This window comes from Parasteatoda tepidariorum, chromosome 4, assembly GCF_982258835.1.
Source record: "Parasteatoda tepidariorum strain Cologne lab strain chromosome 4, Ptep-v5.0, whole genome shotgun sequence".
Lineage (NCBI taxonomy): Eukaryota > Metazoa > Arthropoda > Arachnida > Araneae > Theridiidae > Parasteatoda > Parasteatoda tepidariorum.
Window position 1 is genome coordinate 120,505,501 of NC_141758.1, and position 67,725 is coordinate 120,573,225.

General features: G+C 28.2%; 2 protein-coding genes across 4 annotated transcripts; one reads left to right on the forward strand and one right to left on the reverse strand.

Moving 5' to 3' along the window:
- Positions 1-2,953: 2,953 nt before the first annotated feature.
- Positions 2,954-32,732, reverse strand: LOC107452495 (uncharacterized). 2 transcript variants are annotated; one of them, XM_016068980.4, is made up of 11 exons: positions 32,586-32,732; positions 23,302-26,573; positions 21,128-21,252; positions 18,936-19,394; positions 17,665-17,808; positions 16,046-16,185; positions 15,825-15,937; positions 13,747-13,910; positions 6,961-7,158; positions 6,477-6,551; positions 2,954-5,151 (listed from the first exon to the last, which is right to left on the reverse strand). In XM_016068980.4, exons 2-11 carry the CDS (start codon positions 26,546-26,548, stop codon positions 5,101-5,103), a joined length of 4,716 nt encoding a protein of 1,571 aa, XP_015924466.3. In that variant the 5' UTR covers positions 26,549-26,573; positions 32,586-32,732; the 3' UTR covers positions 2,954-5,100. The 2 variants fall into 2 exon arrangements, with proteins under 2 accessions (XP_015924466.3, XP_015924465.3); XM_016068979.4 differs by having other exon boundaries at positions 32,516-32,727.
- Positions 32,733-33,030: 298 nt separating this feature from the next.
- On the forward strand, positions 33,031-60,292 carry d4 (double PHD fingers d4). Of its 2 annotated transcripts, XM_087161988.1 has the most exons (9): positions 33,031-33,184; positions 36,947-37,233; positions 39,053-39,267; positions 39,970-40,039; positions 44,099-44,347; positions 53,888-54,022; positions 55,069-55,181; positions 55,281-55,362; positions 59,284-60,292. In XM_087161988.1, the coding sequence occupies exons 1-9, from the start codon at positions 33,132-33,134 to the stop codon at positions 59,328-59,330; spliced, it is 1,251 nt and encodes a 416-aa protein (XP_087018114.1). In that variant the 5' UTR covers positions 33,031-33,131; the 3' UTR covers positions 59,331-60,292. The 2 variants fall into 2 exon arrangements, with proteins under 2 accessions (XP_087018114.1, XP_087018115.1); XM_087161989.1 differs by lacking the exon at positions 55,281-55,362 and having other exon boundaries at positions 59,284-59,638.
- The last annotated feature ends 7,433 nt before the right edge of the window (positions 60,293-67,725 follow it).

Below are 67,725 nucleotides of genomic sequence, written 5' to 3' on the forward strand. Positions count from 1 at the left end.
GTCCTAAAGGGTATTATTCACATTTCTTGATCATTTGTTTTTTAGAATTCTTCTCAGTCATACGTCTGAAATTTGAAATATTTTCCATTTTTCGAGCACAAATTTCTCATTTTTTACTTTAAATGTGCTCCAATAACAAGCATTGATGTTGAGAAGATAAAAAAATTAGTTTCAGGACCACAGACCATTTTTTCTTAAATTTAAAAAACATTTGATAATACAATACAATTTTCATGTTTTTGAATATATATTTATCGGATACATTTTTTTACATATATTTTATACAAAAAATTTTATTTATTTATTTTCATGTTAAATTTATGAATATAAGTTCTGATTATATTTTTAAAAGCTAACTTAAAACATGTTTTCACTTAAAGATCTTTTTTGATGATTTTTAGATTTTTGAATTTATAGGTCATCAACATCTCAGCCCAGATAATCAGTCTTCAATATGAAAAGTTTATTAGAATAAATTAAAATGATTGATTGCAACATGTTATGTTTAACAAGTTGCATTATTATCAATTATTTTGTGAGTTTCTTAATTATTTTAAAGGTATAATATGAATTTGTTAAAATAAGTACAGTAGTTAATTACGATTAATTATTAATTTGTTAAATTATGATTAAATTCCCATAACATTTTTGCCATAATTTTGAGCATTGAGAGTCATTATTTTGCTTTTAATATCCTTAAATTTTATTCAGTAGCATTAATTATTTTTCAAAACAAAAGCCAAGAATAAAAAACATCTAAAAAATACTGGATAAACTCCAAAAACAGTCTCATTTGTTGGAAACAGCATGGAATAAACAATATAATAATAGATGTAATAAAGGGTGAAGTTAAGACAACTTTTGATTGAATGACGGACATCTTATTAATTGAGGAGAATATATTAAAAACGATTTCATTTCATCCATTAAGGGTATTCCTACATTTTGGGTTAAGTAATGAAAAACACTAAGAACGATTAATTACAAAAAATATTTATTACAACTTGTTCATTTTTATGTCACCTAAATATTCATAAAGAATACAAATAAGAAGCCAATTAGAGTATTTCAGAAAAGTTAGACTTTCATACTAAATATGGAATAAGGTTTAATTTTTGTTAAATTATTTATTTTATTACCTTCTTTCATAGATTTGGTCAAAATTTTATTATCAGTTTGAATATTCTTTTTTTTTATTTAAGGAAACTGTAAAGTAACTTAAAATTCTTTTTAAAAAATTTGATTTCCGACGTTTAAATTTGCTTTAATGATGTTTATTATATTTTAGGTATTTCTTCTACACACGTCAATTATTCTTATGGATTTAACAAACAAAAAAATAGGAAGTAAAAAAAATATTTACTTAGCTATGATGTGACAGATTTAAACCATTTTCCTCTCGAAAAAATATGAAACTAAAAAGTCATCATACACTGTCAAAAAACAAATGCAAGATTGAAATTTTAAGTTTAAAGTGGCGCTTAAGGATTGGTGAAAACTTTAGTTCAATTTCGCTGAAACCTGCATTGCAGTTATAATATTTGAAATCACATTTTTATTTAATTTTATGAAGAATTGCTTAGTTTAATCACTATTTTTACAACACAAAATAATCGCAGTAGAATTTTTTTCAGCACAGGTAAGCTCATGAAAACATTTAAGAAAACTAATATTTTGTAGTCTGAGCTACAGTAACCAAGGGCAAATTTCGAAATATTTTTTTGCACTTCTGAATCTAACAGTGGAGGAGAAATTTGCCTTCAGAACTGATTCCTTCAGCAATTTGTTGGAAAACAAAAAATTATATCCCGGCAAAGTTGCTTTGGTTTATGGCACCTAATCAAGAGAACAAGTTGTAATAATTAAATGGGTATTTTGTGACCATTGTTTGTAATAACATTAATTACTATAAATTTCTTGCAAGAAATGAATGTAACAATTTATCTGAAAATACATAGAAAAACAGTTCTTTAGTCAAAAAAACCCACCGACAACTAGAAATAAGTCGAAACAAAACATCAAACGCGCAATTGCATAACAAGAAAAATTAACAATCTCAATTATTTAAATATATTATGAATGATGGCAATGCTTTACAATAACAATTATTCTAACACATTATATATATATATATATATATAGATATTTATTATATACATGTATTTATACATGCAATTAAGGGCAACAGGCAAAAACTCATGAGCTAAAATTATATATAAAGGAAGTAAAACAATTCATTTTTAAATATATATATATATATAACTTCAACTATATCTACATACAAAACTTGGAATATATCTCAAATTCACAATAGTCTTATTTGTACAGAGTATGCACACATGCTAAAATATGCTGTTAAAAAATTGAAGATAAAATTAACTATTCAAAGCTAGTTTAATTACAAATGCAAAGCTAAAACGGAGTTGCTGCTTCCAAATTAATATATTAGCAAAACAGTGATATAAGGCATATTAAACAGATAATACAATCTTTAAGCCTTAAAAAGCTAATGAAATATTTAGATTCGTTTTTAAATTTTATATAAAAGAGAGTAATATTACTTTTATAAATTAAATGTTTATAATAATTTGAAGAAAAAACTCATTAAGTTTTGTTATTTTTATAGTTAGTATCAAAATGCAAAAGTTTCAGTTAACAATATTAATTATAAATAGAAAGCCACCAAGTTGAAAAAAAAGAGACTTGTTGAAATAGGCTTCTAAATTTAAAGGAAAATACTAATCAAATCATACATTTATAAATATTAACTTAAAGAATTTTTTCTTCCTCCTGAAAACAGTTTTACATAAAGAATAATAATTTATAGGTTTAATATTCAGTAAACTAATAAATTATTATTTACAAATTATAACAATTAATATAAACTTGAAAGTATTTCAGCATTGAGAATTTTTAATATTAAGTAGAAACTGGCAATGTAAAGTTGAAATAATTTTTGTTTTTGTTTTTTTGCAGAAATGGGCCAAGATAAAAACATATAAAAAAAAAATTTTCAAACAATAAATATAAAAACTGAAACTTAATTATGATTTACATATACAGCGTCAAACATTTAGACATCTTTGTAACTATATATATTTCTTTTAAAATCAATAGCTAGCTACATTTTTTACAAGTCGCAACACAACTTTTCGGGGAAAAAACATCTCCGTTTTAGAATGGAACAGCAAACTCCAACATCTTTGGTATAATAATGAACTGGCAGGTACTGAATCCAAGAATTGGTGGACAGGACTCCATCAGTATTCTAACACTACAGTGTTTTTTTTATTATTTCTCTCGCATTTTTAGCCTGACCACACTTGATCATGCAATTATCACATGTATGTTAGGTCACTTTGACCATCACCGGTTCCAGTTAGAGACTGATGTCAGGTAACAAGGATAAAGAAATTTATAAACGCAGCGTAAATGTTACAACGAGAATGAATATAAAAACCTAAATTTGACTGGTCGAATTGGAGATAATTAATCCATTCTACTCGGTTAAAGCTTTAATGGGAGTAATTGCGTCGCGGAGTGAAAAACCTTGAAAATTTCATGTGCAAAAAATTCAATATCAATTTATATATTATATATTTTTCATATTTAAAGTAATTTTTTTCAATCAGATTTATAATTAAATGACCTACTAATGATGAATATGACATCTTTATAGCAACTAATCTTAGTTCTTACAAGAATCGCGATGTTGAATTTTCAAAATCGCGTGAATATGAATCGTGACGTTGGATTTTAAGATCGTGTGACTATATTATTTTAAAATTGTGTGAACTCAAATCACAATGTACGATTTTTAAACCGCGTGAATACGCATCGCAAATTGTAACTTTCAAATTAGGAAAGACGAAAATGGATGTTCGATATTCAAAACGTGTGAATACGAATCGCGATATAAACGGATTGCGGTGTCGTTTTAAATATTCAAACTGACGAAAATCCGCCAAACCAAAACAATCAATTGGCGGAATTCTGCCCATTGAAAGAAAAATCACATGTATGTAAGTGTCTCGTTATAGAGAATGAGCGGAAGCTTCAAAATTTGGATTTTAGATTGAGGAATTCCGTGAATAATTCGTCAGATTATAAGTTTTTGATCAGCCTCGAAGTCCGAGAACCGACGGTCTCGAGACACGTGGAATTCCGCGATATTCTCCAAAAACTCATATTCTCTGCTTTTAATTTTTTCACAGGGAAGGATAATACAATTTTTAAGAATCTCCAACACCAGCTGAAACTAGTTCTAAAGAATCCTGGTCAGTGAAAGCCTGAAACTATGTCATAAGTTGATAAAGCAAAATATGAATATATTATTAGGTAGCTGCCTAATAATTTTCAATGCTGATGTTTTTCATAGTTAAGGGTTATAATGTGGAAAATAACATGTATTCTAGTTATTGACTTCAGGCCTAACTGACTAGGTTTGGTTACATTCAAGATCAGCTGGTTCAAGGTGTTAGAGATTCTTGATAGTTGTTGAATCTCCAACTCCAACCGGTTAAACCCAGGTTTATTTGCTCTTCTTGCTTTTTCAGCAATGACAGTTTTTTTTTAGCACATCCTTACTTTTGCGGGTGAATAGGATACGGGTTAAAATTAGATTTTGAAACATATAAATAAAAATTTCAATAAGATTGTGAACCTAATTTATTTTTCAAAAAGCTTCACTGTGGAAAATCTTAAATGCTCTTTTTGATTTTAGATAAGCAGATTAATAGTCTTTTTTTTAAAAAAAGAAACAGATTCATATGATGTAAAAAATTTGGTTTCATTAAAAAAAAAAGGAGAGAAATCCAATAACAGAAAAAAGTAATTTACAAATATATGATACATATTTGCAAAGTTAAAAGAAATAAATATTTTTGTGACCTTCAGTATCCTTGGAACCTTCAACCAGCAGTTTCAGATGGACTTGATAGAAAAGAATACTTTAAAATGCGTGCAAATATACATAATGAGTAATATTACTCGAATGGTTTCTAACGTCGACCGCTTTATGCTGGTTTCATGTCTTTTATTCAAAAAAGAATTTAGAGGCTGGGTAATAGGAAATGAGAGTCAATGAGCTCAATCAGTTTGTCACCTGTACTTGTCACAGGCATTCCACATTTCAAGAAGATCTTGAAACATCTATAAGAAAAAAATAAACAATAATAAATGGAATACTGAATAGGTTAAAAGGAGTAACATAATTTTATTCCATGAAACTTCTTGCCAAAATGTTGCACGTTTACGAATATGCTTTAAAGGAAATAATCGTTGGTTAACATACCAACACTTAATATACACGTATTTCTACCATAGTCAGTCAAATGACCGGAGTTGATTGAGTGTATGAAATGTGGATTTTAGGAAGGAAATAAACTAAAAACACTTTATTATAATGAAACAAAATTGTATATTGCCAATTTTTATGCATTACAAACACAAAGAATAAGAATTTTTAATACCTTGCTCAACGTATATTTAACATACCACCTTGATCAAAAAGTTCCCGGAATTTATTCAGAAAATTAGAAATACAAGTTTATTCATCTAAATCTATATTATCCCCTTCAAAGTAATCCCCATCGACTGTAACACACTTATGACAGCACTTGATCCAATCCTTGAAACATTTTTATATTCGGTTTTTGGTATATCCATAAGTGCTTCCAGCGATTTTTACTTTGATGAATGCCATTACCATTTGATGAACGCCATTCACTTGCCTGATGTCTGGATTGCGTGTCGTACTCATAAACCCACGTTATGAGTTTAGTGACCGGTTTTGGCATGTTTAGTGTTAAGCTTTATTTTACAACTAGCGGTGAACATCCAACCAATTTGTGAGTTTTTGACTATATCAAAGTTCAAATTCGCAGCTATGTAATTTTGAACCCAACCTGGAATACAGGGAAATCCCTGGATCGAGCAATGCAACAAACTAGTATCGGTAGGAGGACTACTCGACGGAGATAACCCACATTTCATTACAATGAGAGGAAAACCATGCAAGTGCACAATTGAATGATTAGTTTAGTGAAAAATTCTATGCTTAAAAGATAGAATTGTACAAAAATGTACTCAAATTAAGACTGACATCAAAACATTATAACATTTATAATAATAAATCATTTAGTTTGAATTGAAATTTGATTATAATTTGAGAAATATCATTACAAAAAGGAGGGAAAAGACATTTTATAAAATAAAATAAAAACTAGCTCCTCAGATATTTGATCGGTGTCGGCAAAACAATATCATTAAAAAGGGGAAAAGACATTTATAAAAGAAAAAAAATTTAACACCCAAGATATGTAATTAATGTAAGCCAAACAATATTATTAAAAAAGGGGGAAGACATTCATAAAAGAAAAAAAAATAGCCTCAGACAACTAATGAGTGTCAGCCAAACAATATTCCTAAAAAGTGGGTGGGGGGAGATATTCATAAAAGAAAGAAAAAAATTTCACCTCAGATATCCAATCAGTGTCAGCCAAACAATCTTCAAGAATAGCAGTGTCATCTTGCTTTTGAACTTCTTTTACCTATAATAGTAATTAGAAATGAAAAACGGATATTTTTACTGACAAAGTTAGCAAATTATTGATTTAAAACACTCAGTGAAAAAAAAAGTTACAGAAATTGTGACATAGTTTCAAAGGAAAATTTAAAATATAAGTTTTAGTGTAAGTCAACCAGAGGAAAATAATGTTTTTTTTTTAAGAAAGCTACCCATTCATAATAATATTTAACTGCATTATCTGAAGCCCTCCGGCAAAAAAGAATTCGGATCTGGTCTGAAATGTTTCATCTAACAAGAATAAAATTATTTTCCCCGTTTAGTTGACTTGGAAAAAATAGAATAGTTCTTAAAATTTAGAACTAAAACAAAACTAGTTAAAAATGAGTACTTTTGAGCATGAAAATGAAATGAGCAAAAGATGAGATGTATACCTTTTTACAACTTGATAAATAGAAGTGGTATCGATGGTGATGCAAGCGACTGTAGAGAGTGACTGTTTGTACACAGGTCCCACACAGTGGGAAATCACTCATTAGATTGCTCTCTTCACTTTTACTCTCAAGGGTCAAAGCATCGTAGATTGACCCATGAAAATGGGCAATATATTGGATTTTGTTTATATTGCACACCTGAAAATAAAAGACAACATCATCAGAAATACTGAATCACCAATGGATAAATGAGAGTCTTTAAAACATTCATAATTCTTAGATTTTGTCATTTAACTTAAAAGTGTTCAGCCCTGCAACATTGTCGCAGTTCTTGCAGAAAGAATTTCCTTTAGAAAGTAAAAAAAATCTGGTTTTCTTTTTCCGCAAATTTTTTTTCTCTCTAAAATTATATTTAAAAGATGCCTTTTTCGCGCATCGGAGGGGAAAGAAATGTTCTTAATTTTTCGATTTTTATTTGAGAAGAATGAAAAATGAAGAACATTGAAGCAAAAAATTTCTTTTCTGTAGAAATGTTTGAAAGATTTTTTTCCCTCCACAATTATACTCGAGGTATACCTTTTTCAAGCATCAGAGGGGAAGAAATGCTCCTGATTTTTTGAATTCCCTTTTGGGAAAAATTAAAAAAAAAATTGGTTTTCTTTTCTTTCTCTGAATTTACGCTTTTTAATTATTATTTTTTTATGTGATGATGATTTACAAAATGCGAAAAAAGAAATAATGAGTGTGTTTTCCTCTTACAAAATGTGAGAATATTGCCCATGATATTTGAATAAAAAAAATATTTCATATTCATTTTTAAAAAAATGCATACAATTTTATTATATCCAAATAGGCATTTCTTTGTAAATACAGTACAGAACCCGTTATCCGGAAATCAGAAAACCGGAAAACCAAAAAACCGGAACAAAATTCGATAAATTTTCCCACCATTTAAAAAAAAAAAATTTTTTTTTTCTTATAAGATTTTAGGATTTTTCTTTATTTTTTGAAAGATGTTTACCTTACCATCATTTTGGAAATAATCATTAATGTATTACTTCATCGTTTATTCTTCTTTTTTAGATTATTTTCAACTATTTTTATTTTTTTCAGTTGGGTTAAAACGGCTTTTTGTATCGATTCAGAAAACCGGAAAAATCAGTTATCCGGAATAGCGATGGTCCCGATCGTTCCGGATAATCGGTTACCTACTGTACAACGTTTCTGTTACTTAACATGTACTTAACATGTTACTTAACATTAATAACATGTGTATTAGTTATTATTAAAAGTATGTTGTAGAAAGTTATGATTGCTAGAGATGTTTGTCGCAGAAAGCCCCAAAAAATTCTGCCACAGGAAAGTTCATGCATCTTTTTATCCAATTAAGAATGTGTACATACATATGCTTTCAAAAATAAACATTAGAAAATTAATATTCGGACATTTTAAGATTTTTCCAGTGCAGCTATCATTCTATATTTTTAAAAACATTTCCTATTACATTCCTATTTCAACATTTCCTATTGTTTTAGATCCTATTTGTGACCAATTTTGTTATTTAAATGGAAGTAATTTTTCTAGGAAAAAAAAAAGAAGTGTAAAAGGCATTTTTAATGATTAAAAAAGTATTTTAATTTATGTCTTCGTAAATGATCATAATTTTTATCCAAATTTTAATATAATGTGTAAATTGTTTATGAAAAGGTCGCAAATAAAATCTTCTGCTTCTCGTAACTAAAATAAAGAAAAAAAATGTTTTTCAAAGTAATCTGTCAATTGCAATCGAATCGGTTACAAAATCGGTCGAACGGTTCCCGAGAAATCGAGTCTTAAATATCTCTTCTATAATTCGATTTCTGGAGAACTATTCGACGGATTTCGTTCAAAATTTGTATTTTGCTATATAAAATAACACTCTTAAAACTGGCGTAAAAACTTATATACCTTACAATTCAAAATTTCTATATCTGTTAAAAATAAAATAATAAATAATTATTAAAAATTATTTTTTGTAATGAATTATCTTTGGATAAATGAATTTTAAAATTACATGAAAATTTTTTCAATGTGCTCAAGGTATGCCAAAATATTAAAAAAATTTATTTAACATTAAGGGGTCTCAACCTGAGCAAACTATAGTGACCCTATTTTTCAGATTTCAGCTACCCTTATATTTTGAGGAAACCAAAGCTTGCAGAAAAATTTTATGTTTTTTTTTTTGTGTGCAATTTTGTAACTAAAAATATTGTCTGCACTAATTAACAGATTTGAAATCATTGAGACTGAGTGCATCACATCAAAAGTAATTCAGGGAGTCCTTCTTTTTTTGACACAAAAATTCCAAAAGAAGATTTTATTTACTGTGATTTAATATGTGTTACAGATCCAGAATTTTTTTCTTTACATTTCTAACTAAAGCGCTTGAGCAAATTTTATGATGAGTCCCTTTTTCCAAATGTTTAAGATAGCTTTTTCAGAGAAAAATACTATGATTTCAAAGAAAGCTATGTGCTCTGTTAACGAATGGAAATTACGATCATTTTTAAATCACATATCTGGGAACAATACTAAACTGTTCAATAATAAAATGTCACCATTTGAAAAAAGTGTGGCTTATTACTACATGACCTCAGATCTTTCAGTTGCGCTGACTTTGTCAAGAATTGTTTCTACCAATGATTTTGATAATTGTCTATTCTCATAATTATGGAAATATTAGTTCCATAATTGGAATTTAATAATGACATTTATGTTTTATCTTTTTCTCCTGATTATTGATGTTTATATAACTAAATTAAGGTAGTACAAAACATTCAATGATATTCATTACTAGCTCATAATAAACATAGTATAATGCCATAATTTTTGCAACAAATTTTTGAATGTATATTACTTGTAAAAAATACATTTTTTCCATTTTTTCCCCTTTATAAATATTCCACTCTAAAATAAAAAAAATAAAATTACTTGTTAGGATTTGTAAATTTTTATCTGGGTGGCCACTCAAATCAGATTTCAAATTTCCCCGATTTTTCCAGGTTTTCCAGAAAAAAATCTTAAAATTTCCAGGTCTGTGTTTCTTTTTTCTTATAAAGTGTAGGATGTGTACAAGAAAAGTGTCTATATTATAAAATATTTTATTCAAAATGTTATTTTTTTAACATATCATCTTGAAAAAAATAATTTATTTTGACAATTTGGCAAGATTTTTCATTTATTTTTTAATGTTTTGGTACAACATTAATTTTTAAAAAATCAAGACGTGGAGAAAATATGTTTAGCTTGTAGAATATATTGTTTTTATTGAATAAATTTTTTTAATGTGTTGTTTCAAGTAGTTTTTCTTCAAAGTGTACCTAGCAAACGACAAAAACAGAATGATCAATAAGACCTTGGATAAATATTGTTTAATATATTTTCATTACGCAAAAAGGGAAAATCGTTTCAGGTGATTATATATTAATAATTTTTTATAATTACAGTGGCACCCGAAAGTGTTTGTCCACTTATAACTTTTATTGAAATAGGAAATAAAAATTCATTAATTAAAATGAATATTTCAGAATGCGTATTTGATAATAAGATGTATAATATAATCTTAGGAAAACTTTAAAAACAAAGCAAAAGTTTATTTTTAAGATATCAATAATCAAATAGTAACAAAAATTTAACCCAACGAAAGTCATTGTACACTTAAATGTTTTCCGATTTCAGAATTAAAATTATCGTCTAATGCGTTAATTTGTTCCTTTAATTATCTTTCATTTAAATTTTTATATATTTATTTGCAATTTAGTATCAAGCTTGTGATAGCAAAATTATATTTTAATTTTTGATTCACCGTAATATTTTCTTTTATCAGTTAAAAACGGCTCATGGTCATAACAAAACAATAGACCAAATTTGAAAGTTGATAATTTGTCCTCATAAGAGGTAAATCAGTAATGAATATTGTTAAATTAGTTTAATGTGTCCTATTACACTGTGCAATATGTGATAAAATGCTTAAAAGAAGGACTTCATATCAGAGATTAAAATTATAAAATTTGTGGAAAAGTTCATTAATTCACAAATGAGTGTTGTAAAAGTTTCTGTAAAATTTAATAAAAAATATTTTATAAAAAATATTCACCCGACAAAAAAAAAACTAGTTAATTTATTTACAAACTTATAAAAGCTATTGTAGATGTGAAAGGAAACTCTACTAAATATTACTAATTAGAAAAATCAGAATATTTACTAATAGGCAGAGATTTTTTTGAAAGTGTGCGATGACTCTTGTGCGACAAAGTTTTTGTTACTTTTTGATGATTGATTTCTTAAAAATAAACTTTTTCTTTGTTTTTAAAATATTCCATGCAGTTCTTCTAAGAATAGAACATATTTTTTATTATTAAATAGCCATTCTGAAATATTCATTTTAATTAAAGAATTTTTATTTCCTATTTCATTGAAAGTCATAAGTGTACCAACACATTTACATTTCAATATAAAGCTGTACTGTGTTCTGTATTTTATCTTAACAGTGCTTTTTATAAAATTCATTGATCATATTCATTGATCATAAGTAAAATTTTTAAATAATGTTTATTTGAATTAGCATTATTATTTTAAGAGATTCAGTATACAAAAATAAATGTCACAAATGTAAAATTGTCAAATTTTTTGTTGTATACTCTATAGAAAAAAAAAAGATAAAATTCCTTAAATTTTATACTTTTTTTTCTTATTTGAAATTAAAATATTTAAAGAATTCAAATCTAAAGACATAGTTTCATTTTCCTTCTTCGTATTAAACACACATGAATAAATACATATATATATTTTATGTTTAAAATATATTTTATCATTTAATATATTTCCTATACATTCCTCAGTCTTTGTAAACTTTTTAGGGTAAAAGGAGGAATAGTTTTAGAAATATCATCTCTGGAAAGCAAGCAACATTTACGAACTTTTAATATTGTGATAAGTATACAATTCACATTTTGAATCAAAAATCATATATTGACCAACAAAACAGTAAAATTAAATACTAATATATAGTTAGTTCTTAAATTTTTTTTTTAAATTAAAATATGTTATAAGAGGTTAAAATGAAATAGAAAAAATTAGCATTAATGCAACAATTGTAACAATTTGTCGACAAACATTGCTGTTAGCGATTGTAAAAAAAAATATGTGATTGGTTGGTTTGCTGAGAAAAAATAATTCACAGATTTCTTTGAATGGGAGTATAAAAGCTTTCAGAAAAAGAATGCAATATAAAATCTATTATTATTAAATGATAACCAACTAATTTTTGGAGAATTTTATAAAGTTAAAAATACAGAAACATTTTGTCAAAATAAATTACCACCAAAGTATCGGAACAAACTTGAGCCATAAATGAATTCAGCCCAAGGACAGAATTTGAAAACAGAAGTTAATATCTTAATCCCTTCTTCCACGTCCAGCACAATCTTTGCTTTTCCTAAATTGCACAGTCCCATAGTCTGCATAGAGGTCAAATGTTTCCACATTCGTTAAGCAACCGTGAGAGAATTTTACGTGAAATTCTAGTTTAACAGGGCTGCAATGGAGCAAATTTTGATGCAAGCAAAATATCGCTAAGTTGATGATATTTCAACTATTTGACGATACATTTTTTGTCTAAAAAAAGTGGGTATAATGGATGAAATAATTTAAATTAAGAAAATTAGTAAATAATTTAAATTAGTGAAATTAAAACAATTATTGACGAAAAAATTTCCAGCTTTTCTTTAAAATAATTCCCTGATTCTCTAGGTTTTTTCCAATATAAAAAAAATTCCCCGATAATTCCAGGTGGGTGGCTACCCTGTTTATTTAAGCAAATAAAAACATGTCATCCAAATCTCTTAAATCACAAAGAAGAATTTAAAAAAAAAAAAAAACAGGAACAGACTGACTCAGACTGAGTATAACTTAACTAAAGATTTCTAAAGTAGACATGAAAACTTTAACATAAGCCATTCTTTTAAGACTTATAGCTAATCAAATCATTATCAGTTTCTTCCATTTCATTCAGTTTCTTTTGAATGAAATGCCAACGATGATGTCTAATAATCAGTTTATCTTTTCTTACTTTAATGTTGATTATGGTTCCTAAAGTGCATGTTTGATTGATTTCTTCTTTAAAAAAACAGAATTCTAAAAATATATATTTAGGACAGCAATTAACCGCTTCCCATGCAAATTTTTTTGAAAAAAAAATTGCAAAAAATCAGCACATTTTTTTCCATTTCATTAATAAATACAAGAACCTGAAACAAAACACAAGTTTTCCAATGAAATCTGAATTCTCTTTTTATGTGTAAAAAACATTCAATTTACCATCAGTTTACTATCCCAAGTAATTTCGGGCAAATAAAAAAAAAGTTAAATATTAGAGACAGCACAAAATGATACTTTCCGAACACCAGTGAAGTGATATGCCATTTTTATTTACCCTTTTTTCTAAATAAATTCAGCAACGATCGTACAAAACATGTGTGCATTTTCATAATCCAACAGCAAAACTTTCAAACAAAACCTGGCAAACTTCAAATCACAGCAGATTATTATTTTTTGCTTCTGGTCGAGTAAAACAAAATGTGCTGACAAATTCTGCTGTTTTTTCGGGACAATAAATATTTTCAAAATAAATCAGGATAATCAGGGAGGCGGTAAAATCTCAATGAATGTGAGATTTAGCCCTCAATTTTTATAGAGATTACTGTAGTAACACATTAACAGAAATATTTCGAATAAAAGAATAATTACTGGACACGAGTCAGTTTCTTCTTCCTTTTTCAAGGTGGTTGTAATGTAAGGATACATTTCCATTGAATGAAAGAGCTGAGAACCCCATTTCTCATTATATATACAAAGTTTCTTTTGGGAAGTGATTTCTTCAATTTTTTGATAATGACTGAGAAAATATTCATCTAGAAAAAAATAAGAGTGTTACCAATTACTGAAATAAAAATAATACAGCAAAACCTCACCTAAAAAGCCACTTAACTAATAGATTTTATATACAGTCAAACTCTGATTAGAGTGAAAATACGAGGGATCGAAATTCCGGTTCACTATAACCGGATATCTGTTCTCCAAACAATTTTAATTAATCCTTCCAAACTTCCCCATTTTATTACACATTTAAATAAATGACCCATAAAATTAAATACAAAAATAACTGAAAAATAATACATAGTAACAAAAATGTGTTCACTTTTACTTTTCATGACTCTTCGCCTTGCGTAAAAAAATCAAAAAAAAATTTGTAATCTTTAGCTGATGCGCAATCCACAACGAAACACTTCTCGACTCTAATTGTTTCTGAATTTATGTTATTCCGGTTTTTAAACCTGTTTAACCATCCATTCGAGCTCTTGAAAGTAATCTCAGCAAATTCATTGGCTTTGACTTGAAGCATTTGTCCAGATACTGGAAGATTGCGGCTTCTTTGAATGCTGAACCGATTTAATAATACTATTCAATAATGACGCAAACAAGGAAAATGCTTACTGCTACATTCCATGCAGTTTTAAAAATCGGTACATGTATTTATTTTGAAGTAGAAATTACAAAATTATTACGAAAACGTGAAGAAAATAAATCAGTCGACAGCAGAGAAAAGTTCATAATATCCAACTTCCTCTCTTGTTTTGGTTCACTATATCTACAAAAAAAAACATTATACATGTGCATTAAGGCAAGGGAGCGAACATTTCGTTCACTCTATCCGGGTGTTCACTATAACAGAGTTTGACTGTATACATATAAGCTCTAGGTAGCAGAAATAACCTTCAAGCAGGACAGATTATCAGTGCATCTGCAGATTTAGGAAAGAAGGGGGAGAAATATTAAAGAGGAAAAACCTAATTGGAATTGCTCTCTTTAGCATATGAAAAAATTTTCTGAACTACCTTAAAACTTTTTTAGTCAGAAACTAAAAAATATATAAATAGTTTGCAAATAGCTAACATAAAAACTATTTAGTTAAATGTTAGCTGTTTCTCTAACGTTTAGCTAGATAGTTAAAGGTGATTTTCAAAATTATTTTCATTGACTAGAACTTAATAATAATAAAAGAAATTATTATCAGCTTAAACAATTTTATCAAAGTACTATTGAATGAAATTCAAGTTAAAATAATATAGATTTTTAATAGCACAAATATTTTTTATACAGAATATTTTATTATCTTTACATACACAAATTTTGCTTTACACACCAAGCTTAGTTATTACAGAAGTATTTATTTATTCATTAAAACATAGATAGTGTTACCACTATGAAAAAATTTCTTTACTATACATGTTGGAAACTATAATACATCTTGTCACCCTTTTAAATGGACACAGGAGTCATTTGCACTTAAAAGACCTCTTTTAAAAACCATCAAGATTTATCTATCTATTAGCATAATTTTCTTAATGACTATTTTCTTGTCCCAAAAGCGTCAAAATTTAGTGACGTTTCACTGTATATGTATGGATTTTAAAAACATGAATACATTAATCACAGTTGTTTCCTTTTAACTAAACTAAACTATCAATGTAAAATTATTAATTATCAGAGATAAAAGGCATATATAACAGTTACCGATTAGTCTAATTCATCTAACTATAATACAGAAAACATTTTATCTTTCACTTTGAGATGCAATTATACACAGCAAATCTTTCATTACCATTAAAAAATAATTAATAACAAATTCATTGATTTTTGATTTGTGTTAATTAATGAAGGACTCATTGATTATACCAATTCATAATGTTAAAATGCAGAATAAGTTTAGTACAAAGCATATTATCATAAAATTAAAATATATATAAATATATATAGAGACAAACCATTGTCTTTGACAATTGCTGGTATAAACTCAACATCTAATGCATGGCTGACTAATATTTGTAGATATATTTCAAAACTCTCCTTGTTTGGATGCAATGCATAATCACAGGTACTAAAAATAAGCAATAATAAACAATAAAATAATTTTTTTAAGGCTTGTAAAATAACGTTTGTAGAACCTTAATTTTTAATAAACTGTAAAAAAAAAAAGATGACTCACCCACTAATATCTATCTCATCTACAGTGTTGTTTTCATTGCTTTTTAATAATTCTACTATCACAGTTTCATCATTAGATTCTATGACACTTACAGGCTGGAGCAAATATTTATGCTTTGAAGATGGGCTCCATCTAGAATACTGCAAAAAAGATTGCACAGTTATAGAAGTCATCTTTTATAGTGTTACAAACATAAATCATTATTTAATAGAGTTTAATTAATTGAGGTAGGAGTCGAGGACAGAGCCCTCAAATTTCTGCTAAAGATGATCACTCATCTAACACAATGATAAGACGTCCTGACAGGCAAATAAATAACTGATGCAGCAAGGTGTATACAGAAACAAGAGGATTTACATCCTATTAACAATTTTTTAAATTAAAATGTTTATATGAATACATTTAATATTTTTTATAAAATGTAACAAAACAATAAGTTTGAGTTGCCAGTTATTGTTTCGAAGCAAAATAAACAGTTGATATACAGAGAGCAAAAAAATAAAATAAATAACAACACAAATCACTCTGAATAACTTTTACTCTTAGGATCGGAATTTCACGCACTAAGACATATTTGAAATCACTCCTATGAATCATTAAGATTGAGTATATGTAGATCCGATCATTAGATTAAGGGTTATTAATTGCACTGTACCTGACTGCCGGACGGCAAAAAGATTTTCTTAAGAAAGTGCTTTGTAGAAGCATCATTAACCAATGGATGTCAAAGATACAGTTTTTCAACACTATTTATTACATTAAATGTTTAGAAATATACTAAAAAATTCTTGCTTGGAAGCTTTTTTGTTTTACTGTAAAAAAGTGTAAAGATGCATAGAAATATGTCAACAAACATAAAATTACATACCTGCCAACATTGGAGAAATAAAATAGCGGAGATTTTACTGACCGAACCAATTTTGGGTTTATGACTACTGATGTTCAACTTCGTGGCCTTGTCATTTTGAATCCAATCCAGAAGACAAGGGAACTCCTGGATCAAGATTTGGGAGAAACTTGCCTTCGTGGAGGACTTTTAGATGAAAATAACCCACCTTTGAGTTACATGGAGAGGAAAACCACTAAAAACTCATAGGACTAGCCTGACGAAGGGGGACTCCAGCCCGTAATCTGTCTACCACTTAGGATATTTCTCGTCAGCACTGTGGTCGGTGCAAGATGGATGCGGAACGTCGCTGGGATTTGAACCTGGGTTTACCTCATAGGAAGGGGAATGCTGAGTCATCAAAGCTCAACTTAAACAATTAACACTCAACATACTGCAGCATTCTGAAGGAATAGGAGAAGTATTTTTGCCATCAATAGATATTTTATCATCAAATTTTTTTTTTTTTAAATTTCTTCAACACACACGGAGAAATTTGAGAACATACGGCAAACAGGAGACAGTGGTAAAATACAGGAGTTTTCGTTATAAAACAGAAGACTTGGCAGGTATGAAATAACATGAGATATTGTTTAATAATATAAAGCATGAGTCAGAAAGATGACCCCATCTTAACATCCAATCTACTTATTAAAATAAGCAGATTTTATAACAAGTTAACAGTGAATTCTATAGCTAAATACAATCCATAATTTTAAAATGAGAATCTTACTGAAGATGTATTTTTGTAAAAAACACTGTTGCATCCTTCTTTTTGTATTGTTTCAAACAATTGCAATACGTTTTTCCCTTCTATTCGCCAGATGGGAGGATATGAACTTTCCTTAGTCTCAATGCTTATGACATAATCTCCAGTCTAAAAAGCATACAATAAATTTATTAGAAATTATTTACAAAAGTAAGCTGGGACAATCATTTCATACATTTTAAGAATTTGGAAATTATATAAAAGAAGGTTATAAAGATTTCAGTCATTTTCAGAAATATATATTTATTGTGATCACATCCTAAGAGAGAAGAATCTGTTCATTTTATATCAGGGTGCACAGCTTTCAACAAGAAAAAAGCACCTTTTAAGTACTAAAAAAATAAGCATTATATACTTAAACAAAATGCAAAATAATATTCAAAGACTTTACATGATCATGATAAAATAACTAGCTTTTGACAAAGAACTCTTTTTTTTTTAGTATATTAACCATGATAAAAAAGATCGAGAGATTTTTCGACTCGATTTCAGAGGGTGGAAAATGAAGCTTGAAATTGAGAATATTGTGCAAAATGCAAATGCAGCAGAGTTGCACATGAGAGTGCAATAATCTCACCGAACCCAGCTTAGAAGACGGACATGTGGACTCACAAATATTTCATGTAAAAGGTTAGGTGTCACTAACAATCGACGCTATGCCGAAATAGATTGTGGTTGAATGAAGTGTGAAAACGATGAATAAAACAAAGTAAAAAACACGCTTTTGTAAAATACATTGTGAAAATCAACATGTTTTTTTGAAAATCTCATTTTTGAACAGCAGAACTTAAGCACTTTTTAAAAACACTCAATGAAAAAAGCACCTTTTTTGGGCTTTTAAAAAACAAAAATAAGCCCAATAAAGCACTTTTTATATACTTTTCCTCTTCCAAATTTTTTTTTTTTTATGGTGCAAATTAAAATGTGAAAGAAGAGTAAAAAAAATAAATAATTGTATTTTGGCTGGTTTTAATATGAAAAATAATTCAGTTCCTTTTAATCATTAATTTTGATGAGGTTTAACTGCTTTGTCTTATGTTATATATAGCCTGCATTTAAAAAAAAATAATTCTGTTTCTAAATTTCTGTATTCTTTTTATTCTGCGCTCGATGATAAACATCTGTATTCATTTCTTGGTGTTACTTGCTGTTGAAGGGATAATAATAGCACCACAAATAACCATGAACTTATTATAATGTAATAAATAAAGTGAAGAAATTTTTAAAAAAAATACCTTAAAATGTGTTTCAACATTAGAACAATTTTCGTTGCTGGTAATAGCATTCTCTTTTAAGTGGGTATCATTTGCTTCACTGGATGAAGTATTAGTAATTTCTGGTTCAATGATTTTAGGAATTTCCACAACAGGTATTTCAGATGTCTTTTTGGTACTCTTGCGTCTTCTCTTTCTCGTTCGATAAGGATTACGCTGAATCCTTTTTTTCCGAGCCGCCGCCGATCCCGGCGACTTTTCGGTTGAAAGACGCTCTTTTGCCGGCACTTTTGCAGGGGGTGGACCTGAAGAATCTAAGATAGGAATTTCCTGTATATCCATGTTATGTGATTCCTTGTTTTCTTTAGTTTCAAGAGAGTCATCTGCACTTAAATCACTAATGATAATTTCCTCATTTTCCATGTTAGAAGATGAAGCTGCTGAACTAGTTTTAGAACACTTTTTTAAGGGGATTATCTCCTGTGAAAAAATTAAAAACATCTATTTAAAGCATAGATATTTTATTGATTCCTAAAATGAAGACAATTCCTTAAAATGATAATGACCCATGAAAAAACAGGTCATTTTAATCAAAAATAAAAACAAAATAGAAAATATATTTGTTAATTGAGTTATCTAAAAGGAACGATTTGAAACAGCCAATAGGAAATGACAAAGCAATTTTCCTTTTTGAAGGATACAAGCTTGCCTTTCACCTTTATCTGTCACGAAGCTGCTGCGTACACATCGAGAAGCCTTTAAAACATGAGGGCAATTTAGTCCAGCCTAGGGCAGTCTCTGCTCCTAGTTATGTCGGTCTACTTTGTCCAGGAATGTTACTTATTTTAAATCTTGTAAATATTATTAATTAAATTTCAAGTTTCGGACCATAATTATATTGGGGAGGGAGAGCATTATTAGTTCTGGACTGTTCAAAAAGTTCATTGTAAATGACTATTGATGAGTAGAAACTTCAGCTAGTATATTTATATTTTCAAGATTTAGTTATATAATGTTTAAATTCTCAAGAGATTCTTAGTGAACAAAATTTTTTAAGAGTAGGACATCATAACAGATTATCCCAGTAGAAGAATATTTAAATACTGGAACTGAAGTTTTTACTGCTTATTGGACCAAGAAAATTCGGATACATTAGATTCTATTCCCAAAGTTCAGTCATAGGTTAGAGAGAGCACTGTAGAGAACTATTTCACTTCAAATGTAAAGATTTTCTAAACAAAAAATCTTCTAATTAAAACACATGTCGAATCTTCAATGGATTAAAGTCCTCGTGTTTTTTAATCAAATTAAGAATTTAAACTTCTCATTACTAAATTGCCTAATTTTTTTTGGAAAATAAGAAGCTCTTTTACCAGTTTGTATAAAAGTGTTATTCACAATAATGCTTCTTTGTCCTAGGATCAAAAATTCTGTTGCTTAACTAGAAATGCAGTTAATTAAAATTTTCAACTTAATTGATACATCACTGCATGAAAATTACTAAGAGATAGATTTGAAAATAAATTGCCTTTTGGTAGATAAGAAATTTTAAAAAATCATATTTTTAATATGCAATTTCTAAGGAACTATTCGACCTATTTTGCTCAAATTTCGAATTTTGCCATGTAAAATTACAGGGCACAAAAAAATAAACGGACCATCCTGAATAATTCTTGATCTGACGACCGGATCTTCATGTTGTAGGGCTCAATTTTACTGGTTTGAGGAAGTGATGCTAATTAATAAGTGCAGATGATATTTTAAGCCATATTTCCCAGGTTGCAGCTATCCCCTGTATTTTGTGGATAAGAAATCCAAATCCATCAAAAAAAGGTACGTCTATTCAGAGAAGGTACGTTTTCGTGTCTGATTTCATAGTTTAAAATATCATCTGCACTAATTAATTAGCACATTTGACATAACCCCCTCAAACCATTAAGACGAAGATCCAATTGGCAGCTCGAAAATTATTCAGGATGGAACATTTATGTTTTTGCGCACTATACAACATTTAGCCAGAATATAAAATATTTTAGAATCAAATTATGCCCTTGGATAAATTTGAAACTGTCAATATTATAAATCTTTAAAAAAAATCAGAATATAGAATATTTTTAAAAGGGATACCATAAATCAGTATGAAAATTTTTAAACCACCCTAATTAATCTGTTACGCAAAACTTTTTTTAAAACACATAGAGTAGTTTACAAACCTTGTCTTCATCAATATCATCTATTTCGACAACTTTGGGAGAATCATCTTTTACATCAACAGTTGTGCTATTTTCTTCTGGTTCTTCAAACACATACTTTCTTTTAACACAGTTCCGGGTTTTTCCTTAAATAAACATTTATATTAGTAACAAAATATTCATATGCATAAATAAAATAGATAGTGAATACTTATTACAATAACTCTTGGATTCTAAGTCAAAAAACTTTTATAATTTTTTTTTCTTCTAGTTCTTAACAAACTTAAGATGGTGGAAGTAAAATAAAAGCTCCACTATATCAGATATGAGAAATAGGGTGTCAAAACTTTTATAATGAGTACAAATTTATTTCTTAAAATATAAGAACAATAAAGTTACATGGTCAACATTTCTGTTTCGAAATCATTTAAATTTCACTTTTAATTTTGTTTTAACAGACAGAAAACAACTTAGATGATAGTAAAAATTTGCTTCAACATAAATTACATTAAGATGCATACTGCCGAAAGTGACCGTGTCAATATAAAATTACTTGATTGATTGCTACCTTATTCGAAAGAAAAAGCCAAAGTTAAACATGGCAGTAAACCCAAGATAAGAAAGACAAATCTAAGAAAAAGGTAAAATACTAAGTTATTTTTCTGAAAATTCTAATTACAGAATTGTATTGATATAACTTAGACAGAAAAATCCATTGATAATCTATAATAATCCTTCTTAGATTTATCTTTCACAGCTTTGTATTTTACATGTATTATTTCTTGCATTTATATGTTTATCTATTAGCCTTGTATTTTACATGTTTTGAAAGATACTGCTGAGTACAATAAGTTAAATTCATCATTAGTTTAATAGTTAAAATTAAATCCGCAAAAGTAGAAAAATAAAAATTAAATTAAGAGTTGTAACAATATATATATATATATATATATATATATATATATATATATATATATATATATATATATATATATATATATATATATATATATATATATATATATATATATATATATATATATATATATATATAAATAAAAAATTTTAGAGCATTTTCTAGAACCCAATTAAAAAAATTGCAACCACTATTTTTCACTATTCTATGAATCGAACAACATAGAAATTAGTGATCGACAAACCTTGTCGAATGTCAGGTTGAGATAAAAGTAAGTATTCTAAGAATCATGCCTTAAAATGAAAATATAGCTTCAGTAGTTAAAGGAAAATAACTAATAAATTAATTATTAAAAAAAAGTATTCTGAATTAATTTAAATTGAATTTAAAAATATGAACAGTAATTAAGTAGATACAGATATAGTAATTTAATACTTAATTTTTACAGTTAATATGCATAGTTCAAAAAAGAAAATTAAACCAGCATATAAACAGATAAAATAAAAATGATTATTTTAAAATTACTATAGATAATTCTGAATTAGTTTTAAAATTTTTTCTTGTATCAAATGAATTTTATAAGAGCCTCTCATTAATTTAATGGAGAAGTACTTTCTACTGACACAAAGTTCTCAATGTTTCTTTTATAATCACAAGAGGGCTCCGCCTTATATCTAATTTTTTTCTCCTAAGTTTTATTTAATACTCCAATTTTTATGTCTTGATATTTTCTATATAACATTAAAGTCTAAGCTTTCTTTTATTTATTGCTTTCCAATTAATTACTCTAAATAAATTTAAAATTTAAAAAAAGTAAGATGCATTGTTCATAATTTCATAAGTGCTTTCTTATTAAAATAAGAGAAATTTTTTTTGTTGTAAATATGCAAAATTGCTAAGCAAAATTTGTCGAATAATGAAAATGACCTCCCATTCAGACGCCGTTGCATTTGAATTGTCATGTCTCAATGAAGCAATCAAGTGACAGTATTTTTCTTTTATTTAGAACAAAAAATACCAAATCACCCAATTTCATCTATGACGCCCTGGCAACATTTGAAAACTATTGACAACTTTATTTTGGTTTAATATTATTATTGCAATAAATATATTTAAATCAAGTACCAAATTGTATTGTAAAATCAAATTGTATTATCGTTCAAATTATTAATTATATCATTAAATAAACTCATAAATTAAAGACAGATAAATTAAAGACAGACAAAATTTTACATAATGTCTTTGCATTAATGTAAAATACAGCGTAAATTATACCCACTTCTCTTAGAGCCAGCTCTCTTATTTTTTAAATCCTTTTCTTTGCATTTTCGCATCAACACTCGTCTAGGAGAACATTGAGAGTTTTGCTTCACTTTAGAAGCATTCCTTGTTTTGGCATTTGAAATAGTTTTTGAACTCTTAACGTCTGTTGGAGGTTTTTCTGCATTACGTTTCACTTTTATGACTAGTAAATGACTCGCTTTCCTCCTCTTACCTCTCTTCTTCACGACGCGAGCACTTTTTATAGAGCACTGTTCGGGAGTCTCTTCTTTAACTGTTAAATTATTATCAGTAGTCTGTTCCACGTTATGGGTGGGTTCCGAGCTACTCTGACCAGATATTTCTTTTTTAGCATTACCTTTACAAGAAGATTTATTTTTATCAGTGTGATCTTCTTCATTATCTTCACAAAGTCTTTGAATAGCCATGGCAACTGAATCAAATATATCTTGCGTTGAGTTTTCATCCTCGTCTGACGAAAACGAAGGAGCTTCCGGATTTGGCACGACCATTTCTTTTTGCAACGAGGAACAACCAAATAAAGTGGGATCTAGAGAAGGAGCTTCATCAAAATTGTCTTTATCGTCGTGCTCTTCGATTAAAGTTTTGTTTTCAGCTAATTTGGAGTTATCATTAGGGATCTTGTCATCCTCTTTCCTTACAATTTCTTCACTTTTCGGAGAATTCACAACATCTTCTTTCTGATCTGGTTTTGATTCCAGATTTATAGGGTCTGTAGGAACTGGAGGATCATTGCTACTTTCCAGAAATGTAAGAAAGGACTGCAAAAGTCCTTTCTCTCTTTTCCCTTTCTTATCAGAAAAACTACCTTTAGAAGCACTATCTTCGACATCAGGATCTGAGGAGAGACCAGCGAGGAATCCTAAATCTTCAATACTATTGCACAACTTTTTTGATTCATCAGACAGCTCATCTAAAGGAGGAGGTGTTCTTATCAATGGTTCATCTTTATCTTTTTCACTCATGCTGTTCACTGCACTTTTTTCATCATCACCACCACTCTCTTTTGAAAGTTCTTGTTTTGTTAGAGACCACTTCCCTCCAGACTTATCTGTCTCATAGTTTAGGTCAGGAAGATGATCCTTTGTGTCCCCAACAGGAGAATCAGACTTCTTTGAGGTTAAATTCATGGACGTTACTTGTGACAAGTCAACTGGAAGAGGAGAGCTAGTAACAGGCATTTCTTCATCCAATGAAAGACTTTCATTGCTCTGTATGGAGGTGCTGTCATTTTTGTTATCCTCCGCATCTCCTGCCGATTCAGGAGATGATAGTTGAGATTGTCTATTTTGCAAATGAGAATATGTGCAATTTAGAGGCAACGAATTAGTCGACACGTCTGTTTTACATTTACGATCGAGCTTAGCTTTGTCTTTTGAAGCAAAATCGAGAACAGAGGGTGAGGAGCTTGGTGAAAATGGAAAGTCGTTTTTCCTTTTGATAGCCCCTTCAGAATGATTCTTTGCATGAGCCTGAGTTTGCACGGGTCTTCTATTAGTGTAATTAACATCTCCCTGATAGCTTTCTTTATTCATTTTAACCATATCTAAAGGTGTTAGATGAGCATCCTTGCGTGAAGAGCGGCAGTTGTCGATCGCTTTAGCCGAATTTCGACCACTGTTATCGACTACTTCCGACGGGCCGTTCCCGTAATTACCATCGGCACGGCCATGATGATTATCGGTGAAAGGCCCACTGTTAACACTCAAATTACTGCTTTCGATCGAGTAAACAGATGGCGACGATAAATCTTGCTTAGCAGGAGAACCCGATTCCGAGTGAGTCGAATAACATCCATCATTTGAAGGTGAATGATACATTACAGACTGACTGTTAACAGATGAACAACCACTATCATGGCTTAGAGGTAAAGGTGTTGGTACATAAGCCTGACCCATAGATGAAGAAGGTGGTGTAGTATGGGCAGGAGTAGATGCAGGAATGGGAGTGTTCATAGGTGGATACAGATTCTGACTAGCAGATGAATGATTATTATTTGAGTGTGCCATTGACTGCCTGTTTCTTTCTCTGCTATCATTAGGAGGAGGAACAGGAGGATATGGATATGCCTCTCGTAAGTTATAAGAATGGTTGGGATGAGATTCAGAATTATAAGTAGATGAATTGTTACTAACATTGCTCGTTATAACAGACTGTCTTGATATTTGGCCATTATGAACTTGAGATGGATTGCTGCCATTTAAGCTGTTGTTTGGCACAAAATTAGTGAAGTTTGAATTGGCACTGGGTTTTGTGCTAGCATTTGTAGCTTCGGGTCTGTTTATCTGGTCCGATTTATCCATGGAATCAAAATTTCCAAATGTTTGTGAGTAACAATAGGGTGATATTGAACCTCTCTGAACAGAAGGTGGCATATTAGAGCAATAGGAGCTATATGCAGCAAAGTCATTTTTTGAGCAGGAGGAGTAATAATTATCACTCACTGAAGAGAAATATGGATCATTTTGAGGGGACAACAATGTGGAATGTGACGTATTACTGCCTTCTACGTAAGACGACGGTGGCCGAGCTGGTGATGAAAGAATGCTTCTATACCCCCTGCTCAAATCTTGCTCTACGAAAGAACTATTTGGTATTGAACCTCGAGATTGTTTTGGACCACTCAGTTTTTCACTACCTCTTCCAACTAAATGAGATCTTTGCAATACAGTTTCATGTGGTAAGACTCCAAAGGGTCCACAGTTTGAAGGGATCATTCCAGAATGCCTCCAAGATCCTGGTGGCATAGAATTAGGAAATAAATGTCCTGCACTACCAGGTAAGGCATTACTCCCATCAGAATTTCTTGAATAGGCTGCCATACCACAATGAGCAAAACCTGTTCTGAGATCATTAAAATCATTTTCTCGATTGACAGCTTTAAACAACCCTCCTTGAGGAAATGATGAGAGATGACCCTTATTGCCAGGTGGGAAAGAAGATGAGAAAAGACTAGCATCATAATTTGCAAATAAATTTGCATTGAAAGATGGATCATTGTGATTGGCTTGGGAGGGATTCAAGCCATGAGAAGCAGCCAATAAGAAGGGATGAGGTCCACCAGCATTGCCATAACCAGGAATATGCTCCTGTCGAGGCAAAGAAGAAGATAATGCAAGATCATTCATCTGAGCTTGTGGTGTTAAAGCGCTAGACGGATGATTCATTGAAGCTCCTAGTCTTGAGAAATGTTGACTGTAAGCTGACCATGATGTAGGATCCATGACTTCTCCAAATTAGAAAAGTAACCTTTAAAAAATAAAATATTCTTAAAGCATAATAATTTTGAACAAAATAAGTCATCAAATCATGTCTATCATTGACATAATTAAGACTATTGAGAAATATTTTTAAAGTATTTCTTTTACAGTAAATAATTCTTAATAAAGGAAATTACTCAATGTTTCATAAAGAAAAAAAAAAAGCCAATTATGTATGTCAAACTAGGAAATCTTTGCAGGTAGTTCTCTACTCAGTCCAAAATAACTCTACAATTTAAAAATACAAAAAATTTTAATGAAAGAATTTTTTGATGGGAAAGTTTGAATTCACGCTTTTGGAGAGAACTTCATACTGTGAACATCTCTCCTCTTCTCAGTCATAAATGATTTTTGTTGTTTTCAGTATCTTTGTCTTTCTGCATCATATCTCTTTCAATCTATTTAAAAATTAAATGAGAACTTTTCATAATTAAGTTTAGGATACTTAGTAATTAAAATTTCGCATTTTTTAAAATAGTGATAAAGCAGATAAAAATTTCAGCCTATTTCAAACTAAATATTTTTTAAATGTTTCACGCGTAATAGACTGAAAGTAGAAATTTTAGCTTGTTGCAAAAGAGAATAAATTGTGGTACATGAGAAAAAACTGGGAGAAATTTATGACCTGAAAGAAGATATATAACCTTATATAACCTGAAAAAAAGCATTAAACAAATGGGTAAATCTATAATCAAGAGGCAATGGAAGGATTAAACTCTATGAAATAATAGGGCCATAAAATAATGTCATAGGAACCATAGAATTTACAAAAATTTATCATTGAATCACTTAGATGCTAAAAAATACTGAGAATTTTATGCAAAAATATTGCAAGTTGACTAGAAAGAGTTACTTACAATAATATTACAACCTGGTGCAATAATATTGCAAGATGGTGGGGAAGAATTTTTGTCTAACTGAAAATTTACATTTCTTTGAATAATATGACCATAGAGCCATGAAAAATGTCATAACAATCTTAAAATCCCTCGGATGCAAAACATATTGACAACCTGGAGGAAAAATATTGTAAATTGAGCAATAGCCAGCTGAATTGGCCTAAGAAAGTAGTTTAAAAAATTTCAGTATTATATCAGGACTGTAAAACTTTTACTAATTATACAATGCTCTAAAAATCTCATTAGTATATTTACTACATTTAAATATATGTTATAAAATTATCAATAGTTTCTGAGATATTTTACTTTCAAAAATGAATTATGATTTCAAATTAAAAAGATTAAATAAATTATCTTCTTAAATTCAATTTTTTCAGTTCTGATGAATATTTCTTAAATTGAGAAATCAAAATTTTAAGTTACAAAACACCCATAAATAGTATGGCTAAAATTTAAATGACAAAAAATGAATACACAATGAGTCCAAAGCTAGTTCTTAGAAATATAAAAATTTCTTTATTAATAACTTGTATGTACTAATTACAGAAAATGAGATTATTTGTTTATATCTAATTCATTATTTACTTTTATATCAGAACATAATAAATTAATATATCATGAAATTTAAATCTTTTAATAAACAAGTAATGTAGACATGGGCATTGATGGTGGGGGTGGGATGGTGAGTATTTGAATAATTAGAAATCACTGAAAGTCCTCTAAATTCATGAATTCCTTAAAGACGAGAAAGAAATAATCATTTTGTACGTATTTAGCACATTTAAGAAAGTTTCTTTTATGTGTAAAATTTAGAGAGCTATTAAGACTGTTTATTTCAATTTTGTTCACCTTAAAAATTGCTCTTATGAATAGGCCTTGTTGCGTAATAATCACAATATATAAGTAATATTTCTATTATAAAAGATAAGTTATAAAATTATCAATAGCTGTTCAAGTTTTTTATCTTCAAAAATGAAATATGATTTCAAAAGCATACAAAATGAATGATTTATTTTATTTTAATTTAAGTTTTATTCAACTAAATATAAATTTCTTTACATATTCTCATGAGCCATAAATATTTCTTAAGCAAAATTTTAAGTAATAATAAGCGAATATTAAACATCAATTTATAATTTTCCTAAAATATTCAAATGCATACAAAATTAACAATTTATTTTAGTTTTATTTAACTCAAAAGAAGTTTCTTTACATATTCTCATTAGTCATAAATATTTCTTAAGCAAAATTTTAAGTAACAATGAATTAATATTAAATATCAATATATAATTTTATTAAAATAGCATACCTGCCAACATTGGAGAAATAAAATAATGGAGATTTAACTAGCTATATTTTTTAGGCTACAAGTAAAGTTTTGATACATCATTTAAATCGGAAAGAGAAATTCAAATTTGGAAATAATATAAGCACTTACAATTAGCAAAGTAAAAAATGTATATATAAATCTTAATCTAAAGAAGATTATTTTAAACCATTACTTATAATTACTTAAACTATTAAACAGTACTCATTTTAGGCAGAGTAAACAGGGAGCAGCACCCTGCTGCCTTTTTTGTCAAAAGAATCCACCCTGTTGCCCCTGAAGTAAATTAGTGTCCTGATGTAATAGACTCCATACACTTTTTGCCCTTTCTTTCCTCAACCCTTCTTTGTTTTTTCCCCAAACTCTACAATGGATTTCTTAAACTTTTGTTATTTTTAACTCTATTTATTTAGTTTGTCATTGCTGTCAATACATAGATTTATATGAGAAAGGAAAAATAGCCATTATATCCATTATTTGAATCTATTTCAACTAGAACTTATTTACTAATTGCAATAAATAAAATACATTATCTATCTACCTAACATTCTATATATATATATATATATATATATATATATATATATATATATATATATATATATATGGTATATATATATATATATATATATATATATATATATATATATATGGTATATATATATATATATATATATATATATATATATATATATATATATATATATATATATATATATGGTATATATATATATATATATATATATATATATATATATATGGTATATATATATATATATATATATATATATATATATATATATATATATACAGTGAAACCTCCTGTTATGGACACTCCTGCAAAACGGACGCCTCTCAATACGGACATATTTTTAATTCCCAGGGAATCTTCTATGAATAAACCATTACGTACATTCTCTGCAAAGCGGACACTCCCGTAACCGGACGCGGACAGTCATTTTGGTCCTGAAACGTTGTTTTTTATCTCTTCAAACCGGACACTACTTTTTCTAAATAAATTGCAAGCTAAAAAAATTCAACTTTTCACCATTTTTAAAGCATGTAAATAAAACTTTTTGCCTTATCCATAACTAAAAATATTGTTAAGCTATTTCACCAGCGAAAAATCAATCTTTCTCCTGTCACCTTGCCTTATCTTTGTAAAGAAAGGAGAGAAAATGGTACTGCACTCCTGAAATAATTCTGACATCGGCATCTTTTGATCGTTTCATCTGGACCACACAGGTTATGAGACCCCTCAAGTTGAAATTGCTTTTCTCAATGCTTCTTCCCCATTGAAAATTTCTTTAATTTTCTTATCAATTTGAAGACTGTATTTAACACAACTGGGGTAAAAAAAAAGAAAACAGAAGTATAATCTTTGAGATGTTTATATAAATGAAACATTTATTCAGACACTTGATAGCTGATCAATTGTGAATAACCATCTCCATAGGTCCTCATGACTTACAGGTATGCATTACTTTTTTTTCTGTGAATCATAGGAGGTTTATTTTCCAAGAAGGTATTAACCATGTTCCCTATCAAATGATAAGTAGGTGTAAGGGGATGTGAACCTAATAATTGAAACGGACTGAGGACAGTACGCTCCTATTTGGTATCATATGTCTAACTTGAGTATCTATGCTAATAGGAAAATTATATTTATTTATCTGTAGCTACATCCAGAATTATGTATTTATATCAAACTTCTTTATATATTCTTTTTTATCTTTCTTATTGTTTAAATAAATATTCTTGTAGATATTTACAGTATCCTTGTAGATATTATTTAATAATTTCTACATCTTTGAGAATATTCAAAAAACAATTTACGGTGTTAAATTTCGTTATTAGGGTACCCTTCCCGTAAACGGACAACTCTTATAAACGGACAAATTTTTTGGTCCCATGAATGTCCGCTTAACGGAGGTTTCACTGTATATATATATATAAGTTAACAATATAGAGAAAACATGATAAATATTAGAGATTAATACAAAGAGAAGAAGAAAAATTATTAAAGTAAAATATAAAATAAATAAAAAATATACATTAAAAAGCTGGAAAAAAAATGAAAAGATATAATTTCTTTATCAGCTCACAGGATTATATCCGTAAAAAGGAGCGCTTTCTAATCGTTTCATTTTGTTTTTTATTTTCTGGCTTTTTAATGATTACTTTTTTTCTTTAAATATTTTATTTTGATAATTTTTCCTCTTTTCTTTGCACTAATCTTTAATATTTCCTCTATATTTTTAACTTACTTTATGAGTTCTATAGACTTGCACATTTGCTTTTTATAAATCAAGTTCAATATATATAGTATGACTAAAATTGTTTCTTGTGAAAATTTTGTAGAACTTGCTTATTAAATTAGATGTGCATGTTACCTATTCATAAAATCATCAGATTCATTATATACTTTTATCTGAAAGTAAAATATGCATATATTTTGAAAGTTAAATTTTGTAATAAGCAATTAATCTAATAAAAACTTTAATAATAACAATATTCAAAATTTCTCATTTAAAACATTAGCTACTAATTATAAATCGATTATTTGCTATTTATAAGTAAAGCCTAATATATAGTATGACTAAAACTGGTTCTTGGAAGAAATATGAATATCTTTCAATTACATTGTAACTTGTTTACTAATTGTATTAAATCAGGCTCGATTATGATCTTTACTTTTATAAGGATATAAAATAAAATTACATTTTGAAAGTTAAATATTGTAATCATTAATTAATTTAGTAAAAACTTTAATATTAACTGCAATATTCTAAGATTCTCACTTAGAACAATTGCTATTTATAAACAAGTTAAATATATAGTATTACTAGTTGTAATAAATAAGGTATGTATGTTATCTATTTATACAATATATTCATCCATTTATGTTGACTTTTATCAGGACATAAAATAGAAAATGAAAAACCTTTTATACCAGTTAATAAACCTACACTAAATCAGTTGTGTTTTTAGTATTCCAGTACCATTCATTTGTTTATCTATCTGTTTACATAATGTATTCATCCAATTGACTACTTATTTAATAATAAATAAAAATGAGATAGAAATACGATTTAAAAGTTAAAATGTTGTAAAAAGGCAGTTGCTTTACAAAATCTTAAATAACAATATTCTCTTATTTAGAATAATTGTATTTTAAATTAGAACACAATATAATGTAGAATGATTTTTCAGATTTTTTCAAATATATATTGAATTTACTAGAATATTAAATTGATTATTTATTTTTGAGAATTTTTTTTTAAGAGTTTCAACACAACAGTTCTGATTTTTAAGAGAAATCAGAAAAGTTTAGTGAAGATATAAACATCAAACATATTTCTTAATTTTAAGAAATGTAAATGTAAAATTTTAAATAAAAGAGACTGAAAACTAAACATCATAATAAAATGTGATAAAGAATTGTCCACGGCAAAAAACTCATCAAAATTTTCAATAACTTGCTTAAAAAAAACTTACGCAGCTACTAATTGCATTAAATGTACAAATATTAAATGAATTTAAAACAATCTGTTTTAGAAAAAGGCCTCGAAATATGTCAAATCGATAATAATATATTTATAAGAATTCTTGAGGAGCATTACAATAAAATTTAAAATGATTCTGACGGGTAATGTTTCGTTCAATAATCCATATTAAAATGCTAGTTTAGAAATGACAACTTACTGTTTACATATTACTGGAAAACCTCACATTTAACTTAGAAATGAACAACGATGAATCAAATATTAAGTACTTGATAGATCGATGATTTATTTGATTTTTATAAAGTACATTGTCATTTAAGATTTCTCTTAGATCAATTTGGTATTTACATCGCAGAAACCGTAACTTCTTAAATGCATCGTCCGCCATGTTTACGATCATAACTAATTTTTATGGTGCCAGATTCTTCTCACTTTTTTTTGCATTTAAAGAATTAAAAAAAAAAATTTTTTGATGGAAGTAGTAATCTTTCTTTATAAAAAACTCGAAGAATTGAATAAATTTAACAGATAATTGAAAGTAATGCATGAGAAAATCACATCATGAATTTATAAAAAGTAAAAAAATTGCCTCCAATGTAATTAACCGAATGTTTCATTAGTCTGACAGAATTTACGTTGTAAAATTTTGTTATTATACTTTTATCTAATGATAAAACAGTTTATTAATTAGTATTTAAATTTTCAAAAAAATTTGACAAGCAAGGCCATTACAAGAATTTCGAAATTTTTTTTTTTACATACAAAATGGCATTACCGCTACTTTACTTTTTATTTTTGTTTTTAAACTCTGAAAAATGGCGGACGATACGCTGAATGTCCGAACAGAGTATCTGGAACGATTAAAAAGGTTTGTTATTTGATCATCCTTTTTACAAAATTTGTGTTTAATTTGATCTGTACTATCAATTAATTTTATAAGAATCAACTTCATTCTAAATAATATTTCATTAAATGTCTTGTATTCATATACAAAATCGCGATCTTGTATTGATCGATAATATGCTGAATTCCTAGAGTTAGCCATAGCTGTAATGGCTCTGGTATCAAAAGGTGGGAATGGAGTCTTTATGAATACAAAATGATTTCATTTACAAAAATAGTTATAATGTACTCGTATTAAAAAAAATTTTATTGGGAAAATTTAAAATGTATCAAAATTTCATCGAGAGTTAAAAATCAAGTTACCTTTTATTTATTAAAAATGATAATTATTAATATCCACAATTAAGCTTTAAAAAAGAAGCATTGAGGAGGTGGATCTTTTATCGCTGTGTGTTGTGATGCAAAATTTTTAAGTTTTTTTTTTTAATTAGTTTAAAAATTTCTTTCTATAACATAAATCTTAAAAGGGGAGGGGTAGAAGGCGATCTCTCTTTCAATGCAAACTTTATATTCTCTTAGGAAATTTTACACATTTTTAAAGAAGTGTGTGAAAAACTTTCTATTAACAGGGATTTTGATATGTTTTATGTCAAAAATGAAGACTTTTATCTATGTAATTCAGTTTAGTAAAATCTATAAGCATGTGAATATCTGCATACTCATATGTGCGAAAATATCTAGCTCGTTTAACTTTATAGGAATTTCCAATTAGTTATGGAGTATTTCTATACTTTATACTATTTTAATAGTTTTCAAGGTAAAAAAAAAAAAAAAAACTAATCATTGTAAAATAAAAAAAAATTTTGCTGACACTCTTATGACCAAAGATAAAAGAAACTTCTTAAAATTTCAGATTAGTTTTAGAACTATTATATTGTAAGGTTTTATTATTTATATGATTTTGAAAGATATACAAAATTTTATAATTTTCATTATTTTGTGAATAGAAATATGGCCAAATATTCTGATTTTATTCAAAGACATTGTTGTACTATTTTATTTAGAGTGCTCGACTTTAATTAAGACTTAAAATTGAGAGATTCTTAAAAATCTTTCCTGCTTTCTTCTTTCCTTTCCTTTTTACAACAGCAGTCTTTTTGGAACAGCAGTCAATCCTATAGTTTGATGTTCTTATTCAATTGCAAGGAATTGTTTGTTCCATTTGTATTTTTAAGCCAACATTTGTTATTTTGTTTGTATTGTCCTTCAAATTGAATTTTACAATAAAAATGTATTTAATGAAGGACAATAATTGTAATTGGACAATGAGGAACAATTTAAAGATTAAATAAATGAGAACAAATTCAAAATAATGCTCCTAATAGTAACGTAGTATTTCTTTTATGAAATAATTTATTTCTTTTGTGAAATAATTTAAATGACAAAGGTCAAGACGGGAAAATGACCTTCCGCACGGACGTCGGATTCCAAAAATTTGTTGTCCGAGGGAAATTTTTGACCGCCGAGGACGGTCGGTTTTTCGAGCCCTGTCAGCTTTGGAGTAATTACAAAGTTGTGTTTCCTTGCTAACATGTATGAACCACAGGATTTTTGTTGCTGGTCAAGCAATAATTAATCCTAAAAGAAAAAAAGAGGAAAGTGGAAGAAAAAGAGTGTAAGCAATCCAAAAAGGGTTGCACATGTTAAAATAAACTGCATTACTTGCAAGTAAAAGTGTACAGAGCGCAAAAATAAAAAATAATAATAATAAAACAGGACACCCTGAATAACTTTTGATCTAGTGATCAGATCTACTAGCACAAAGATTCAATTTTAATGGTTTAAAGGGTGACCTTAAGTATGATAATTAATTATTGTTTTCTATAAATAAGCATGCACTTTTTTCAACGCATTTAGATTCCTGACCTTCAAAAAAATTAAAAATTCAAAAAGTATATTAAACTCAAGGAGAACTATTCTACTATTTTCATTCAAATTTTGCACTATGCCACATAAAATAAATGACATTGTTTATAATGTTGTAAAAATTTGCATACCTTACGAATCAAAATTTTTAAATTGATATTACTTAAAATTATAAATATCTACTTAAAGTTATTTTTTACATGGATTTGTCTTTGGATAAACGAATTTTACAAATGTAAGCAAAAAATTTTCAAATTGCTTAAATAGTTCTTAAGATGTGGCAAAATTTAAAATTAGACTACTCTCCTTACCAAACTGTTTGGATCATATTTTCCAGGCTGCTTTCCATATATTGAGGGTCAGGAATCCAATTCTGTAGAAAAAAAATACATTTTTTGGGGGAAATTGTAAATTAATTAATTGAAAGATGAGTAAAATATAAATGCTGGGTGAATAAACAAGACAAGGAGAGAGGGAAGCTGAAATAAAATGTGTTAGCAATTTTAAAGGGAAGAGCACTTTCCATATAAATTTTATTAGACACTAATCATTTAAAGCGATAACTTTTTATGCTCTTAAATTTCTAAGGCCTAAAAATCTTGTTTTTTTTTACTTGTTTAATTCTACAAAAATAAACAATATATGAATTTTTTTCTTTCATTCATTCATTGTTGTCAGCACAAAGCTTCATTAAAGATCATTGTTTCTTTATAGCATCAAAGGAACTTAGTGCTCTAAACCTTTTAATTTGTTCTTTGATTTTTATAAATTAAAATAATTAATAACCTTTGTAACCAATCAACTACTGTCTTTGTGCTAAAAAAAAAAATCTAAAATTTGCATATTTTATTGATATTAAATATAATTTTTTAAAGTTTTATAATTTGCAAATATTAATTAATTTCAAAAGAAATTTTAAACTATAAATATATATTTAAAAACTAATTTTTTATATCATTCTGAAATTCAAATATCAAAATAATAAATCACAATTTGCATAATTTAAAAAAAATTGAGTTAGATTAAAAGAAAATAAGGAACATTTCTATAAATAATATAAGTTTTTTGAAACATTACATTTCTTTTCATATGAAATATAATAAATTCATCATATAACTAAATTTTTACTCTGCAATAAAAGACTTATTTTTTCCTTTTGATAATTTTTTTGATTTTCTCACAAAGAATGATAAGCCCTAATTAGAACACTTTGTTAAGCATCATTTTATAACATCTCGTTCCTATGCTCTGATTCTGTGTTTTTTAATAATTTCAAGTATAGCACATAAGGTGGTAAAAAAAAATTTCATTAAGATTTAATAAATGAACATTTCCATAAGAAGCAAAAAATTATCTCAATTCTTGATTGGGAACGTCTCGAGACATACTCTTTGTTAGCGTAAAAAAGAGATTTAGTGTTAACAAAGTATGTTTAAGGATGTTTCTGTTATTACAATTGAGTTGAAAGCTGAGGTAGAATTTCATTATTGTCAGTGAAGCGGGTTTCATTTGTGCGTAACCTAAATTCCAATTATTTTCAACCGAGCCTTTTTTTAAGATGAATTTACATGATGCGAGTAGTACTTTGATTCCTGAGCAGTAAGTAGAAGAGTGATTCATAAGATGATTATTTAATTTAATTTATTTAATGATGTTCTTAAGCATGATATTTTATTCCAATTCTTAAATTGCAACATGAATTGTGTTAAAAATTGCAAAAATGTAGAGAACATTTCATTCTCTATGATGATATCAAGGTAATTGATCTAGGTGAGAGGATGAAATTCATTTAAAAAAAAAAGAAATTAAATTGATTTGCTCATTATATTTAAAAACATGTTTTTTTTTTAATTTCCTTTAGCATTCTTAATGATTCCTTCTATAAGGATGCAATGGAGCATGCTGCCAGCTATAACACCCGCCTTTGCTTGGAAAGGAAGATGAGGCTGCCTTTTCTTGATCAACAAACAGGAGTTGCTCAAAGCGATTGCGCTCTCTGGATGCACAAATGGCAAAGGATGCCGGGGAAAATTGACGGACAGCTGTATTCGTATCCTGCCAGGAGGTGGAAGAAAAAACGAAGACAGTATCTGATGAATAATTTTTACCTCACGCGTCGATTAAAAGAAGTTGAAAATAATGAATCAGGTCAGTTGAATTGACTCACCATCATCTCATCTCATATCATTTATATCAGTGACATTCATTTATATTTAAAAAAAAAAAAGTGTTCCTACTTTGTAAAGAAAATTCTAAATAAAATAAAATCTTTTAAAAACTAATTCTTCTGACTATTCTTTACTTATCAATCAAACACTAATTATTACCAATGTTAAAAATTGAAGTTAAGTTTTTGCCTCTTGAATAATAAATTTGTAGGCATTATGTTTATCGGCCAAAAGATTTATCGATCAAAGTTCCGATATTAGAGTTGAGTTTGTCTTAATTTTTCACATTTAAATTGAAGCTTAGTCTAAAATGGTAGTTGTTTCATATAAAATTTAAATAAGGTGACTATTTCTATTATTAAAAATTATGTAATTTTAATTTATTTATTGGAATGAGTTTAATATTGGGCATACTAATTGATCATTAATTATTTTAAGTCGTAGAAAGTTTAAACTCCAAGTAGACTTTTATTTGTTTGTTGCAGTTTCATTATAGATTTTTTGGTATTAATTAAACATTAATTTCTTTTAACATTTTAAATATTAGTTGGATTTTAGAGTTTTGTATTTGGAAATAGTTAAAATACTTTATTGTTTATCTTTTTATGTTGATGTCATTTTGTATCTTTTTGTTAGCTATGTTTATTATTTAGGGTTAGATTTTATATTTTTTAATGTCTTTATTTTTTTGGGAGAAAGCTTCGTTAAATTTGAGTTGAAATTTCTTAGATGTTTTAAAATTATCTAACATTATAAGACCACAAAAGTCTTAAGAAACCAAAATGTTTTTAAATAATATATTTTTTATGAATAATTAATTCAAAATTTGAAATTTTCTTACTACAAAAAATTAAACGTTTGTCCCAATTGAAATAATTGAGCATGATAACAATTACTACTTATTATAAAAAATAAATTTATCATTAGGGCTTTTTTCTTTTGGAAAAAATCAGGTTCTTCAATTTTTTTTCTTCTATTTGCTACCTTATTTAAGTATCAATTACACAAATATCAACCTGTTTATCTTCAAAAAGAGAGTTAAAAGATATTAAGTTAAGTTTTATATTTTAAGTTTGTCTTACAATTTGTTAGGGTTTTTTGCATTATATTAGGAAATATTCGCTGAATTATATTAGTCTTATTATATTTCAAAAAATATTAATGATTATTGCAAGGAACAATTCAAGTTGGTCATTATATATGGATAAGTTTATATGAATGGGCATTATTACTGAATAAAAATTTTTCAGCATTAGTTTAAGCGAAAACGAATGGTAATAATTGACACATTAAAAAAAGGACCCTATTAATGGAAATTTCCTGGTTTATATCAACCGCATCATTCTAAAAGCATGAGTTTTCTATCTTATTGATTGACAGATTTGTACTTTTGGCATGGTAGCAATAATGTATAAAGTTTTTTATTAAAAAAAGAAGCAAAAATTAATGAGTTAAACAGACATAATTAAAATAAAAATGGTTTTGAAAAAAGTCTTTTTAACTAATATGCAAGTTATGTAAGATAAGAAATGTATATTTTTTACTATATATTTGTAAACTGTGTGAGATAACTTTAATAAACATATATGTTGAGTAATTATAGTAAACAAATTTACAAGTATTTCTATATTCCCAATATAATTACATTAAAATATATGCAAGAAATCATCTGTCATAACTAAATACAAGTTTTGTAAAGTTACATTAAATAATGAATACATATTTTATTTATAAACTCTACAAGATGATCTTAATAACACTATCTATTTAACTCTTATGTCACTTTCAACTATTTCTAGAGAACCATCTGTCCGTTAATGAAAATTCCATGTCTGGGGTACAGGATAATTTGGACAGTAATGATAAGATTGCTGAAGATTCAAAAGATTCTTGGTACAAGGATTTTGAGGAAACTCCTGAACAATTTGATATGGGTGTTGAAGTGGAAGATCCTGATACTGATGTTGAGGACTATGAAGAAACTTATGTGCGCAAAAAGAAAAAGAAAATAAGAGTGAGTTTTTATAGTGTAACGAATTAATAATCTTTAAATGACTTTTTTTCAAGAAAGGGCTTCTTAAGAAACGCCACTGGTATTTTTATCCAAAAAGAATCTGTTCTTGCTGCTTTGTATGCAGAGATGATTGTGTTCAGGAAGAATTCTGGATTTTTTGCTAACCACTATCCAGAAGTTACCGGAAATCTAAGGTCTAGAAGTTTCAAGAAATCATCGATCACATTTATGTCTAAAAATTCTTGCATATTTTATTAAAATATTAGAACTATAATTTATAATTGACATCTCTTTCATTTATAAATATTTTTTTGAGGGGGAAGGGGGATAATAAATGTGAATAGACATAAAAGTAAACATTCATTTAAATAATGCTGCATATAATTTATTTGCAATTTCATGTTTTTGAAATATCAATGAATTAAATTTATGAAGACAATTTTTTGAAATGCGTCATTAAGTATTTTACTCAAGAAATTTTCTGGATTTTTGAGTTGGGCTCACAATCACCCCTGTGTATGTCAATCAGTATAATTTATGTCAAACAAATCATTTTTATGCATTTTTAAAGCTGTCCCTAAAAGAAAGAAAGAACATTAGCAGAAGTAAAATCACCTTTCAATTAAATTTAAAATATTATCTCTAAAAGTTAATTTGTCCATATTAATCCAAGATTCTGATAACCTTTTAAATTTGTTTTAGAGTAGTAGAGGACGGAAAAGAGCTGACCGGTATGACTACACTGACTTAGAAAAGCCATATGTCTGTGAAAGTAAGTTTATTAAATGTATTTATTTAATTGGCCAGCATAAAAAGTATGTCGTATTATACGAGGGTTGTAAATTAAATAGTGGCAACTTAACCTTAAAACTCAAAGAAGGGCGGGCCTGCGCAAATAGGATATGGGAGCGGTGAGGTGGTGCTGTTGTCGATGTGTAGAGTGCAAAAAACATTCGATCTGCTTGAAAAGGTAGTTGTTGTGTGGCGTTAAAGTGAGGAGTTTCGTTTCCATCGCTCTAAAGCATGCTTTCAAAAGGCTTAATTACGAAAAAAGACGAGATGTTTGAACACATCTTGCTACTGTCCTATACGGTAAAGTATTTATCTCGCCACAGGCTTCCACCAATCCTCGATAGCATTCTGTTGAATTTTTGCCACGGGCAACCTCGATTTTAAGCCATGACCGCTGATCACCATTTGAAAGCATGCTTTAGAGCGGTGGAAACGAAACTCCTCACTTTAACGCCACACAACAACTACCCTTCTAAGCAGATGGACTGTTTTGTGCACTCTACACATCGACAACAGTGCCACCTCACCGCTCCCATATCTTATTTGCGCATGCCCACCCTTCTGTGAGTTTCATGGTTAAGTTGCCACTATTTAATTTACAACCCTCATATTATTTTGTAATTTAATATGAGAGTAAAGTAAGGCATTCTAAATATTGATTTTATGCCCAAACGTTGTTGATCAATGACAAGTTGACTTGCCATGATTAAATAGCGTTTGAGCATGAAAAAACTAACTTGTCACTATTAGAAAGCACATAAAGTGTCACTGAACACCCAATGTGTACATCTACACTCACACTGAATCTAAATACATTACTTTAAACCTTCTTTTTTAATTAGAGATAAGGAAAAAAATTTTGATTAGCCATCTTCCATGTTCACTTAATTTTTTATATTTGTTGTTTAGATACTGAATACACTTTAGCAAAATATAGTTACAATAAATGTGATTATCTTAGTAGAAAAATTAAATGACATTGTTAATATCTTTAATCAATTAACATGAAAAATTTGCTTTTGAGAAATTTGCAAACTTAATATTTTATTGCATTCATCTGACAATGCTTTATTTGTTATCTAAGAAATAGAAATAATGAAGAATTTAATATGTGGAATAGTTTTGAAACAGTCACCTATTAAAAATGCTTGGCTTTAAAAAAAAAAAAAAAAAAAAAAAACTTTGTTGTCTAATTTAAAACTGTTCTTTTTATTTTATTTTTTTTGTTCACTAAATTTTTTTGAATATTTGTAGTTCCAACCTAATCTTTCACCCTAATTTTTTGAAAAAATTGGAGATTGCCACTTAACGGATTTCGGGAAGTAGCTTCTTGAATTTAGATGAGATGGCTTTTCTTTAATGTTTCAGAAGTAAATTGGAAATTGACATTTTAGAGTTGAGATTTCTTAAAACATGAACGTTTGTGCTTAATTTTTTTAAAAAAAGTATGAATTAATGAACTTTTCATTATTTAAACATTTAGCAAATACATTTAGAAATCTTATGTGATTTAAATGTGTCATTCCAAAATTATATATTTTATCTCTTTATCATTTAATTTAAAAATGGTTGAAATCAGAAATTCAACTATCTCAGATTTGTTAAACATAATAAAGATGAGGATCATATAATAATTTATATTGGACAAAGATATTAAGGTTTTCAATAATTTTGTGGTTAGAATACTCATTGTAATTTCATTTGAAAATTATTGAAAAATGTTTTAAATCATTCCATTAAAAAAATACTAAAAAATGGAAATTTTAGTAAAAAGATTTGATGTGGAGGCATTCACTAATCTACATGTGTAATATGAATTTATTTAGGGTTTTCTTAGATTGTTAAATTTTCTACGCATTTTTATCAATTCAGTATGATCTATAATTATTGTAATCTTGTTTATAATTTTGTTAAGTAAGCATTTATAATAACTAGTGTAAATTTTTACATAAATTTAGAAATATATTTTTTTTTTTTGCAAAAATTAATAATATAATTAGTATTTTAAAAAATAGAGTAAGAAACTCTTTATTAAATATATTTAAAATTGCGAGTAAAGCATTTTTTTTTATGACTAATAAAATCAATAATTGAGTTCTTTACCCCAAGCTAGTTATTTTATCATGTTTTCAAAAGTGTGAACAATTTTGGTATTTTGTTAATTTAATCTATAATAACATTCAGTAGGAAGAAAATAATTTTCTTAGCATGCATATCTTAATAATTATATATTTTTCTTTTTCTTTATTTTTAAGTCCTTTAAAATACTTATAATAATAAAAAATACCAAAACTTTTAATAAACTTTAAAAATACAAAAACTTATAATCCCGCAAAATTGTAAAACTTCTTGCTTAATCCCTCTAACGAGACGTTTACATACATGTGATTCTTTCGATTTGGATGATTTTCTCCAGAATATTTGGGATCTCTTAATATCTTATTCTCACGATTTTAATATCAAATATTGATTTTCCTACTTATCTGATATAAAAGTTCCGCATAACGACTTGTATTCACACGATTTAAAAATCATACATCGAGTTTCCTATTCACTCGATTTAAAAATCCAATATTGCAATTTGTATTTACGCATTTTTAAAACCCGATATCAAGAAGTTGAAGCTAATCTCCTCTGGTAGGGTTCTCTATCAGATTGTTATTATTCACGCAAGTTTAAAATCCAATTTTGCAATTCATGTTCACGCTTTTTTAAAATCCAATGTTGCGATTTGTATTCACGCGGTTGTAAACAGCGAGTTTCGTTTTTATACATAATTGAAAAACTACGCAATTGCAATTTGTATTTGTGTGATCTAGAAATTATGCATCGTGATTCAGATTCAAAAAGTTTATATTGCAATGTGTATTTTTTCGTTTCTAAAATGCATTATCGCAATTCTTGGGAAGTAAGTTTTTTCTTGAATTAGTTACTATAAAGGTGTGATATTTTTCAATTATAAATGTTAGTTAAAAAAAATTTAAATACGAAACATGCATAGTATATAAATTGACATTGTTTTTTTTTTGCAATGTAACATTCCTTTGTTTTTTCACTTTGTGTCACAATCACCCCTGCCAACCTCATATAGGTACCTAAAAGTGTTTTTAAGGCACTTATTCTGGTTTTTATGTAGAATGATCAGCTTATGTCTCGATAATGTTAAGTGTCTTTACATTCCTTTATTTAAATATGTATTTACCATTGAGTTTAGATTTAATAAGAATCTAGAGGAAAAAATTATAATTACATTTCGCCTTTAATGAACTTATTGAATGTTTCACTACCTTTAAATATGTTTTGAAAAAATTGTTGAGACTCCTCTGTATCAACTCAACGATTCTTTGTCGTAATATTGCTTCTTTTTTTTTTACTGATTTTAAAATAATAGATATGATGGATTACTTCCATTATTTGTTGCCAATGATCTGGTGTTATTCCGATTCACTGGCTGCAGATGGTATGTTGATAGTAGTAGACTATTAATAAGTACTAAACACATACCAGCCAATTTACCTATTTTTAACGAAGAATCCTGTATTTTCCTGTTCGAAGAATCCTGTTTACCCGTATATTCTCCAATTTCTCAATATTTGTTGAAGAAATTTTTTTTAACAATTTTTGCCGATAAAATATTCACTGATGGCAAAAATACTTCTCCTATTCTATTCCTCAACAGATGGTGCTATTGCCAGTACTGCAGTATGTTGAGTGTTTATAGTTTAAGTAAGTATAAATAATGGTTTCAAAAAAATCTTTAGAGTAAAATTTATGTACATATTTCTTACTTTGCTAAAAGTGAGTGCTTATAATATTTCTCTTTTTGACTTACGTGATTATGCATGATGTATCAATACTTTACGTGTAGCCTGAAAAATTTCGCTAGTAAAATTTCCTTTATTTTATTTATCCAATGTTGGCAGGTATGCAAACATTTTCTATTTCTTTATACTTTTTATTACAATAATCTAACCAGTTCTCTGATTCAAACACGTTCTCGTAATAAATGAGTTAAACTGTATTAAATATTTGATTGCAGTCTGTGGAGCCCGGTATAAAACTAGGCCTGGTTTGTCCTACCATTATAGTCATGGCCATAACAATGACTCTACAGATAACACAGAGGAGGAAACAAATTATACACCACCAAAACCAACTGTGTCAGCTCCCCCTCCTCCAGCTCCCAACCCAGTCGTCAACACTCCTGTTGCTGCACCACCTCCACCTCCGTCTATGCAGCCATCCATGTCTTCGTGGCCAGGGCCATCCAGCGAAGATGGGCCATTAAGTATGCATTATTATTGTACTCTAAACATTACATTATAAACGATAAAATTTATACAAGATGCCATAGTTTCTGTTATTAAAATTATTTTTAAAATGGATTAACATGATTTTTAAAACTGTATAGAATGTAGTTCAAAGCCTCTCTTTGTTAATATGATGAAAATAAAATGGTCTTATTCCTCAATTTATTATTATGCTTATGATAAAATTTAACTTTAAGCATATCTTAACAATGATAATAGTCTCTACTCTTTTCTAAATGTGGAATTTCAATATTTTCTCCTTAGATTTTTTTTTTTAATATTTATTAATTTTTTCAATATTTTATCTATAAAAAATTGGAAATTTTATAGCTATTATGTTAATTAGCTAAAAAATATTTATTTATTATTATTATTGTAACTAAATTTGAAAGTTTAGTTGTCTTGAATTAATTAAGCTGTGCTGTTATGTCTTTGACATTATAATGTAATTGTATTTCTTGAACATATGTTTTTAGGTTTTTTCCTTTGGAATTTGATGCAGTGCAAAATATTTTTTCTAAATATATGTATGATTTTTGTTTGTTTTTGTTATGTGACAATTCAGCTATGAGCAGCTTTATATTTCGCATCATAAATGATCTAATTATGGTGGAAAACAGATCGCGGAAAAAAAATCAGATAGGTTTGTAGCATTAACAAAAGAAGCTTTGTGGAATTCTTATTTTTGTTAATTTTTTAAAATTAGCAATAGTTCTAAGGAAAAAAATCTTTATCAAAATAAATTATTTAATGTAGTGCTTGTTTAAAAAAAGTATTCATAGTAAATATTCAAATCTTCAATAGAAAATAAATTATTTAGAAAAATACTGGGCTTTTGTATATTAATTGTGTTTATTTGGGAGAAAGAGAGTTGTGGCTTTTTTCTATTTTTGAATGACTTTTGAAAAGTAATAATTTTATTAGGTAATTTTTTTACTTTTGTGTTATTGAAGAATATGAGTCACAACTATCTAAAATGCATTTAATATCTTTAACTGTTCAAAATTACACCGAAGTCTACCATTACTGGCTGCGGTCAGTAAGCGGGGGGTGACCACTTCAACCAGCCTGCGTCAAGCCTGAGGGTGCCGATAGCGGTCTTCTTTAAACTGTTCTACTGCAAAGTTCTTGACTTTACACGTACCTCGTTGGGCTACCAAAAGAGAAGGAGCCATCCCCTCTGCAGAGGAACAAAATTCTGATGGCATGTCTTCGGATCCTCCTGGGGGATGTTTCCCTGACCGTCTTACAGCTCTAGTGCAATTTAAATAAAATACCTATCTACCTCAAAATTATAATGAAATTTTTTATGTTATTGAAGAATTTTTATGGCTATCTTAAAAGCATTTAGCATCTATTCAAAATTAGAAGGAACTTTTTTTTAACTTGTGTGTTATTGAAGAATATGTTGCAAGCATCTAAACTGAATCTTATACTATTCCAATTTATTGTGAACTTTTTGTTATGAAATAATTTTCACAACTATCTAAAATGAATCTTTCATTATTCAAATTATAATTTAATTTATAAATTTCATTTAATCCATCGTAAATGGCAAGTTCTCGCAATTTCTCGAAACATGAACATTTTCAAAGAATTTGAAAATTCACAATCAACTGGGATTATATTTTGGGAGAAAAAATTATTATATTTTTTTTCCCTTATTATATTTTGGGAGAAAAAATTTTTTACATTTCAATTCTTAATGCATACAAATCTATATGTGTGTAAATTTTTAAATTACTATTATACTGATGTTAATTTGAACTATAAAATTTTTCATATTTAACTCCAGAAATCTCAGGGAATTTGCTTTATAAGTGCTTTCTTTCATTTCTCAATTTCAAAAAGGTCCATTATTTTATATGTAAGAATATTTTATAGTATGTGGGGGGTCCTTTTTCCCTCTGCAAAATCAGGGCATTGTTATTAGTAGAGGAATTCACTTCCGACATGGTTTGTAAGAAAAGCACTTTTCCTCCCCATGCCTGGCCGCCATGGGAGAAATCCTTAATTGAAGTGGAGGAAAAGTATCATGCAAACCCCGTTCTCGTTGTAATCTATGGAGAGAGAAAAAAGGAGCTCTTCTACAAATAGGTAGCACATGTTTGGTCAATTAGTGCAGTGTGGTAACTCGTCGCTTATGCCATATTAAAGCAAGCTTTTTTTTAAAAATGAAATGACAAGGCTGTTCCTCTATAAAGTTTACAGGAAGTTGAAATTCAAACTATTGTTTTAAGCATTGTTATAAATTTATTCTAATAGACCTTTATTTTTTTTAATGAAAAATTTTTTTTCTCTGTGAAACTTTTTTTTTTTTTTTGTAGGACCCACTCGAATATGTTCTCATAACAAAGATAACTTTTAGCGTTAGTACTGTTAAATGTATGTTTTTATTAAATTCAAGTTGAAATTTAACTGTGGACAATAATTTTTATTGATTTTTAAATTTGGATATAATTTTAAGCCCAAAATTTTACTATAGCAAAATTGTTTTTGAACCAATGGAAAAAATATAAATAGAAGTTTAGCAGTCATAAATGATTTTTATTTGTGGTGACAATTTTTGAAAATATTTTCTTACTTTACCTTATTTATGTGTTGATTTTTTAATATAATTTTTAATTTTCACAAAACTTAGAAAGACCCCTGAAAATAGAGTGCATAAAACCTACTTTTAGTTATGTTTACATTCATTGTAACAATGTACAAAAATCAATTGTTTTATATACATACGAATTGTTGCTCATAACTGGAGTTATCGCATGCATAAAATTTCTTTACACTGTCTGTTATTTACAGTATCTCTTTTTCTCTCTACAATTAAAGCTTGCATTTTCAGGAGCCTAAGCTCTTTCTCTTCTTCAGGTGGGTTGTGCATGCTACACTATGTTTTGTGTATTAGTTTTTAGTACACCTTTCCTTGCATGTCAATGTTGACCTCACACAAACTTGTTATTTTAAACTTCTTCATAAGGACTCAATTTTATTGTTTTTTCTAAGCAATTGGGATTTCCAACGCAGTGCAGTAGAAGATCTATAAACCATAATTCCAGGGATGATGCAGCTGCGGCGAAGCACACCGAAACATATTTTTTGCGTAATTTAGCAACAAAATGCCATATTTTATACTTTCTTGCAGGATTTGTGATTCTTTTGATTTTATTTTATTTAAATTGGATTTTTTTGATTTTTATTCAAATACACTGTAAGAACTTTGATTTATGATTTAAAAAGCTTTATAAATGTTTTAAGAATAAGAATACGTATAAAGAATACTTTAACTATTAAAAGAAAGTTTCAATTAGCCAGAACTCATTCTAGACAGGGTAAACAGGACACAGCACCCTGCTGCCCTTTTAGTCGAAAGAATCCACCCTGTTGCCCCTGATGTAAATTAGTGCCTTGATGTAATAGACTCCACACCCTTTTTGCCCTTTCTTTCCTCAACCATTCTTTATTTTTCCCCAAACTCTACAATGGATTTCTTAAATTTTCAACTCTTTTTATTTAGTTTGTCATTGCTGTCAATACATAGATTTATATGGGAAAGAAAAAATAGCCATCACACCCCCTTGTTGCACTTGTCTTTGAAAGTTTGCAGTTGCTTCCACTATCATTAAATCATAATTATTATTAATCATTTTAATTATTAAATCATAACTACAGACACTTAAAAACATACATTTATTATTTTATTAATATATGCACGCATTTTAAATAAATTACTAAGCTAATTAGCTCAATAACTCGGTATATATGTTAATTCATTAATAAAAATTAGTAAATATGATTGCTTTGCTACTGTTAGTGAAGTAAGAAGAAAAATTCTTTTACTAATTGACAATGTTTTTTAATAGAACATAAGCCTATAGAAAGAAATTATTGCCCTTTTCGAATAATAATGCCCTTTTTTTTAAACTTTTGCACCCTGCCCTTTTTTCTGCCTAGAATGAGCTCTGAAGTAGCAATCCATAATTTTAATTTAAAATTGTGATTTCTTTTTTTTTTCCTCTTGATTTTTAAAATGACAAAATAAATGTCATAGATTTTGTTTAATCATTCATCAAAAAATAAATAAATATTTAATCTATATATTTTTATATTAAAATATTCATTTTTATTTCTATATTAAAATAGATAAGTTAAGCTAAAATAAAAAATTTTAAAAATCTATGTACTCACTGGAATTTTTTTCACAAAATTTCGTTATAGAAAATATGATAATGTAAAAAGACATATTATTATGAGAAAAAAATACTTATTGATAAAAGAGACAGCACAATTCTAATTCTGAGTTATTTAATTTAATAGAATGACACTATATCAGGAAAAAAATATCTGAATTCATCAGCATTTTTTTCTTCTATTTTTGGCATATTACGGTAATTTCTTTTTAATATCACCTCAAACTATAAATATGCATTTTCCACCAATAAAATATAATGTAGATTTTAATTCCATGCTTTTTCAATAAAAGGGTAGATTTTTAATTAACATTATTTGTATTCTTTTGTGAAAGAAATTCATGTTTATTAATTACTTTCTACAGCTATGCAAGTCACTATTAATACAGTATTAAATGTTTACTTTAATCTGTACTTTCTCTACAATCAAAAGATTTTTTAAAAAAAAATGTAATTTCAAATGTGTTGGAATTTAATACACGCCAAGAAAGAAAGTAATTTTGTTTAACTGAAATTAATTATGCAGCAATTTATTTAAAATAAATTTTAAAACTAAGAAAAGAAAATAATAAAAGGATCAATAATTTAAAACACTGTTTTTTAACTTTTAAAATGAATATTAAAAAAAATTCACTAATTTAAATTGTGATTTAAATCAACAAACCCTGCTTTCTTGCAACATTTTCTCCTAAACTACGCAATGAAATGTGTGTATTTGGTTTAATCTCTTTTTTTTTTACATCTTTATCTAATTTCAGTCAAGGCAGAGGATTGTGTTTCAAAAATCTAGTAAAATTGCTACGAGAATTTTTTCCCCCGTTTGCAGGGCTGATTGTGCTCCGGAAAAAATCCGGATTTCCGGATTTTTCGCTAACAGTGATCCGGAAGTTTCCGGAGATCGAAGGTCGGCGTTTCAAAAAATCATTGATCACAGAAGTTTCCAGAAATCAAATTTTCAAAGGTGGAAGGAACTTAAAAACACAGTTTATTTTATTTGTTTGTAAGGGAGAGCCAGAGCGATACTTTATAAGCTTATATTTATGATTAATATTCATTTTTTTATCAGTGAATAGTTGTTTTAATCATAAACTCAAGAAACACATATTTGTAAATTTTAATTACTTCTCACGGTCATCATAGGTATGTGTAAATGGTATAGGTGTGTGTAAAATTTTAAATATATTTTAAGTAAGCTAAGAAATATTGAGAAAAAGGAAAAGAACCTTGTTTAAATTTTTTTCAATTTAAACTGTCTTTTTTCTTTCTTTTTTTTTTACTCCAGAAATTTTCCGGAATTTTGACTTAGGCTCACAATCACCCCTGCGTTTGTTACTTTAAAAAAATCAAAATCAGCTCTAAAGAAAATTCTGCTTTTTCTTATCTAAAGCAACACTATTTCCTTGGAAGATTTTTGTTTGTTAGCTAAACAATGAAGTTGGTGGAATTTCTTCCTAATGATCTTCATTTTTGCATATGCATTTCGTTTTTGCTCCTTATGACAGTTTTCCTAGGCTTAAAGTTTGTTGTCTAAACTTTATTATCCTTAATGGTTAGAAACTCGTTATTTCAATTTTATTATTATTAGCATGTAAGATTTTATTCTTTTCATTTAACTTTATATGTGCAATTTTGATCATTAATAAGCAAAATTTAATTCTTCAGATTCCCTCTCATTCTCTTTGAATTACGAGTTTCGTATCACAATTCGCATTGGCGACATTTACAAAGTAGACATTGTGATTTGAATAAAGAAACAGCATTACAATTTGTGATTAATATTTGTTTGAACTGTTTTTAAGGGTATATATCTATTCATAGTTACCTGATTTACGGATTACATCCCCTAATATTATCCCCACTTAGCGTATTCACGCAATTTTAAAATGAAACATCTAGATGCATATTTGCCCAATTTAAACATGACACGGTATTTGTATTCATACAATTTTCATAATTCATGTTTACGTTGTTTAAAAATCACTCATCAAGGTTCATATTTATGTAATTTAAAATAGAGCAACTTGATTCGTATTCACATGGCTTTAAAATCCAACAATGTGATTCTGTTGACTTAAAAGGCCACATATCATCACTCCTCTCCAAACAATTTAAAAATTCCAACATCATGATTAGCATTCATTTGATTTTAAAATCAAACATTGCATTTCTTATTTGTGCAATTTAAGAGTGGAAAATACTATTTCATGAATGGAAACCGAAGAAAAGTATCTAGCCTACTTATAATTTAAAGCATATTTGCAACTTTAATTTTTAATACTTCACCCAGGTAATAAAAAAGAAAGATTTTACTAAATGTTGTAGTATGTAAATCATATAGTAAGTTTTTTTTTGATAACAAAAGGATAGTCCAAATCTGTGCTAAGAAATTAAATCTCTATTAATATTGTTGTGAAATATATGTATTTTAATTTTTTGAAAGGTTTATAATGTTGATGAATTTTATTCATCACTACTTAAACATTAAAATTTCATTTAGAAAAAGCAATATATCAATTTTTCATTAATATAAATTTTAATTTGTATTTATTATTTTCAAAAAGCAGACATTGACACAATAAATAAATATAAATAACTGCAAATATTTCAGATATTTTTTATAGATAAACATATACTTTCCTGTGGCATTATTTATTTAAATAGTGTGATCTCATTCTTCTTTATTTTGGAACTTTTAAAAGCTCTCTTGTTTGAAAAATAATGAATTGCTTTTGTTTAATTTATCTACCAAATATTAAACTGTTTCTAATTGGGTTCAAATCAGCTGTTTTACTTGAGACCATTTCTGCTGCTGCATCATCCCTGCAATTCTAGACATGAACTTTGCAACATTAAAAATTATGTTAAAAACTAAGCAAGGATAAATAATTGACTGAGACCTCTAAAACTAAGATTTTGTTAATTCTAATGCTCTCTGTTAATAAGAAATACTTAAGTGCATGTTTTTTGTGTTAAAACCCTTTATTTACCGAATTATTAAAAATGATCAAAATTGTGCAAGACTTTTTTTATCTCATTAAATAATATCTATTTTACACTTTGACATTGTTTTTTTTTTTTAATATTCAATATTTTTTATTTTTTCATAAAATGTTTAATTTTATTTTATAATGCAATGAAAATGTTAATGATCAAATTAAAAAAATATGAAAGTCTTGCAAAATTTTCGAGATAGAAAGCTGAGAATTGAGAAACTTTAAAGTGGCGTCCCCAAACAAAATATCCAGAACTAAAAAGTCCAATAGGTGATGTTCAACTTGTGTGTATTGTCAACTAGTAATAACTATTGCAGGTAACATGATGGACAAGTTCCGATGAGATATTTTGCCCCGTTTCAATGCTGTATGATAATAATATTCGTGGGGCTTCCATGGGTACATAAAGGGTTAAAGTAATTTGTTACCTATTGTATAGGGCCAATGCAAGCTTACTGATCTATAGGATACATCACAAAGCCTCATGTTTTGCATTTTAAAGATCTTATACTGTCTATGTAAACAGGACTCAATGAATCAAAACTGGTAGCTCACTTTAAAATGGTGCTATTAGAATTCATACAGCATTTGTTCTATTTGGTGGTGCCGATTTTAATATTGTTTTTTCCGATTTAACTCATTTATGTTATATCATTTTGCATTTTTTTAAAGGTGCTTATTTTCAATTTTCGTTATTCAAAAGCCCTTAAAGGTGTTTAAAAAGTGCTAAGTTTTTACTAACTCAAAAAGGTTTTTAAAAAGTGCTTAATTTTCCTTTTTGAAAATGAGATTATTTTTTTCTTTGTCATGTCGATTTTTGGCGCGTATTATGTAAATGCATGCTTTTCACATTGTTCTATTTAATGTTTTCACAGTCGGCTTACCGTCGGTCCATAGCGTACGAAAGCACCAATCATTTTACATGTTTGATGAATTACTTAATCCGCATGTGCGTCTACTGAGCTGAGTTCGGTGAGTTCTTGCACTGTCTTGTGCAACTCTGCTACATTTTGCAAGATATTCTCAATTTCAGATTTTATTTTCCACCCTCTGATATCGAACTGACAAAATCTCTTGATCATTTTATAATGGCTAATTTAATCAAGAAAAGAGTTCTTTGTCAGAAACTAGTTATTTTATCACGATCATGTAAATTCTTTAAAAATTATTTTGCATTTTGTTAATGTATAAAGGTGCTTAAAAATATATTTTTTGTGTGCTTATTTTTTGTTTTAAAATTTGGCTCGCACCCTGTCATTGAACTTTCACTGCACTATAGCAATCAATAAAAAGAATACTTTAGACATCATCGCATTTGATAATTATCACTATGAATTATAATCGTCTATAGCAGGGGTGGCGAACCTTTATACACCAACGTGCCATTTTTTCCAAAAAATTGTTTAATAAGATCATAGACGTGCCGTCAAATAATTTTGCCTTCGTGATTATTGGGAAAATAATACTACTAAATACTATCAACTCAAAACTCTTTCATTACATTGAAAAAAAAATATTTTGCAATGTCTCAGTTATACGCGCAATTCAACTTAAAGTAACATCAGTGTGACTTCTGTTGTTGCAGATTAGATGACAAATAACTTATATTAGGTTGTAAGATGTTAGTTTCAGCAGGACTGTTTATTTTTTTTGTTAGTTATTTATTGTTAGCTTGTTTTTTATGGTTATTAATTGCTTTTTTAGCATTAATTGTTAATTTTTTAATTAATAATTGTTTATTATTTTACGTGTTTTTTGTGAATTTGAATTTAATTGTTACATATGCTTCATAGTGTAATAGCATTTGAATAATAACAATTCATAGTGTAATAACAAAAGTGATCGCTGGCGTGCCCAAAATACTGTGTAAATATTGCGCGTGCCATTGGTTCGTCATCCCTGGTCTATAGTATTGGCTAATATTTTAGTTGCACAATAATTATCATTCTTAATAATACTCAATAATTTTGTATTGCACATTTATAACTATCCATAACATTGATAATATTTTCATTACCTAAATGATAATTGTCTTAAATTCGATATTTATAAGACTTCGTATTCACTATTTATCATGAGAATAATTTAAAAAATATTTTAACTCATTTTTTCCTTTTTGATTTATTGCTTTTACATTCAATTTTGTCTTCTTCATTGGAATGTACAGCTAATGAATAAATAAACAGTCTTATTTATATTAGTGTAACAAAAAATTTATATACATAAAAACCTTTTGAATGTTCTTATTAATCCTGTTTCTCACTTTGTTTTGAAAAAAAAAATGCTGCTGTCTTGTTTTGAAATTGCATGAAATGAAGGATAATATCTATTCTTGCAGCTCCAAGACCTACCTCAGAAAAAGGAGGAACCCTTCCAAGCACTTATTGTGACTTTTGTTTGGGTGATAGCATAGAAAACAAAAAAACAAGAATGCCTGAAGAGTTAGTCTCGTGTGCTGACTGTGGACGATCAGGTTTGTTTTAATTAGAAATGTTTTATTTTCCCTCATCAACAGTACCCTGTTAATTTATTTTTTTTTTATTAAAATTAGTAGATATTTCTTTTCTTCTCAGTTCTCTTTAACAGGGTTGCCTCTCCATAGGGAAAACCTGGAAAATGCATGGAATTTTGTTACTTAATTTTGTCTTTTAAAAAATGGTGACCACTCAAAGTGTAATCTATGGGATATTTAACCATGATATTTCAGCTATATTAAACTATTTCATTTACTATAGCATTATTTAAGTATGTTCAGCGGTCTTTCCAGCAATTAAAACTAATCACTATAGTTAGCTCACGCAAGAGCACAGTAATTGTTGTTTCCTCTTAATATATTGTGTATTATATGTACAGGGAAAACACAGGGAATTTTTTTCTTTCCAGATTTGAGTGGCAACCCTGTTTAAGATCTTATGCTGGGTAGTGTCCAACACAGGAAGGATTGCATTCATAATTTGTTATCTGAAATTAGACATTTAACCTATGATTGATTGCTTCTTAAGGGATCATTTATTGCGAAAGATATGAGAAAACACAAATCAAATAATGATTTTTAAAAAAATTTAAGTACATTTATTCATTGCGAATAGAGAATTAATACTATACATTTTAATAAATTAATACATGTTACGGACAGAGAGTGTCGATGAAGCTTCAAAGCAGTCTAGGGGTGCGTTTTAAAGCTTTTATTATGTCAAAAAACACTTAAATGGCAATACAAAATAATTAGAGCTGGAACATCTTAATTAGCTCTCTCCCAGTAGCCGTTCAGTGAGTGGATGTAGAAGGAGTCTGCTTAACTACAGGTGGCGCTGCATGGTGTATGCAACATACAACATATTTCTAAATATTTGTTCTGTGTCTGTCTAAATTCTGTCATTTTACTTCTAGTTCATCTAACTTGTTAAAATTCACATCAAATAGGATAGCATTTGTATCATTTTATGTTTCTAATTGTTCTGGTTATTTATTTATTTTTGTCTATCTAAATCTTTGCTTATATAGTCATTTTATTTCTAGCTCATCCAACTTGTTTACAATTCACGCCAAATATGACGGCATCTGTGAAAAAATACCGATGGCAGTGCATAGAATGCAAATCCTGCGGAATATGTGGTACCTCTGACAATGATGTAAGTTCTTAAAAAGATATTCCATCTTTATGTACAAAAATGACTGCATACTATTACAATTTTGTGTTCTATAATAATATTACAAATTAAACTTTTCAGGATCAGTTACTTTTTTGCGACGATTGCGATCGAGGGTACCACATGTACTGCCTAACCCCACCTTTATCCGAGCCTCCCGAGGGTGTGTTATCACTTTTTAAATTATGTTTAGTGTTCTAATTCCATACCATATGTAAACTATTAAACAGTTAAATACAGTGTCCGCCGTTTATTAAAATCACTTTCGTTTTATGCTCTTTTGATTTTATTAAGCGGCTGATTTTATTAAGAGGCGATTCAACATTTGAAAGAGAGAAAAAATAAAGTTTTTACGATATATTCTAAATGCGTACACTTTAAAAGCTGAAATAATGACAACATTAATGCTTTATTTTAACTAATTTAATTATTTTAATAAAGTAAAACCCTACATAAGATTAAATTTACAAAATTTTTGCAAAAAACTGATCAATAGTTGCTTGAGTTGCTTCAACATCATTTGAGAGTTTTTATAGTTTTCGATATTTCCTCCTCTTTGTTCTAAAGCTTGCCGCAATACGCTAAGGGCTTTTCTGATTTCCCTTGAAGATGGCGCTGATGAGTTTATTTCATCTTCTGAGTCTGATTCCTCCATTTCTTGATTGGAAATAACTTTGTAATTTTTGATGTCTGTAACAATTTCAGAATCAGATTTTTCTCCTGATGTTTGCAAGTTATCGTCAATAGCTACGTAACGTGAAAAATTCTCGTCCATTTCATTTTCTTCATTGCTGAGCATTTCTTCGAAACAGTTATCAGCCCCATCGTCAATGCTTAATCCACACTTTTTAAAGCAATTTGATATTGTTTAGGTTGAAACAATGTCCCATGAGTTACAAATCAAATGCATTGATTCCAAAATAGTAAGGGATTTCGATAGTTGTTTGCAGTTAAGAGTTCTGAAGAGCTGTCACAGTCTATGTCACTAATGATTTTTTGAACTACCATTTTTCTGTAATGAAACTTGAATGATCTTATGATTCCCTGATCAAGGGGTTGAATGATAGCTGTAGTGTTGGGTGGCAAAAACACTAATGTTTTTCAAACACAAGTCCTCATCAGCAGGGTGCGCAGAACAATTGTCTAAAAGTAAGACGACCTTTTCATTTTTCAGCTCCTTTCCCATTCAAGAAGAAATTTTGTGAAGATGCTGGATGTCATCCATGCATTGCATAACTGGTGGGCAGGTGTTTTACTCCTTTAAAACATCGAGGTTTTAAACTCTTTCCTATCACTAAATTTTTTTCTCTCAGTTCCTGTCATGTTGCATGTTAGCAGCACGGTTAGTCTTTCCTTTATTTTTTTACGTCCACCAGTCAATTCATTTTTAAACAGCAGTGTGTGTTCAGGAAGTGCTTGGAAAAATAATCCTGTTTCATCTGTGTTGAAAATTTGCTCTGGTTTATAGTCTTTGATGAGTGTTGGCCACACGTCGTTTACCCGATCGGCGGCAGAGCTAAAATCAGCATCTTGCTTTTCACTATGCAGTTTACGATAGACAATGTTGTGGCGGTCTTTCCATCGGGTTAGCCACCCATCTGTAGCTTTAAAATCAGAATCACCAAATAAGTTAGCAAAGTCCTGTTCTTTGTGAAATAAAATTCCACGGGAAATTGAAATTCTTCTTTCGCTTGCATTTTTGAACCATTCTAAAAGAGCCATTTCAATTTCCTCCGACTCAAATCCCTCCTTTTTGGCATGCTGATAAAATTTAACACCAAACGAACTTAAAAATGGTATGTGCTCTAACTGCTAACTGTTGTCTTTATTGATACCCGTGTGTCCCCTTTGGGAGCGGGGCGGGGTTTAGCAATAAATTATGTGCTATAATTTACTCCAAACAGCTTTATGGAACATGGGCACAGACAGTTATTGGAAATCTATTCATGTTCTCTGTTAAGATAGATGACAAAAGAAACTTCTCTCCCTTCTATGGTTCATTCAATAAAAAGTAAGATAAGAATTCGACCCCCTGTTGAGTGAGATAGGTTTCTACAAACTTCATTCAAATCAAGGAATTGACATTGCTAAATTGATTTCTATGAACTCCTCGCTTACCACCCACATTTTTCCTTAACTCTTACACTATGCACATCACAGGAAAGTGCTAACCACACCTGTTTCACAGGTTTGTAAGTTACTGTTGCTTCTTCTAAAAAAATCTTTAAACTTCGAAAAACAAAATTTTATAAATAAGAACAAAAAAAAGCTGAAATATTGCACTTTTGATTTATTATGTAGTCAAAATTTTGGTTTTAAAAAGTGGCGGCATTAATTTTATTAAAGAATGTTTTTAACATGTATTAATATTGCAGCGATTCGGCTGATTTGATTTTATAAAGCGGCGGGCACTGTATTTGTATAGAGTATTTCATGCATATATTTACATTGTGATTAATATTTATTGCCTCATAACCAAAGTTCAGCTGCAAGGTTTCCATGGGGTCAGGAAAATCTAAAAATTTAATCTCTGTTCAACTACTTCTTGTTTCTAAAAAATCCCACCCTCTCTCTCCATCCCCATGATTGTCTTGGTTTTTCCTCATTCTTAAACATTATTTTCATTAGAGAACAAAATGTATTCGATAATTTAAACAATCTCTCTGCTTGAATTATTTTTTGCCCTTATAATTTAGTATTTAATTTTATAAGCAATATAACTTTTCCTTTTAAGCTAAAATAATCCTTATTACTTTACCTACCACTAATAAAGCTGAATCTTCTTGCTTTCAAAATCACCTCATTCTCCTACAAAATGCTGTTGGGCTGTGGTGATTAAGGGAAAACACATTGATGAATAAACAGATATTATTTATTAAGAAAATTACAGAAGACAAAACAAGTGGAATCAATTGACTTTTTTTAGGTTATATTGAACAGTGGAGTCCTACACTTTTAGTAGCAACATATATTTTTTATATTTTATAACCGTCGCCGGACAGCCGAACCAATTATTGGGTCTACGACTACTCGTGTTCGACTCTGCAGCCTTGTGATTTTGAGCCCAATCCAGAAGACAGGGAACCCCTGGATCAAGTATGGAGACAAATTTGCTTTCGTGGAGGTCTTTTTCATGGAACTATTCCGCATTTACATTGCATGGTGAGGAAAACCTCCCACGATTGCACTGACAGCAAGGTGACTATAAAACCTATCATTCTGTCTACCACTGAGGATATTTTACGTCAGGACTGTGGTCAGTGCGAGACGGTTACGGATTTCGTATCGACCGGCCATCAAAAGTTCCGACTCTATTCCTGTCGTTAGAAGACGAGCGCTCTATCCCCTGAGCCACCGCAGCTCGAGGGACATCTATTATCAGTATTTTACTGAATGAAATCTGCTGAGTTTCTGCTACATGATAAAAGCTTATGCTGTTAACATTTTTAAAAAGTTTTTCTTTAGTCACCTCAAATGTGAGATATCGCGAATTGACAATTTATGCAGGAAGACTACATAAACCTCTCAACTTTCTTTATTTGTCTTAATGTTATGTCATTTATTAAAAGCACCTACCTATATTTTTAACACTTTGAGATGCAAGTTGTGTAAATAGGATTCACCAAACTTTGAGGTTCATAGGTGAGCCTTCATATTTCTTGTGAAATCCTTTGTCTCCTCTTCAGCTTTTCTCTATTTTGGGAGCTCAATTAGAAACTCTATGATTTCTCAAAAACTATCTTGAATTGTAATTCAAGTAAAAAATATATTAAAAATCTGTCTTAATTTACACACCTTGTAAATTTACTGCTAATTTGACATCCACAATAAGTTTGTGGAAACTCCCTGTACTTCTATTTTATTTGTGAAAGCAGTCATTTGAAAAAGAAATAGAGTTAATGAGTAAAATTATTATTTAAATAATTTTTAATTTGAACGAAGATAATTTTTTTATAGAGTTATTATCTTTCATCAAATAATAATAATCATTAAAATGTAATATATATTGTTTTCATATAGTGCTCTTTTACTATTACTATTTTGGTTTTTATGCTTTGATTTTTATTTATGTAAATTGTTACAGGTTCATGGAGCTGCCATTTGTGTATTGAGGAATATGGACGAAAATAACTGTGTATTATTGGAGTACTGCTTATTGAAATACTCTTTTGAATTGATTTAAAATCATTGGTGGCAGCTTCTTCTTGTATCATATTTTAGTTTATTCCCATTTTAGTTATATTTTTAGGATTGACTTTTGGTAACGTACTGAACTACTACAACTGAACCTTGATTATTAAACGCACAAAATTATTGACATCAAATAACATTATGGATTTCTGAGGAATTTATTTCTTTGTTGCATAAATGTTAAAATTAAAGTGATAAAGAAAAACATTTAAAAGTAACGGAAATTATAACTACTATGTTGAGAAAAATTTTGTCTTTCAGCTTTTTTTAATTAAATACAATTATAACATTTGTTTTTTCTTTTATAATAATTTCCTTTTTATATAAAATTAAGTAATTGATATTACTTTAACAGTTGTAATTAGTTTAATTTCATTTCTAATAATGCAATTAAACTATTTAAATTATTCCCAAATGTGTTTTTATTAATTTATTTCCTTAAAAAGAACTGTGAAAAATAAAAGTGTGACCTATAAAGATACAACAATATGTGTATAATCAAGGTTCAATTCGCAAAGATCAGCTTTTTTTTCTTTTCTAATGTTTTCATTATTTTGAAAATAAATATATATTTAACAACTGTGAAGAATTTAAAAAAACTAATGTTCAAAAGAAACAATGCTACTTAAAACAGTTGGAACCAAAATTTTATTTTAGAATTGTACATTGTTATTTTATGTAAAAAGGGTGTAAAATGAATGAGATAAATTGGTTTCATTGCCAATAAACTGATGATGTCAACCTCAATGATTATCTAAAAAATTCTTCGCAGTTGAATGAAATTCATTCTCTCTATCATTATATCAACACAGATTGCTGATCCTTGTTTTTTTTTTTTTTTTTTTTTTTGTATATGTTTGTAATTTATATATTTTTAATAAAAATTGCTGTTTGACATTTTACTTATTTATCTAGTTTTTTTTCTTCCTAATTTTATATAAAAGTAGTGAATTTAGTCACTATTGATTGCTTTTTTTCCCCCTAACTAATACTATTCCCTAATATTTGCAGCATATTTTTGATTTCTTATAAAAATTCATCTTTGATACCTTTTAAAACTACCTAATTTCCTATGTTCCTACAAAATACTATTTTGCTCTTAATTTTTTAGTGTAATGAGTGTTGTAATTTTTAATGGAGGTATATTTGGTTTTTATTTTCCACTCTTTTGTTTAGGAAATTAAAACTATTATGTGTACAAATATAGCCAGGGTCTGACTTACCAGAAAATAATTTTAATGTAATGTTTTCAAGTCTTCTTTTTTTTTTTTTCTTATACAGGGTATCTGCACACATTAAAAATCATTGAAAGTCATGAATTTTGACCTTGAAAATTTTCTACTTCCGCAAGCTTTACTATTTGTGTTTAAAAAAATGCAGATCTCAAAAATATGTCAATTTTTGGTTAATTTTGCTCATGTTAATTTTTAAGAACTTCTAAAAACAAATTAATTAATTAAGCATGGGTGCAGAGCTAATCTAAATAGTTTGCATGGACAGTAGATTTTAAATGTTTAACATTGCAGTATGGTATATAAACAAGTCAAGCCCTGCTATTAAATTAATGAGCTGATTCATTCATTGATGTTATGCCATGCGCAATGAGTTAATGGTGTTAGTTTGTTAGAAGTAATATTGGAATGAATCATTCTTTGACAATTCATAAAAAATTACTATGTTTGTTAGAAGTAATATTGGAATGAATCATTCTTTGACAATTCATAAAAAATTACTATGTTTGTTAGAAGTAATATTGGAATGAATCATTCTTTGACAATTCATAAAAAATTACTATTACAAATTTAATATGTATAATAATATTTTTTTTTATTAATTAATGTATTTTTAGAAACCCTAATTTTTGTGAAAATATTAGGTGTTTTTAAATAGCTTTAAAAATAAATATATAAAGGAAGGGAGAAAGATAGAAAAGAAATCGAAAAAAAGAAATTAGCTAAGTGCATTGAGTCATGGTTATTCAGCTATATTTGCATTTGTTAGAAGACAATTTTATGTTTGCTCTTAATAAGTTAACCCTTTGCAGTACACAAAAAATGTGAACCTAAGTTTTAGCCGAAAACAGTCATAATTGTTGAAATGATATGTGCATCTTGCTTTATATTTTTTGTAGTTTAAAGTATTTAATTAAAATTTGCATAATTTAAAAATTAAAAGAATTGCAATTTTAATGGTTTGTAATTTTTTTAAAAAATAAGGTGAACACTCTTTTATCCCACCTCCCCTGAAAGGGTTAAAATTTGAAATGTAGATTATTTTGAAATATTCAAAGGGATGTTTATATATATATTAAATATATAAAAATATATATTGACCGATGAAGTGATTTTAGAATTCCTAAATGCAAATCAGACCCTGATTGTAGGTTATGGTTTAGAATTGTACTTAAATATGTCATAAGTTTTTTTAAATTTTTATCATAACTTGTAATTTTTGCAGCAAGCCTTGTGATACATTTTATTGAAATTGTTCTACACATACATGTTCATAAACCATTAAGACTGTTTAATTTATTGTGACATTTTACATGCTGCCACTCAATGAAAATTTTCTACTTGAGGAGTGCCAACTACTATAAAAAGTTTGCTTTTCTGTAACATAACAGTTACAGAAGTTTGTTGATTTTCAAAAACTTTCAATTAAACTGCAAAGAGTTTTTTCTTAACAACGCAAGCATGCATCTTCTAATTTTTATCTCTTATGATTTTATGTAAAATCATAAGAGATAATCAGTGCTAACTACAAATTTCCTTATTCAATAAATTACATAAGTGGTTTGAAATTTTTAAAATTTAAAGACTGAAATTTGTTTAATGTTTTTAACTTATTCTTACAAACAATTGTTTACATAATGTCACTTATATCAAAATATAAATTTCTTGACAATAGTTTAATTATTAATTAAAATATAACTTAGATTTAAATTTTTTAATGTTTCAATTGTGGTTGTTAAAAAAAAAATAATAATAATTGAAGCTTGGCATCTCTTCATATTTATGCTTTTGTAAAAGTTATTAGCAAAATGATTTTAATTGGATTCATATTTTCGTATCTTTATATTTTAAATCTTGAATATTATAAAGCTTTCTGTTTAATCCATTAATGTCAAAGTAACAGTTCAATGTCAGGAATTCATCTTTAAAATGACCACAAAGAAATTGATTTTTGACTACCAAGAATTCATTTTTGTATGCTATACAAAATGTCAAAAAAACTTTCACACTTTTTAATTATATGAGATTTCAGTATAGCATGCATTTGTATTCAAAAGTAGTTAATGAATCGAGTAAGCTCTGCACTATTCTTCTGTATGTTACATTAAGAGGAATAATGAAGGATAAAACTAAGTTTAAAAGGATAAAGTGCTGTTCTTGGTGAAAGCTCATTTGCTTCATCTTGCTAAAACTGAGTCTCACTCATCTTAATCAACTCCGAAACGCATTATTATCCCAGCAATTGTCTTTAACCGCTTCTCTTTCCAATTGTTTTTTTTTTTTTAAATGAACAAAATCAGCATTTTTTTTTTTATTTCATTCATAAATACAAGGAACTAAAACAAAATATAATACACAAGTTTTTAATTGAAATTTAATATTTTTTTGTGTGTGTGTGTGTGTAAAAAACATTTAATTTACTATGAGTTTACTATCTCGAGTTATCTTGGGCAAATGAAAAAAAATAAATATTAGTCTTTGTATGATAGTTTTTAAAACAAGGAACAACACCAGTGAAGTGATTATTTTGTACTCTTTTTTTTTCTTCTCCATGTAAATTCAGCAGCCGTCGTATATACAATCCTACAAAACATGTGCCCACAATTCAACAGTACAGCTCCCAAACAAAACTCGGCAAACTTCCAATCACTACAGATTATTATTTTGCTTCTAGCCGAGTAAAAATGTGATGAAACGAAACATGCTGACACATTCTGTTACGCCCAAGTTTTCTCGGGAAAATAAATATTTGCAATATGTACATACCCGAGTTATAAACAGGGAGGCGATTAAGCAGACGTGTAGAACACTTTTATTCATGTAGCTCCTGTAAATAGTTCACACAGACAGAATATAAATTCCTGTGTGTTTAACATTGTAGTGTGAGTTATAATAAAGTTTTCTTAAAAGTTTTAGTTGAGGCAACTGTGTTCAACAATGTTAAAATCATCAGTGTAAGAAGAACCAGAGAATGGTCTTTAGCCTTAACACATTAGCATAGTGTATTTCTAATATTGCCTTAAACTCAATCTTACTTTATCTGTAACTAAAACTCTACTTTGAGGTGAACTTAAGAGGACATTATAATGCAGGAGAAACTTTTCATCGGGAGCAGTTTTTTTCCTATTCCATAAAAAGAAAATTCTGCATTTTGAAGAGAGTTTGTTTCGAATTCCCCGAGGAAAAAAAAATATTTCCTTTTACCGAGAGAATTTCCTACAATAGCGATTTACATTAACATGATCACACATCATGATTCTCATTAGGGTGATTTTGAATTGCATGTCGTGTTTTGCACTTGTATGACTTTGTATCTAAAATAGCGATTTGTATTCAAGCGATTTTAAAATAAACATTGAGATCACTCGAATTGAAAATCGAGATTCGTATTTCCACGATTTTAAAATTACAAATCGAGGTTCATATTTGCGTGTTTTAAAAATCACTCATATAGATTCATATTCACACAATTTAAGAAAATCTGCAATGATATTTTTATTAAAACATGGATAATATTCTTCTTAAATACACTTTTTTCTTGCTCAAATTTCAGGTATTTAAAAAAAGTATGCAACATTTTTTGGATTTCATTTTCAGCTTGTTTGGTTTATTTCAAAACTTTGTCGGTGTTTTAAAATTAAAAGTTTAAGAGTTTTTTAATTCCTAAAAAAGAATTATTTTTTAAAATATCAAAACACCCACCCATTATTGGAGGAAAACTCCCCCACAGCATTATCCTATGTGATCCTGTCGTAACTTGTTTGCATTTTAACCACTTCCCTTAATAATTTTTTTGAAAAAATATGCAAAAAATCAATGTTTTTTTTTTATTATTTCATTAATAAATTCAAGAAACTAAAAGAAATAATAATACATAAGTTCTAAATTGAAATTTTTTTTTATGCAAAAAAAAAAATATTTAATTTACCATCAGTTTACTATCCCAATTTATCTCGGGCGAATGAAAAAAGTTAAATATGAGTCTTTGTATATGTTCACATCTTCATAATCTGAAAAATCATCTGCATTACTTTCGCTTCTCCACATTTTTTTACTCTTTTTTTTTCTTCTATGTAAATTCATCAACCATCGTATATATTCAATTGCACAAAACACGTCTGCAGTTTCACAAACAGCAGAACTCCTAAAAAAATATTGGCAAACTTCGAATCACAGCAGATAATTATTATTCTTTGTTTTGCTTCCGGCTCAGTAAAAACGTGATAAAACAAAACGTATTGACGCATTCTGCTATGCCCGAGTTTACTCGGGATAATAAATATTTGTGCAGTTATAAAAAAAAAAATTATCATTTGAATCTTTATGGCTTACTTTATTTTTAACTGAGCTAAACTTTAATGAATTGCCTTGGTAAGAGAGAATTTCCCATACATGATTTCTCCTGTAGTATGGCATCCTCTTTTTGATGTTTCTATGGCTTTCAGATGTTTCTTGATTGAATTTAATGAAACTAGTACTTAATAATCTCAAAACATAAGATGATAAAAAGATGAACACTAATGGGTTAAACAAAAACATTCTTTATATAATGCCACTGTGTGATGGGTTCCTGTATTGTATTTCAGCACAAACTACCTCAATTCTTTTGATATGCAAGTCATTTTATAGCCCTCTTCTATTTATGTGTGGATATCTGAATGAAGTAGTGTAGCCAGAAGAATCTCTATAATGATAGTTGCCTATATATATATATATGTGCTGCTCAAATAGTTTCCCTTTGGAAGGTCTCATTATTTTTGAACCTCAATTCTTTCTTCAAAGGAATGAAGCTTATGTAAAGAAGACTGTTATGAGGGTCCATCCATATATGATGAATAAAATTCAACAGATTAAGTTCAGCCTTAAAAGTCCCTCCTTCTCATCTTCTAAGTAAAGAACTTGCTTCCTACTTTATAATCATAGCTGCCAACTCTATTGGATTTTGCCAGTTTCTACTGGTTTAATTAAAATTCTCCTGGTTTTTGTACGTTTTAGAAAATTCCCTAAAATTGAGTAAGTTTCCTTAAAAAAAAATTCATATTGAAATAGAATTTTCGTACAGATTATTGATTCCTTGCTTGAATACATCATGAAGCAAACCTCATTTATAGAAATCAGTTCAAAACTTTTTTTATTCAGAACTCTCTTTTTAAATGAATTAAAAAAATCTTTTAACTATCTTTGATGAATTAAATGCCTATTAATATTCGAAATTAATAGTAAACATAATATCTAACATTTCAAGTATGTGTAATAACTTGGAAATATTGCAGTTTTTCTATTTTGGTGACTATAAAAATTCCCTATGTGTAAAATATTTAGTACACTATGCAACAATTATCATAGAGTTTATATATTATTTCTTAAAATCTACGGGATTTTTTCCTATTACGTGTTGACAGCTATGTATAATAAAAAGTAATCTAACTTTAGGATTAAATTCAAAGAAAAAATTTCAATTCAGTTTTAAAAAATTTTTTGTTACCATTTTCTTTTTTATGCTTTAATAATAATGTGCTCCTTTGTCAGCAAATCTTATTCCCGCCTTCTGTAATATTTAAGCGGTCCTAATTGAAATGGGAAACTTTGTGATAGGAATCATCATTTGCGGATGGCCCCTTAAAACATGAGATCATAATACATACAACATTTATTTAAGTTATGCTTTGAAACAAAACTTTGGCTGGGAATGACTTTTTTATATAGTGTAGTAATTTGTGTCAATATGTGTGTGATTGTTATAGATTGTATTTGTGGTGTTAAATAGTATTTTTCAATCTAAATTTTTCTAAAAAAGAAAATTGATTTTAATTTATTGCTGAATAATGCACATTACCTCATTAGGAATTTTAACCATCTGCTTTTTGAATTTCTGATCTTTTTGATGCAATTTATTTTGCAGTTTTTAAACTGGTTAGAATTGTTGGAAATTAAAATTTTAATTTAGTCATTTAAATATTTTAGTTTATTTGTAATTTTAATAATTTAGGGCATTTCTTTTAACCTCATTTGAGACTTGAAAATAAACTTTTCCTTGAACCTAATGCAATTAAACTTCTAGAGTTGTAAATTAAAACTTTTTCTTGAACCTAATACTTAAACGCAATTAAACTATAAATCGACCCATAAAATTCTTTTTCTTGAACTAATGTGTCCTAGAAAAAAACTTTTTTTTTAACCAAAGAGCTCATTTTCATGCAATTCCCTTCAGTACTTATTTAGGTTTAATAAAATTGTTATAGGTAAATAATGTAGCAATAACTTCCACTTGATCATGTTAAAAAGGTGTGTGATAATTAATTTATATTATTTTGAAAGTGGTTTTCTTCTTTATTGATTATTATTCCTTATTTTATTAAAGTGTGAATAATATGCTATTAAACGATAGATCGAAGTGCTTTATAACTGAAATTGTAATCATAATAAGATACCTCAGAAATAAAAATTTTAAGTATATTTCATGCCTGCTTTATTTCTTACATAGTTGAGTACTTACACTATTTTTTTTTTTTTTTTTTTACAAATTAATTTAGTGGCACCATCTGGGAAGGAAAAACTTGAATATTTTTAAATATGTTATATTTATAATAATTATTTTTATAATTTCTAGTGGTTAGAAACATAAGATTAAGGTAGGGTTTTCCTACCCTTTCATATTAACCTATAATTTTGAAATATCATGCTGGGTGGGACTTGGAATTAACAAGGAATTTTTTTTTTATACTGGAAAAAATCAGGGAAATTTGGACAAAAATGAGGGTTTTTTTCTTAATTGTACTAATTTTCTTAATTAAAATTAATTTACCATCTGTTATACCCACTTTTAGACGAAAAGTTGTCGCCAAACAGCTGAAATACCATCCACTTAGCAATACTTCGCTTGCATCATTGAACAAGAATTCCACTTGTAACTCTCTCCCATGGTTGCTCAAAGAACCTCCTTGGGAGATGATGCAGTTTATGAAAGTATTATTTTCTTTCCAGTACGTAGGCTGAATCCATTTATCGTTTTAGTATTTTTAACTTTTACGAAATTCTCCGAAAAGGAGTGGGTCATCATTTAATAACAATAGATTTTTTATTGCTCTCTTTTTCTTCTTATT

Excerpts from the sequence above, each read along its gene's own strand:
- LOC107452495 (XM_016068980.4), bottom strand. The coding sequence starts at position 26,548 with ATGGATCCTACATCATGGTCAGCTTACAGTCAACATTTCTCAAGACTA. Across the intron at positions 15,938-16,045 it reads GATGAGATAGATATTAGTGG|TACCTGTGATTATGCATTGC; the intron begins GTGAGTCATCTT and ends GCTTATTTTTAG. Across the intron at positions 7,159-13,746 it reads AAGAAACTGACTCGTGTCCA|GTGTGCAATATAAACAAAAT; the intron begins GTAATTATTCTT and ends TTTTATTTTCAG.
- d4 (XM_087161988.1), top strand. The coding sequence starts at position 33,132 with ATGGCGGACGATACGCTGAATGTCCGAACAGAGTATCTGGAACGATTA. Across the intron at positions 40,040-44,098 it reads AAAGCCATATGTCTGTGAAA|TCTGTGGAGCCCGGTATAAA; the intron begins GTAAGTTTATTA and ends ATTTGATTGCAG. Across the intron at positions 44,348-53,887 it reads CAGCGAAGATGGGCCATTAA|CTCCAAGACCTACCTCAGAA; the intron begins GTATGCATTATT and ends CTATTCTTGCAG.